The sequence below is a fragment of the Vicia villosa genome, unplaced genomic scaffold (assembly GCF_029867415.1).
Source record: "Vicia villosa cultivar HV-30 ecotype Madison, WI unplaced genomic scaffold, Vvil1.0 ctg.000774F_1_1, whole genome shotgun sequence".
Lineage (NCBI taxonomy): Eukaryota > Viridiplantae > Streptophyta > Magnoliopsida > Fabales > Fabaceae > Vicia > Vicia villosa.
Genome location: NW_026705346.1, coordinates 669,419 through 741,507, shown reverse-complemented (window position 1 = coordinate 741,507; position 72,089 = coordinate 669,419). Strand labels below are relative to the sequence as shown.

General features: G+C 34.9%; 3 protein-coding genes across 3 annotated transcripts; 1 reads left to right on the top strand and 2 right to left on the bottom strand.

Moving 5' to 3' along the window:
* Nucleotides 1-27,701: 27,701 nt before the first annotated feature.
* LOC131631103 (E3 ubiquitin-protein ligase RSL1-like) lies at nt 27,702-28,683 on the top strand. Its single transcript, XM_058901884.1, has 2 exons — nt 27,702-28,429; nt 28,608-28,683. Exons 1-2 carry the CDS (start codon nt 27,702-27,704, stop codon nt 28,681-28,683), a joined length of 804 nt encoding a protein of 267 aa, XP_058757867.1.
* A 24,704-nt stretch (nt 28,684-53,387) lies between these two features.
* LOC131631102 (uncharacterized) lies at nt 53,388-60,930 on the bottom strand. Its single transcript, XM_058901883.1, has 3 exons — nt 60,390-60,930; nt 55,226-56,024; nt 53,388-53,586 (listed from the first exon to the last, which is right to left on the bottom strand). The coding sequence occupies exons 1-3, from the start codon at nt 60,928-60,930 to the stop codon at nt 53,388-53,390; spliced, it is 1,539 nt and encodes a 512-aa protein (XP_058757866.1).
* A 5,584-nt stretch (nt 60,931-66,514) lies between these two features.
* Nucleotides 66,515-67,291, bottom strand: LOC131631101 (uncharacterized). Its single transcript, XM_058901882.1, has one exon. The coding sequence runs from the start codon at nt 67,289-67,291 to the stop codon at nt 66,515-66,517; it is 777 nt and encodes a 258-aa protein (XP_058757865.1).
* Nucleotides 67,292-72,089: the final 4,798 nt, after the last annotated feature.

The following is a 72,089-nucleotide window of genomic DNA, read 5'->3' as shown; positions in this document are numbered from 1 at the left end:
GCGGCCATCTTTTCGAGGGCGATCTCCCAATCCGCTTTCCTTGGCCCTTGTTGTTGAAATTGTTGCTGAGGTTGCTGATATGGTTGTTGATACGGTTGTTGTTGTGGTGGACCTTGATAAGGAATAGACCCTTGTTTAGGAGCATTCCCTTGTTGATCTTTCCAGGAGAATTTTAGATGATTTTTCCACCCCGGATTATAAGTGTTGGAGTAGGGATTGTTCTGCTTCAAGAAGTTAATTTCCTCCACCTGTTGTGTTGTTACCACACAATGCATGGCAAAATGAGGTCCTCCAAATATCTCACAATTTACCGCTTGAATCAGCTGAGCTGGTTGAACCTGTGCTACAGTTTGCTTCTCGAGAGCCATTTGTTTTAGTCTTAGTTCAACTTCAACCGCAATTTGGTCTTCCATCTTAACAACTTAATTTGACAACTTCAAAACAATTCACCCTTCAGGCTGATTAACACTGCGGTCATAATTCTCCAAGTGTTCATTTGCCACGATAGCATCAATGATCTTCTTGATTTCCGTGGCTGTTTTGAAATTGGTTGAGCCACCGGAAGCTGTGTCAATAAGTTGCTTCGTCTTCAGCTTAAGACCATTCACAAAATTCTGCATTTGTTCAGTCACATCCATGTTATGAGTGGGACATGCAACCAACACCCGCTTGAATCTTTTATACGCATCTCCAAGTGATTCTCCTTCCTTCTGTTTAAAATTTACTATGTCATATCTTTTTCGGATATACACAGAAGCAGGGAAATACTCATTTAAAAATGTTGTCTCCATTTGTTGCCAAGTGGTGATACTTCCAGCAGGTAAAGAGTAAAACCACTCTTCAGCATCATCTGACAAAGTGAACGGAAACATCACTAGTTTCTTTGCCTCTTCAGAATGCCCCTCTATTTTCAACGACGTAGTCATAGTAAGAAACCTTTGCAAATGCTTGTTTGCGTCTTCGTTGATTCTTCCAGAGAAAGGTTTCTTCTCAAGTTGTCGAATTGTCGCCGGGTGCAACTGGAAATGGGCAACATCGACCGGTTGATTGACTATCGTCATCCGGCCAGCTGGTGTATTTTCTCCACCATAATCACCTAACAGTCTTTCTATGGGAGCTGCCATAGTTTCAGCCTCCGAATCCGAATGCTCAGAATGAACAGAAAAATTCTCCTCGTTATCAGATTCAGAAGCTATCAGATTTTCTTCTATCGATTCCAGTCTTTCTTGTTTCGCTTTTCAAAGTCTAGCTCGCAACGATCGTTCTGGCTCTGCGTCAAAAATATATTCTGCTGAGGCCTTACCTCGCATACAAAGATTAGACAACTATTGGTAATGAGAAAACGAAATAACAGAAAAATAAAATTTTAGAAATCCAATTGAATTATTATTAAATAGTGGTCGGAAAATTAGCAAGTGTACTATTTTTCACCGATGTAGTTTTAAATAGTGGTTTATACCCAGTATCGAACTCGCGGACTGCGTAGGAAATACAAGTTTTACAATTATTCAATTGAACAAAATATCATGGGGTTTGTTGGTTTGTTGAGAAATTATATAAATTATAACAAATTAAAGCAAAAGTAAAATAATGGTTCTTGACAATATGAGAAGGCATGCTAGGTTAGGTGTTTAAATTGCCTCGCAATGAACTTGATTCCCCAATTTATGAAATATAGTTATAATGAGCTACTACCGAATCTCAAGAGTTGTTTTTCTTAATTCCTTAACTGAAAAACTTTGATGTTTATCTCTAATCCTAATTCCTTAGCCAATAAAGATAACATCAAGCAATAAACTACAATTTACCAAGAATTATACGGTTATTACGGTTAAATTCTCATTCCTAAGCAATTTCACCATAGTATTATTGTGCAAAATGCGTTGAGTGGTTTGTCCGACCAAAACCTTAATCGTAAATCCGAAAACTATTTGTCCGATAGAAAAGGCATTATAAACTTTGCACAATGAAGATAAACTCATTAAAACTTGAATAACATAAATTGATAGAAATTTGGTTCATAACAATGGCAATTCAGGGACACCCCCTAGCATTGGGGGGTTTAGCTACTCATAGTAATATTTGAAGAACTAAAAATAAAGATGATAGACATTACAAAAATTATGGAAGTCTTTGATCTTCAATTGCGATTGCCGTTGAAGATCTCCATTCTTCGAAACCCTTGTTAGCTCCTCTTCTTCACTGTAAAATTCTTCAATATGATCCAAGATAATCCACCAAAACTCTCAAACTAGGTCTAAGTAGTGTTAGGTTACATTCCATTCATGTAAAAAGTCTAGAACGCCCTTAATGAGACGTGAAATAATGAAATAGCTAAAAAAACAAATTCTGGACGTATCAGCTGACACGGCCGTGTCCCACGACACTGGCGCCCGTGTCAGCCTCTGTTTTCTCTTCAAAAAGCGTCTTTTTCCATGTATCAGCTGACACGGCCGTGTCCCATGACACTGGCCCCCTTGTCAGCCTCTGCCTTCTCCAAACAGCACTCTTTTTCCCTTTTTCAGCTGACACGGCCATGTCCCACGACACTGGCACCCGTGTCAGCTTCTTTCTTTGCATTTTTGGCTTTCTTTTCTTCTGTTCTCGTCCCATTTTTTTGGCGATTCTTCCTTACACCTGAAATAACCAATAACTACCAACAAAGTGATCAAAAGTAACTATTCTACTAAAAATTACCACTAGCAATTAGATTAACAAAACATGAAGGAACTACTTAAAACAAAGAACAAACAATTCACAGTGTCACCGAAATGACCGATTTTTACCAAATAATTTGCGGAGTATAAGTGAAATTGGTGACCGATCAGTCAGCAACACTGGGTCCCACCTTGACTCAGTTTGAATTTTCCAATTGAGTTACTTATTTATCTATTTATTTATTCGTGGTTAGTATATTAACAGTTCAAAGACGCAGCCTGATTGGTAAGCGTGTTTTGGTGATAAGCGTGAGGGCCTGGGTTCGAACCCTACCCTCAACGCTTTATTTTTTTATAAAATGTATGCCATAGTTTGCCTGCAGATCCAATGTTGTCCTCTCGCGAATAACCACGGTGTGCCCTCGTAGCAAGACCCTTGGATGATCTCAAAGCTAGATCCAACGCAAGTGAATACGCAGGTGCATCATGGACACTCAAAGGCGCGCCACACAGGACCACGCCCAGGTTTTCTTAATCCTTTTATTATCTTTTTATTTTTCTATGTTATTTATACAATTATTTAATTAAAACTCTAATAAATCCTTTTTATTTAATAATTTTGATTTAAAAATTGGATTAAATTATAATTTGGTATTAGGGTTAATTTATTAATCGTTTTGATCGAATTAATCGGTCACGATGATTAATAATTAATTATTTAATTAATTAAATAATATATCCAAATAGATTTATTTGCTAAAGGTTTTAACCGACTCAATTGGTTACGATGATTAGAAATTTTCATAAATTCGTTATTTATTTTAATCAAACCTATTGATTACGATGATTAACGATAATTAATAATCCATTTAAAATACAATTAATTTGTTAATGATTATAATCGAATCAATCGATTAGGATAATTAACAATCCTTCGTTAATTTATTAATCGTTCTAATCAACTCAATTGATTATGATGGTTAATAATAAAATAATTAATCTCAAAGCAATAATCTTTAAAACGTATTTATTTGCTAACGGTGTTGATCGAATCAATCGATTAGAATAATTAGCAATTCCTTATTCAAATTGTTAATTATGTTGATCAAACCCATTGATCATCGCGATTAATGAAACATATCATATTCAGGGTTGTACGCCACATCAAAACACAATTTCTTCTTCAAACTACAAATTTCAAAACTACGATTTTCAAAACTGCGATAAGGTAATTCAAAATACCTTCAACACATTCATATCTAAATCTAAGGCATATAACCCTGCCCCGAACTAAGTTGACTCTGATCCTCCATAAGGAGGTACCTAGGCACTTGGTAACAAGGCGAGTCCCCTTCCACAAAACTCCAATTAGGTTCGAATCTTACCGTTCACCCTTGAAAGCATAAACCTTGCCTTAATCTTTTTAGCCACAACCATTACCCTAGACAAAACCTTAGGAAAGGGTTAAGGGTGCCTAACACCTTCCCTTGACCTGATTATAATAACTTACCCAGATTCTCTAAAACTTCGTAGGGTTTCCTATTCGCCCTGGCAGAATAGGTGGCGACTCTAAATCAATATTTTTAGGGCAGGTTGCTACACACTTTTGCATCTCTTACGCACAAAGCTCAAGATTCTTCAGCAGATTAAGACAAGCACCTTATGGACCAAGTAATAGACCTCCTACTTACTCTTCTGAGTCACTAGTCATAGATATAGACTTCTGTTGTTCTAAGCACCTTGAGACTGTTTAACGCAACCGTGAAGAACCTTCCAACACTTGTTGACACAGAGTCACCTCATCAGTTCAGAGAAAGAATTGTGGATTCCAGTTGCATGTGTTTAGATTCAACCATTCACAGATAACTGATAATAATGTCACATTTTCTTTATGATGTTAAAGTATTTTTGACCAAGACACTTTTCTTGACATAAGAAGTAACTCCCCCTATCTGAGATAGTCGGAGCTTCTTCAAGAAAAAAAACTTGTAATGATGAATGGAAAACATAAGACGCATCTTCATATCTTCAAGAGCTTCACTCTCTGTTGAACTATCCTGCTGAACACACTCACTATGGCCATGTTGCTCCTGTACATTAGATACTCACACCAAAAATCAGATGTTATAACATTGTGTCTGACATTAGTACTACCAGTATATTCTACAAAGTTCATATCTCTTTCTACAAAAAACCCTTGTCTACCAACGTATCTCCACCTGAAATGATCAACTGATGACCTCTTGACATTAGATGCACCCATAGAGAGATTGCCACAATCTCAACATAAAGAACTGCCACTTCTTGTACTTTGTTGAGCATAACCTTACCATGTTTGTTTAGATCATGGTCTGCTTAAGAAAATTTGAAATCCTTCTTGATGATGTTTCTCAATATCCCTCATTGATTAACATGCTCTTTATCTTGAACCGGAAGGATCCTCCTTATCTTCAGCTGTATTGATCAGATCATAGAACTTTTGTCTTCATAGTCATCTTCACATAGTGAAGTCTTCATTATAAAAGTAATTATGTATTGCCAGAACACATTACTAACATCAAGATCAGAACCTGCCCATTCTAATCCACATTATGTCTGAACTGCCACTTTAAACAATAATGTCGCTTTTTCAAACTTCACATGCATATTCCTAAGCATTCTTCCAGGATAAAAGCACATTGTGATGTTGACATCACCCAAGAGATAAGTTCGTCCGACACCTAAACTCAAACAAACTCTGACTATCCATAGAGATAACACGTCTCTAGAGAATGACTTAGACTCAAACAAACTCTGCATCAGGTGAACTTGTGCATAGGTTGGAGCATGCACTAAGTCAGAACTAGTGATACACACCATCAATAGATGATTTAGATGATAAAACAAAGAATAATCCTTGCCGGTCTTTGAGAATAAACATGTCTTGAGTTATGTTCTAACATCTTGTATGACATTATTTTTCTGGCTTAAAGATTATTCTTTGAAAGACTTTTCATTTGATTAGAAGTAGAATAACATTGTCGTTGCTGATCTTTATACTCTCTTACTCCCCCCTGAGACATACAAATTTAGGACATCTTTGATGTTCATCCTTGAAGCTCCCTTCATTTGGAATTTTCCACAGTTTCCAAGTTTAGAGACCTCAGTTTACTTGCTACACAAGATTCAAATTGCCATACTCTGCAACTTGAAGTAGAAGAAACTATAATTATATAACCATAATCACCATATAAGTCTGAGCTCTTCATACAAACATTGTAAAATATCCAGCTCCCATCAAGATATTTAATTGAATCAGTATGCTTCACCAGATACTCTTGCCACACTTCCTTAACTTGTGAAGATAATAGTGAACACGGACCTTTGGTTCAAACTAGTCCTTGAATACATAACTGGAAGGATTTCTCATCTAATAGGTACTAAGTTTCCCGTCAAAATACTTATTAGTTACTCAGTAAGATTTACTTCTCACACTAGTTCATCTTGACTGATTTCTTCTTCTCAGTCTTGCATTCAGGTTCTACACCCAATAAGTACTAAGTCTCCTGTCAAAGTACTTACCAGTTAGTCAGTTGGAATTTGCTACTCACACTAGGTCATTCTGACTAATTACCTCTTCACATTAATAAATATTTCTCTTGGCAAACACAAATACAAAGAAACTGAAGATCTTGAGATGATGCTGTAACATCTGACGTGACATCATCATTCATGGTTCTTGGTTAACATCTTTAACATCTAATTCATAGCACTTGGGGTGGATACAAAATAGTGCAATTATCAGCAACATCCAAACATATCAAGGAATACAATAACCAATATCTCAATAAACTTTTCTTCAGACTTTCATTCTGATTTTGAGATGATGGATGCCATAGTCTGTACATATAGAGGAGATTCCCTCATTTAGGTTTCTGGAACAGACTTAGTCATGACATAACACTGAACTAGTCAGATTCTTCTGAGCCATCTGACTTCCTTGATTCCAAATAACACTACCCTTTCTGGATAACAACTAGGGAAGTAAACATTCTTGACCATATTTCACTGTGGTTGAAACACAGTATTCAGCTCCAACAACTGCTCTATGGTTATGAAGATACACATATCTGGTTCCATTGAACAGAGGAAAATACCAGATGTAAGCTCATATTGATTTAAACATAAAGGATCAGAAAGGAATACCTTCATGAGTTTTCTTTGGCATTGAGCTTTTACTTCTATCCCCCATAAACTTGGATTTGGAGTAGAAGAACATGTTGATCGTGTCCTGATCACCTTATAATCAGATGTCTCCTCTTCCGGACCAGGAGTAGGTTCCAAACCAATGTTCTCACACTACATTAGTTTAGCACCAGAACATTTGTTCTTTAGCTGGTAGCTGCATACCAGTACTTAATGTTCTAACATCCGGTAGGACATCTGTTCCTCCTTCAAGGAACACTCCAGCCTTGAAATTCTTCAAGGTTCACACTTGCAGACGCATATGAATATCATTGATCAATTGACATTCATCAGCTTTAATAAACCATGCCATTATGAGTGGACTTGAGAGAGTACTCAAGTATCATTGACACTTTAAATATAGCTGTAAGGTTCTGCCATACATTCTGTTGAATATAAATAACCCTAGAATCTTTCTTATGCAATTGGGGTTGCACAGAGGCTATGCAGCGGAAAATAGCCATACTTCAACAGAATTCACACAATGCTTAATCCAAATATATTTGTAAGCATGACATCTAGGGATTGACTGCAACTCAACCTTGCATAATGCTTGCTTTTGCACCAAGCAACAGAGTAGACCTAACCAACATCCCGACCTGATAAACTCACATATATACAGAGGTTAACTTATCTATGTCTTCACTCCTGCATGAAGGTTTAGATATGTTTCTTCTCTGTACATAGATACAGGCTGAACAATTCAATTCAAATTCTCCACTCCCGCATGAAGCCTTTGGATTTAGCTCTTCTTGTTCCAGCATCAATCGCTCTGGTCAGGTTGGTCTAATCCTCTACATATAGGTCCATCCTCCACTTCAAGGGAGCATACAATATGAACACTCCTTGTTCAAATAACCTTCTACCTTCAGCACAACCAGAAAGTATCCCTCATTGATCTCATCCAGAAACAGACAGGATGCCTGCTCTGATACCAAATGAAATTCTGGTATGACAGATTCAGGATGTCACTCACGATGTCAAGACATTTGATCTGTTATTAACTTAGCAAAGGCAGAACAGAAAGATCCCCAATTGTTAATTACTCCTAAGAAGGAGTCCATGAGTAATAGGATCATGTTTGTTCAGTCAACATAATCAGATTGTAAACTTCATTGGTTCTGTGAATGGATCAACTATCAAATTTGAACCTGATGTTATACGCGATGTTACAACATCCAAGATTGAACAGATAATACACTGCAGAAGATAAATAACACATTGAATTGTTAACCCAGTTCGGTATACAATAATACCTACTCTGGGGGCTACCAAGCCAGGAAGAAGATTTCACTATCAGTAGTACTATTTTTGTAAACAGCCTCTGGTTTACAGATAAACAACCTTTTGTTTACCTACTCACTACCCAATGTAAAATTTATCTTAGAACTCCATCTAAGACAAGAGAACCTCTCCTCACTCCCTATTGATACCTAACTGTTACAACCCTGCAACAGCTATTTAAACAATTAACAATGAACACTAACTTGATCTTGCTTCAAAGCTTCAATCAAGAACTTAACACTCAACTCTTACCTACAGGTTTCGAGTGAGAACAACAACTTCTCTTACCTACAAGTTCCGAGAAGAACATGGCAGCCATCCCACAGCCTGGGTGGTTTACCTATAGAAACCCTAATGACTACATCTTTTCTAAACACGATTTTCTATATCAAACTAGGTTACAGAGGTTTTTATTTATAACTTATTCCCAATTGGACTTGTGTTTACAAATCGCAGCACTCCTGGCTCTTACAAATCTTCAGATATCTTCTGCTAAAAGAAAGGTCTTCAATCACAAGTTTCCTAATTTATCTCCTAAATTAGAAACTGCTGAATCTCCAATATTCTGATTTGATTCTTCAATATTCTGACTTGATTTTATTGACCTTTAAATCTGCGCCACATTAGATTACATAATATTCATAGAATATTCTGTATCTGTTGAGTATCAAACTGAATCTTCATTCCAGTTCTGCAGGCGCGATGTCATGAGTTGATGTCATGACATTCCATATAACATCTTGCTTCTGTACATGTTTTGTTCTTTTATATTTGAAAGATTTATATATTGAATTATATTTTGCTACTATTATGTTTTAGCCAAACATAGATGCCAATAAGCCAATAAAAACATCAACAATTTTAAATTTCATATGTTTCCATATCATGTGTCATATGATGTATATTATACTTTTGGACATGTATATATGAATGATGTTGTTAGGAAATTATGTTGTGTCAATACCAATTAACACTATGTGTAATAGTATTCTAGATGTATATTATATATAGTCATTACAATGGTCATCAAGATTCAACATGCTGACTGGGAGGGGAAGAGGGCGTTAATCGATCATGGAAACTTTTCATATATATTTTTCTAGAGTACCTTCTAGGAAAGTTGGATAGCTCCCCAAGGTATTAGATCTTTCCAGAGGACTCTAATAGGTCTATCAAGCGAACAAGTACACGTCAAGGGTTTTGCCTCCCTTGAGATTAAAGTAGGCTCAAGGGAGAGCTCATGACCATAAAAGTAAAGTATCTCGTAGTAGACATTGTATCCCTTAAAACATCATCTTGGGGAGACCCCCCTAAATCTATAAGGGGAGTTCTTGTTAACACGCCGCCTAAGCTTAAAATATATTTTGTCTAATAGGCGCATGGGTACTTGTTAGCTTGGAAATTATAACTGAGGAATTAGACAGAGAATGGTAATAAACACGCTTGAAAATGCTAAGTGTAAAAAGACGCAGTCATAGCTTCAACATACTAATCAAGTAGACAAGGATGGTTCGACTAACTTATCAGATGATCTGGAACTTAGTATATAACGCCCACTAAACCTGATTTGGAAGAGTCTTAAGAATAGATCCACAAGATAATGACCACTCTCTCTTCACAACATGTTTAGAATCTCAAAAGTTTTTGCAGTGAGGTGATATTTTGGCATATAAATACAGTACAAAGATGGCAAGTTCAACTCGCCTATCAGGGTTTAGGATATAGTGTACTCTTAAGTCCAAGGGTTAAGTGATTTAAAGGTAGTTTAACACCACTACTAGGTTCAACTTAGGCATACCTCAACGAAAGAGGTTAAAGGTTATGAAGGTAGTTTTTCAAATGGTGAGACAGTATTTAGAGGCAGTTTCAAAGACCAAAAACACTTGGAAACATATATGAAGATGGGAGCCCACGTAATAGGATACATGTCGAACGCCTGAGGAGTAACTGTTATCGATAGTTACTAAAGAATAGAGAAACATTTTCATTTATCCTCTATAGAACTAAAGTATCCATGTCACATAGAGAAACATTTTGTGAGAAAATGTATGAACTTGTGTCCTTCCTTTAAGTCTTTTAATGTTATTTATTCTGTTTTTCGCTTACTTTATTATTTCAAAGCAATTCTACATTGTTTAGATCACAGATTCTATCCAAATTATTTATATCCAAACATTTAACTTCCAGGCACAAACACTTTTTATCATATTGTTTTGCACAAATTGTCCTTATGATTTGTTTCGAGTTTAATCCATTAGATGAACTGAAACTTATGGTTAATTTACTAAAATTACCAGTAAACTGTATCGTTAAAGGAGACCTAGCGGTCTCCAGAAAATGTTACATAAATAGCCTGGTAGTAGTAAGGGAGCCCATCTCCCTAGTGAAATCCTCGCCCTAGCCTGGATGACTCCGAGGCGACAAGTAGGAACCCAAGATTGGCAGCAGAAAGTGAAAGGCTCACGACATCTAAAGATATGAAAAAGACCCAGATCGGGCCCCTGACACACTAGGTCATTAAGTTGGGAACCTCATTGTCTGAATTATAAGAAGAAGACTTGATCGCCTTGCTCAGAAAAAACATCGACCTTTTTTCTTGGGCTCCTTCAGATATGTCTTGCTTTGACACTAGGGTAGTGTGTCATCAACTTTCCATATATCCCTCGGTCAAGCCGATTTCCTAAAGAAAACAAAAGGTTGGTGAATAAAAAATAGTAGCCATTAATAAAGAATTTCAGAAGCTGACAAATGACAGCTTTATAATGAGGACCACATACCTTTTTTGGCTAGCTAATGTGGTTTTGGTAAGCAAAGCCTCAAACAAATGGCGTATGTGTGTCGAATTCACTGATCTCAATGCAACATTCCCCAAAGATCCTTATCCACTCCCTAATATGGATCGCTTGATAGATGAGTCCTCGAGCTACAAAGTGTTAAGTTTCATGGATGCCTTTTCGGGCTACAACCAAATCAAAATGGATCCCATAGACACTCCTAATACGGTGTTCATGCCCAATCACGATAGTTATTACAACAACGTCATGCCTTTTAGGCAAAAGATTGTTGGCGCCACCTATCAACAGCTCATAGATGCAATGTTTTCGAGGAATATAGGACTCAACCTTGAAGTTTATATTGAAGACATCATTGTGAAGACGTCGGAAGGGGAAATCCATGCAATAGAGTTGGAAGATATCCTAGGATCCATCAAGGAAGATATCCTAGGATCCATCAAGGAAAATATCCTAGGATCCACCAGGTAATAAGTTTTTCCACTTTTTCACCACACTGAAGAAGAATGAGAGGTTTGATTGGATTAGAAAATGTGAGCATGCATTCTCTAGGCAAGAGGCTATCTTGGCATACCACCCATTTTGACACGCCTAACAACTGGATTTCGTTATACATCTACTTGTTTGTTAGTGATTAGGCATTAAGCTCGATACTGGTCCATGAAAATGATAAGGTAGATCGGACTATCTATTTCGTAAGAAATGTGTTCAGGGGCGCAAAGGTCCGCTATCCAAATATAGAAAGACTCGCATTGCAGTGGTGGTAACAGCGAGGAAACTTAAGCCTTATTTTCAAGGACACATAATATTGGTGAATAAAGACTATCCCGTACTTCAAATTCTGAAGAATTTGGATCTTGATGGAAGAATGATATCATGGGCAATCGATTTGTTCGATTACAACATTCAAAACATTCCCTAATGCAACATTAAATCATATATTTTGGCATATTTTGGACGTGTTTAACACGCCCATTGGAAATGAGGTTTCTCCTACCTGGGTCTTATTCATAAATAGCGCCTCTAAGGGAAAAACAAAATGTCCCGCTAAAAAGGTGCTACTGAACCTCGTCAAAAAAGTAACGATAAATTCCCCGAATAGTGGAGGTAGGCACTGAAGGATAGAAAAACACTTAGAAAGGGGGGGTTTGAATAAGTGTAGCTTTAAAAACTTGACCAATAAAATAAATTGCACAGTTATTTTTATCCTGGTTTGTTGTTAACTAAACTACTCCAGTCCACCCCCGCAGAGATGATTTACCTCAACTGAGGATTTAATCCACTAATCGCACGGATTACAATGGTTCTCCACTTAGTCAGCAACTAAGTCTTCCAGAGTCTTTTGATCACACACTGATCACTCCAGGAACAACTGCTTAGATACCCTCTAAGACTTTCTAGAGTATTCTGATCCACACGATCACTCTAGTTACAACCTGCTTAGATAACCTCTAAGACTTCCTAGAGTATTCTGATCCACACGATCACTCTAGTTCCTTACAACTTAATGTAATCAATTCTAAGAGTATTACAATTTGCTTCTTAAAAGCTATAATCACAAACTGTGATATTTCTCTTAACGTTTAAGCTTAATCTCACTAATATATTACAACAGCAATGTAGTGAGCTTTGATGAAGATGAAGATTCTGAGCTTTGAATAGAACAGAGTTTCAGCAAGTTAATATGAGTTGTTTTGTTCAGAATCGTTAACCTTGCTTCTCATCAGAACTTCATATTTATAGGCGTTGGAGAAGATGACCGTTGAGTGCATTTAATGCTTTGCGTGTTCCGTACAGCATCGCATTTAATGTTATACGCTTTTGTCAACTACCTCGAGCCTTGTTCACGCTGTGTCTACTGACGTTGCCTTTAATAGCTTTTAACGTTCCTTTTGTCAGTCAGCGTAGCTTGCCACTTGTACTTCCTTCTGATCTGATGTTTGTGAATACAACGTTTGAATATCATCAGAGTCAAACAGCTTGGTGCAAAGCATCTTCTGATCTTCTGACCTTGAAGTGCTTCTGTGCGTGATACCATCAGAACTTCAGTGCTTCTGATCTCATGTTCTTCTGATGCTTCCATAGACCCATGTTCTGATTCTGCTTCGACCATCTTCTGATGTCTTGCCAGACCATGTTCTGATGTTGCATGCTGAACCCTTTGAGACAAAGCTTCTGAGCGCTGAATTATGCATACTCTTTATATATTTCCTGAAAAGGAAATTGCATTGGATTAGAGTACCATATTATCTTAAGCAAAATTCATATTATTGTTATCATCAAAACTAAGATAATTGATCAGAACAAATCTTGTTCTAACAATCTCCCCCTTTTTGATGATGACAAAAACATATATAAATGATATGAATTTGCGATCAGAAAGAGCAGACGGCAAAAGACAAATTACACAGCTATAGCATAAGCATATGAATATGTCTCCCCCTGAGATTAACAATCTCCCCCTGAGATAAATAATCTCCCCCTGAAATAAATACTCGAAGAACTTTAATAAAAGACTTCCCTGATTATTTCGGTAGAGACGATCACATAAGCTTCTGTCTTCAGAGAATTCACAGCTTCTGACTTCTGCTTCCATTGGACAGCTTCAGAACTAGAATTTCTTTAGATCCTTAGAACACTCACAGCTTCTGATTCCTGCTTCCGTTTAGGACAGCTTCAGAACTTGAATTTCTTTGATCTTCAGAACATTCACAGCTTCTGATTTCTGCTTCCATTTAGGACAGCTTCAGAACTTGAATTTCTTTGATCTTCAGAACATTCACAGCTTCTGATTTCTGCTTCCATTTAGGACAGCTTCAGAACTTGAATTTCTTTGATCTTCAGAACATTCACAGCTTCTGATTTCTGCTTCCATTTAGGACAGCTTCAGAACTTGAATTTCTTTGATCTTCAGAACATTCACAGCTTCTGATTTCTGCTTCCCTCGGATAGCTTCAGAGCTTTGAATTTCTACCAACATCACTTCATGCTAGATTTGTATCAGAACATTGTTGAATGTACCAGAGCATCATCAGAGCATCTCTACATCCTGAAATGTTACAGAACAAAAACTAAACGACAAAAGTCAGCATGAACGAGTCAGAACATAAAATGTATATTAGAACACATGATATGTATCAGAGCCATATAGGCTAAAATAATGTATCAGAGCAAATAGAATTTTGTCAGAGCAAATAGACAAATATGGATCAAATTCTATTATCAGTGCTTCTGATTCATTCTTCTTTCTTGCTTCTGATTTCTGAAGCTTGACAGCACTTAGCTTGCTTCAATTTCCATGAGCTTATTCTTTTTACAGAATAACACTTCTTATGGTTTTGCTTCTTGTGTTTGCTTTGACGATTCTCTTCACTTCTTTATACCTGCAAAACACTTAAACCATATAGAACTTGCAGTTCTTGTTAGTAAATGTGTGGGAGCTTTACCCAGCAACTGATAGATTAATCAAATCATTTATCATTTATCTTCTCCCCCTTTTTGTCATATCATCAAAAAAACAGAAAAGATTCAGAGACAAACAAAAAGAGACACACAGAGGAGGAAGATGATTTCATTGAAGTTCAAACATCAGGTACAGAAGTACATGAGGATAAGTAAGATCAGATGCACAAAAAAAAACAGATGCAACGAAAAGAAAGAAACAACACAGACTCAATCTAAGATGGCCCTAGCCTTGACAAGATCTTGGCCAGCATCTCTTGAACCTCATTGTTGTGTCCATCTTGCCTCACCATGAAAGCTCTATACTCAGCATTGAGTGAGCTTTGCTCATCCTGTCTCTTCTGAATTTCTTCCAGAGTCCTTGCAAGACGAGAAGATTCATCAGAAGAAGCTTCACCGCTTTCAACCACAGGAATAGCAACTTGATCTGTAGCTTCCATGGATAGATCATTTGCAGGGATTTCCTCAACAGGATCTGATTCAGCAACATGATCTTCAACATCTGCTTCTTGCATAGAAGCATCTCCATATTCTGCAGCAGGAATTTCCGAGTCTCCATTCTCAAGTGCCTGAAGAATGGCAGCTAGATTCCTGGGAGCAGAAGGACCTTCAACTTCTGGTGGGTCAACAACTTCTGGAATGACCAAGCTTGGGTCTTTCTCAGAAGGGTTTTCCCTCAGATAGTTAAAGAGAGTCTTAACGTCTCCGAGCAGAACAGGATAATCATGAATAAAGATAACAATATCCCTGCATGGATTTGCTTCCATTTCAGCAGCCAGTCTTAATTGTTCCATCTCATCCAAGAAGGGCTTCTCTTCCAACAGATGTCTTCCTTTGAGACTAGCAAACCAGAAGTCTTCATAATTCCTCAGAATTCCACGAGGTCGTGGGGCAGCAGCTACACAGGCTTCCTGAAGTTCTAAAAACAGAGCATCTGATTCTCTGCGAAAAATCCTCCAGAAGTTCCGCATAGCAACATCATTCAATCCAGAACTTTCAGCAATTCTGAGAGTATCAAAGATACTTCTGAGATTCCTCTTTATTTTTTCAAAAACTACACTAATAGGGTATACAGGGCGGAATTTTATTTGGGTTTTTGAAAAGGCAGGGTTGGAAGTGAAGTACGGATGAGGTTCTCTATCCAACCTATAAGAAGATTCTGCTTCAGTATCAGAATCTAACACTACCACTTCAGCTTCAGGACGAGGCTTGGGAGTGTAGTTGCAATCACGGAGCAGCTGCTCATGTGATGCAGAGGTTGGAAGAGGAGAATCACAAAGATTGTTTTGAGAGGTGGAGGAAGTATGTTCAAAGGTGGCATTGGGAGAAGGTTGAGATGGAAAGAGAGTTTGAAGGGGTGGTATATCCAGAACAGGATTGATGGTAGGTGGAGAGGAAGGAATGGTTATAGGAGAAGATGGAGGTGTAAGAACATGGACAAAAACAGGTGATTCTGATGTGGCTTTTTCTGGTTCAGGTGTAGGGACAACCTCTATTGGTGCAACTTCTGAACGAACAGCAGGAACAGAATCAGGTTCAGAAATGCATATACCTTTGGAACCTCTCAGAAAAGCTTTGGCCACATCCTCAGTCTTCTTCTGCTTCTTACTCTTCGGCTCTTCAATAATCTTTGCTTTGCCGCTAGAGATTTCTTTCCTTCTGACATATGCCAGAACTTCTGGTTGATTCTCAGCCTCTTGAGAGACATTTTCTTCATCAGACTCTTGAAGAATCATCTTCCTTTTTCTTGTTTTCTTCTTCTCAACAACTTCTTTCCTTTTCTTCTCAAACTCATCAGAGACAGACTTAGCAACCTTTGCAATGACCTCTTTAGAAACATCTTGTTTCTTAGAGACAGCAGAAGGATAATCATGCTTTCTTTTAGTCCTTTCTTCCTTCTTCTTATTTATTTTCATTGGAGCACCCTTCTCTTGATTTTTGAGATATTTATTTTCTTCTTGTGATAACAGATACCTAGTTTTGACTACAGGTACCTCACAGTTGAAGAAAGTTTCAAATTCAGCAAGAACAGGTGCTCTTCTGATTCTTGTATCAGCAAGAGGTTGGGGAGTCTTACTGATAGCCTTAATTACTTTCATCTTCTTCAAAGTAAATGCATTCAGACAAGCCCCAGATGTGACAGCAAGGTCTTTCACAATACCTTCAGATTCCAAGCTTTCAACAATCTTTGAATGCACCAAAAGATTTGAAATAATCCTTCCAAAAGGAATGATTGTTCCACCTTTTTCTCTGAAAGCGTTTCTGGAATCCTTTACTGCTTTCCACAAATGGTTGAAGATGATGTAGATCGCATCAACCTTCTTCTTAGTGGCAATGCAATAAAGAATATACCTTTGCTCATTATTGATGAAATCCGCGGCATGTGTTCCTTTCCTATGGTAGAAGCACCCAAGAAGGATCTTTGTCCAGATTTTGTAGACATCTCTCAAATCCTTGACGCTTTTTGTTTTCTTGACATTTGGATAGAGAGTGGATAGAACATCTCCCAAATCTGCCCTTTGATCAATCTCAAAAGCCCCTTCAGGGTTTTTCAGATCAAACATCACTCTTAGGATGTTGTAGTAATAACAACAAACTTTCCATGGACGAAAGAAAGTATAGATTTTGGAGCAACCACAGCATGTGCCCAGAACTCCTTGACAAGATCCGGATAAACTGGGCCAACGAACTCAGCAAACAACGAGGTCCATCCTTGAAAGATGATGTCTTCTTTAAGATGAAATGCATGTTCTTCAAGGTTGTCAAAATCAACAATAAGTTCACATAGAACTTCTAATTTGTCCTTGGGAATAGAGCATGCAACAACAGGAGTAAGTTGCAACATTTCTTCTTGGAGATGGTGAGGAACAGATGTATCAACATTTTGGGATGAGAAGGCAGCCATGGATGCAGAATGAACAAAAGACGAACAAGAAGAGAAAACTGGGTTTTCGATTAGGGTTTTAGAAAACGGCTAAGAACTTTTCAAACGAGAGAATGCAAGAATAAAGAGAGACAAGGGAGCGAAAAAGATATATGATATGATTTGAAATGAATATAAAGAGACGAATATAAAATAGAGAATGAAAAAGAATAAATAAACAAAATGAATAGTTTCAGAATCAAAAGAAATCATTTTCATTAAATGACGAGTGACGTGAGGAGAGAGATCGTGGTAAAAGAAATGATTTAGAGCAGTTACCTAGGTCGACGTCTTTTCAACTGCACGCTTTGTACACATCATACAGACACGTGTGCATCATCAGATAATGGATGACAGGTGTGAAATATTCAATAGGCTTTACGCCTTCTGATTTCGATCACTGCTTCTGAATTGATCAAATTTCTCTTCTGGAAACACTCCTTCTGAAGTGTGCTGATGTAAATCTGAATGATCTTCTGATCCATTACTTCTGATATACACAGCTTCTGGAGATTCACTTCTTTGTTCTGCAGCTTCTGATAAGATAAAACTGTATCTGCAGAAATTCTTAAGCTGCTTTGTTTCATCAGAAACAAGTTTATCATCAAACCAGATATTTATTGATTCGTCCACAATCAATGTTTCAATATTGTATATTCTGTAGCACTTAGAGCATTCAGAATAATCAAGAACGAAACACCATTGCTTTAGAAACAAACAAAACAAATGGTTTCAAGACTAATAAACTTTCTTTTCTGATCTCCTACAAACATAGTTTCTTCAACAGATTTAAGTACCAGAACTTGGAAAACAGTCCTTCTTCCCTTCAAGTGTTGAGACCAACTTGAGTCCAGGTGACATGACATGTTGACTTTTATCTTCTTTGTTGCCAAGAGAATCTGCAAAAGAAATAGTCTTTTTCTTTGGTACCCACATCTTCTTGGGTCCTTTCTTGTTAGTTCTCCTCAAGTTCTGATTGAACTTAGGTTTAACATTGTAAGCAGAAGGAGGAACAGCATGATAATTCTTAATGTGAGTTTCATGATATTTCCTAGGTTGTGTCACATGCTTTTTGGTGTGTGTTATGTGAAAAGTTTGAGCATGTGAAGTGTGCCTAATATCATGGGAGTGGCCATACTTGAACTGATCATACAATGGCTTGTATGTGAATTTCATTTCATCAACAGGTTCAAGTTTGTATGGGGTTTCACCCTCAAAACCAATGCCAACTCTTTTGTTTCCAGACACAGCATATATCATAGAAGCTAGCTGACTTCTGCCAATACTTCTAGATAAGAACTTCCTGAAACTTAAATCATATTCTTTCATAATATGGTTTAGACTAGGAGTGGATTTTTCTGAATCAGAAGGAGATCCAACATTATTGGATAATTTTAAAAGTTTTTCTTTTAATTCAGAATTCTCCAACTCAAGCTTCTTTGTTTCAAATTCAAATAGCTTTTTCAGCTTTTTGTATTTGAGACTAATCTGAGACTTGAATTCCAGAAGTTCTGTTAGACCGGAAACTAACTCATCTCTAGTAAGTTCAGAAAATACCTCTTCAGAATCTGATTCTGATGTAGATTCTGATCCGTCATCTTCTGTCGCCATCAGCGCACAGTTAGCCTGCTCATCTTCAGAGTCTGAATCATCTTCTGACTCATCCCAGGTTGCCATAAGACCTTTCTTCTTATGAAACTTCTTCTTGGGATTTTCCTTCTGAAGTTTTGGACATTCATTCTTGAAGTGTCCAGGCTCATTGCATTCATAGCACATGACCTTCTTCTTGTCAAATCTTCTGTCATCAGAAGATTCTCCACGTTCAAATTTCTTTGAACTTCTGACGCCTCTGAACTTCCTTTGCTTGTTCTTCCAGAGTTGATTTAGCCTTCTGGAGATCAAGGACTGTTCATTTTCTTCTTCAGATTCTGATTCTTCAGGATCTTCTTCTCTAGCCTGAAAAGCGTTAGTGCATTTCTTGATATTGGATTTTAATGCAATAGACTTACCTTTCTTTTGAGGCTCGTTTGCATCCAGTTCAATTTCATGACTCCTCAGGGCACTGATCAGCTCTTCCAAAGAGACTTCATTTAGATTCTTCGCAATCTTAAATGCAGTCACCATAGGTCCCCATCTTCTGGGTAAGCTTCTGATGATCTTCTTTACGTGATCAGCCTTTGTGTATCCCTTGTCAAGAACTCTCAATCCAGCAGTAAGAGTTTGAAATCTTGAAAACATCTTTTCAATGTCTTCATCATCCTCCATCTTGAAGGCTTCATACTTCTGGATTAAGGCGAGAGCTTTAGTCTCCTTGACTTGAGCATTTCCTTCATGAGTCATTTTCAAGGACTCATATATGTCATAGGCCGTTTCCCTGTTAGATATCTTCTCATACTCAGCATGAGAGATAGCATTCAGCAAAACAGTTCTGCATTTATGATGATTCCTGAAAAGCTTCTTCTGATCATCGCTCATTTCTTGCCTTGTCAGCTTTACGCCACTGGCATTTACCGGATGTTTGTAACCATCCATCAGAAGATCCCATAGATCACCATCTAGACCAAGAAAGTAACTTTCCAGTTTATCTTTCCAGTATTCAAAGTTTTCACCATCAAATACCGGCGGTCTAGTATAACCATTGTTACCGTTGTGTTGCTCAGCAGAGCCAGATGTAGATGTAGACTTTGCAGTTTCATCAGCCATCTTTTACTGAAGCGTTTTTCTCTTCCTGAATCTTTTCTAAACACGGTTAAGTGCTTGCACCTTAGAACCGGCGCTCTGATGCCAATTGAAGGATAAAAAAACACTTAGAAAGGGGGGGTTTGAATAAGTGTAGCTTTAAAAACTTGACCAATAAAATAAATTGCACAGTTATTTTTATCCTGGTTCGTTGTTAACTAAACTACTCCAGTCCACCCCCGCAGAGATGATTTACCTCAACTGAGGATTTAATCCACTAATCGCACGGATTACAATGGTTCTCCACTTAGTCAGCAACTAAGTCTTCCAGAGTCTTCTGATCACACACTGATCACTCCAGGAACAACTGCTTAGATACCCTCTAAGACTTTCTAGAGTATTCTGATCCACACGATCACTCTAGTTACAACCTGCTTAGATAACCTCTAAGACTTCCTAGAGTATTCTGATCCACACGATCACTCTAGTTCCTTACAACTTAATGTAATCAATTCTAAGAGTATTACAATTTGCTTCTTAAAAGCTATAATCACAAACTGTGATATTTCTCTTAACGTTTAAGCTTAATCTCACTAATATATTACAACAGCAATGTAGTGAGCTTTGATGAAGATGAAGATTCTGAGCTTTGAATAGAACAGAGTTTCAGCAAGTTAATATGAGTTGTTTTGTTCAGAATCGTTAACCTTGCTTCTCATCAGAACTTCATATTTATAGGCGTTGGAGAAGATGACCGTTGAGTGCATTTAATGCTTTGCGTGTTCCGTACAGCATCGCATTTAATGTTATACGCTTTTGTCAACTACCTCGAACCTTGTTCACGCTGTGTCTACTGACGTTGCCTTTAATAGCTTTTAACGTTCCTTTTGTCAGTCAGCGTAGCTTGCCACTTGTACTTCCTTCTGATCTGATGTTTGTGAATACAACGTTTGAATATCATCAGAGTCAAACAGCTTGGTGCAAAGCATCTTCTGATCTTCTGACCTTGAAGTGCTTCTGTGCGTGATACCATCAGAACTTCAGTGCTTCTGATCTCATGTTCTTCTGATGCTTCCATAGACCCATGTTCTGATTCTGCTTCGACCATCTTCTGATGTCTTGCCAGACCATGTTCTGATGTTGCATGCTGAACCCTTTGAGACAAAGCTTCTGAGCGCTGAATTATGCATACTCTTTATATATTTCCTGAAAAGGAAATTGCATTGGATTAGAGTACCATATTATCTTAAGCAAAATTCATATTATTGTTATCATCAAAACTAAGATAATTGATCAGAACAAATCTTGTTCTAACAGGCACCTCATCGGGCTCATTGGAAGGTTTGAAGATGGAGGGTTAAAACATATTTTTCTTTGCAAGCCGTTGAGCTTGAGAGATTGTGTAGTTGAATAATTGAGGATGACCTTAAGACAAGAGTGAGAGGCGTACCCACCATCCTTTTTTAGTTTCCCTTACAATAGTTTGAGCACCCTTTATTGAGTTCATTTGCCCCTTGTTGTAACACCCCTTTTTTATACCCCAAAATATTTAACATATAATCAGAGAATAGCATGCATATAATTCAAAAGGGCGTCACATCGATGTTTTAAAAAAATAAATAAATAAATAAATGCCTTTAAAAAAACTGACAGCATTTATCTATACAACACGATACACCTGGTCATTTTAATAACACTTAATATAAAATCACAGTTTAACCTGGATATGCATTCACAGCGGAAAATATATGATACTCATGTGATTTATAATGATTCATGTCCCATACCATGATCATACATCGTCTAGTAGTCTCAATCCAACATAAAACATAATCAAAAGGTTTGGCTTGTAAGCCTCTCAAAAGACATGTAACCAATAAATAAGTTCACCAGTCATAGCATAATACATACACAGACATACATGAGTTCAATACACCTAGTCTACCCAGTGTTACATGACCAGAGCATCGACTCACTACCTAATCTCCAATAACCAAGGAAGAACCTCCGGCTAGGTCACACGCGGCTACTAAACTCCAGAGCCTGCATGTCGCCAAACGAGGGCAACATTAAAACAGAAGGGTGAGAATACGAACCATTATGAAGAAAGTATAACAAAATATAATGGTTAAATCAACACTTCAAGTAATTAGTCATACTATGTAAAACGGAATAGATAATAGTAATCAACACATATTTCACATGTTATCGAGTATACAACAAGCTTCAAATAGTATAATATTTCAATTCTACTATTATATTCTCAATTAAGTACACAATCATAACTCTCACATATTCACACATCTAATCAAATAGGCATTCAAACTTCACTCGTTTCAATTATCAAACTCATACACATATCACAATTACATCAACTTCACATACTCAATTATCGCATAATTTTAATGTGACTCAATGCAAGATATGTGACGCTATGCATGTGGTACCAAATTGTGAACCCAAGGTTTCACCGCTTTCCGATTCAATATCTAGAATCCAAGCCACGCTTCCGATCCGGACAAGACCAAAGCCCACCAAACGTAAACATATAGTTTACCGCTTCCGATTCACTCTAGAATCTAAGCCTCGCTTTTGTTTCAAAGCAAACCACCTTTGTTTCAAGGCACACCATGACATGAATGTATGTACAATGTTAACAAACTTATGCAATTAAGATTATCTCATCAATCTTAACTTATCGCATACCCATAATAATTCAACTCTATGAATTATATATCAAATTGTACAAAACATTCACAACACATTGATATCAATCCACATAATAGAAACAATATTCAATTATGATTCACCAAAATATAATTAACACTAGCAAACCATACTATCTCCTGTTAATTCATATCGTAACAAAATATAAGAATACACTTCTAAACCAAGTATCAATTCATTAGTATTTGGTCAAAATACAATTACGGTCAACTTTCCAAAATACCGTAAGTTACCGACAACCGAATAATCAATTTCAATACTTATTATAATCCAATCAATTATACTTATTGAAATTAATTCAACTATTAAGTAAATCAACTAATTAATAATTACACTACATTAGTTCCAAGTTTCTAATTCATTTTCTATTCCAAAAACTAATAATTAATATAAAAGATATTTAAATCCTAACTATTTCGGACGGTTCGTAAATATCACATTTTCAACAAAAATAACATCACCATGTTAATCTACTAATTAAACTTAGCTACCACGTAAATTTTCATCAAATTCCGGACAGTTAATTATACCGCTTAATTCCGCTATTCGGTCAAACGGGACTATTTGAATTATATATAACACTACTTATTTCTTGTTTCTTCATATTGGTGTACGCTACAGTAAGTTAGAAACATTATTATATTAATTCTTTTAGTATACTAATTAATTTATAAAATTTGTCACTTATACATTTCTATTAATTAAGTAACATATTATCTCTCATTTTCATTGGTAAAAGTTGAACAAGTAGTAGCCAATGAATAAAATGCAGCAGGATAAGTATTACAGCAACACACATAATATATATACACATATTGAAATGGGACCTATAACCTACAAGGGAGGTTACCGTACGACACCCTCTTCTCCTTCACATGTGATACCGTCGTCACTAGCTATGGCATCATGGTCAACATGTTTTGTTCATATTTAATTACACATATGGTAGCTATTACTTGGTTGTCACCTCTATTAATAATTCAATATAGGATTCACATGCTGATGTTTAGCAAATAACATCATCAGTCTAATAAATTATTAAAGGAGACATTTAAATGAAACAAGCCTATTTTCCTTTTTTGGCCAAAAGCTAGTCAATAAGGTATGTGTTCTATCTATCCATAAGAGAAATTGAGTGGTTCACGTTTCTTCCCTGTGCAACAGTTAGCAGCAGTGGTATTGTCCCATCCTATAAATATATTGGTGATTCCACGGTTCCAATTAAATTAGATGCTACAGTGTGTGTTCTATCAACCTATGCAAAGACTCACCTGCTCATTGTGCCTTTCAATTGGTCAAGGAACTACAGTGTGTTTTCAAATCAACCAAATGCTAGTGGCACACGTCCTATTAGCTAGCAATTTAATGTATTATTGGTTCATGTTGGATTTGAACAAAAGTAACACAGCAGCCAAGAAGTGAATAAAGGAAAAACAACAAAGAGGAATGCGACACGTTTTCTCGCCTGCATAGCAAACGGTTCTCTAACCTATACTACATGTCTATTTCGTTTTCATAAGCATATGAACACAGGAGTGTTCATTTTCCAGTATTAATCTTTGTTTTAAACTTCCAATTCCTCTACCGATTCCAGTTTACCAATAGAAATTAAAACACATATATTATAAGATTCACTATGAACAAATATAACTATGTTAATTTACCAATCACCCCATTATACTAGCCCACAATGATTAGGGATTCTCCCCCTTACCTCTTGATTTCTCCTCCAAAACCCTAGCTTTTGCCCCTTGTTGTTCTTCCCCTTTTCTTCTTCTCTTAGTCTCCTTTCTCCACTTTCTCTTCTCTTTAAAAAAAAATTCAGCAAATGAAATGGTAACTCTCCTTCTCATAAAACCCTTACTAACTTAATAACTTATTATCTTAATGGGCTTAAGAAAAATAACACCTCCAAATTACTTCTACTTCTAATAAATAGGCCCAATAAATAATATGCTCCAACAAATAATATTATTATCCTTAATATTATATTCCGATTAATCCAATTAAATCCGACTTTTTCTCAAATAAGTAAAATTCAATAATAATATTATTTCTAATATTATTTCTCTACATACTCCACTTTATTAATTCTTCGATTAACCGAATAAATTCTAACTTCACTTAATAATTTGAACACGTTTCTCAATAACACCGACGATCCAATTAATTATGAAACTTCGTCCAAATTAAGTAAATAAATCCTTATTTAATTTAATTAGCCAAATAATAAAATTCGGGCTGTTACACTTGTCGGGTTCAGTCGCCCAACTTCCTATTCACTGTCCATGAGGTGGGTGTATTGAGTCAACCGTCAATAGTTAGGAAGTCGTGGGGGTCTAACTATTTCCCCTGAAGTCCAGGGTATTAACCATCTACTTTTGTGAATGGTGCGATATTCTAAGGAAACTGAGTTTATTTGCTTAAAGGCCCTCAGGGACTATATATAAATGGGTAACAAAAGATTAAAGGATAATCTCTAATACACAGAGAAAACCACCATACATAACATCTCATATCTCCCCGTGTGAGTTAGCTCTCACTCTCGACAAACCCTAAGTCTTTACAACCCTAATCCATTTAGAGCTATTACCTTCGAATCAGTTAAAATTACAAATTACAAAGTATTTATAAATAAAATATAATTTATTTACAAACATTATGTTATTACTAATAAATAAAATATGATAAAAGAAAATTTTGTATTTATTTTATATATTTAGACACAAAACAATCAATAATAATAATAACAACAACAATAATAATAATAATAATATTAATAACAAAAACAATTATTTTTATAAATATTTTTTAATTCATCATATTATATATCTGATTGAAATTACTTTATTTGATCAGACTTAAATATACTATTTGTCTGAAATATATTTTCTTTTATTTTTAAAAAATAAAATCATTTTTTAATAATTTAAAATTTCTTTTCTTTTGACAAAATAAAATTATTTATTTAACTAGTCGTACACCCGTGCGATGCACGGGTAATTATTATAATTTATTTTAATAATTTAAAATATATTATTTAAAAAATAATAAATTAAAAAATATATTTTATGATTAAAGGATTTGTTACCCAAAATAATATAAAGTAAATAGTATTCAACACCCTATACATAATACATTAACATAAAAAATTATATTAAATTATAAACTATATTCATGAACCATAAAATATATTGAAACTGAAAAAAATTAAAATTTAAAATACATAACAAATAAAGGCAAGTATATCTAAAATATAAGATATTAATAATATTAGGTTAAAGAGAGACAAAGTATTATTTAATTTTAAAAGAAGTCCAATATATAAATTATACAATATATAATTAAAATTATTTATACATAATAATATATTATATTTTTCATTATATTATACGCATACCAAAATATTGTATATGCAGAAGATATTAATTGTCTAATATGCTAGTGAGGTGCAATATTTTTATATAAGGAATACAATTTGATAGGTAAAATTAATATATTACTGTGGCTAAAATAAAAAAAAAATGAATGATATTATGATTTTAAATTTTAAAGAGGGTTTATTTCAACGTGGTTTAAAAACATAACAATTCTTAACTGCGTGACAAAATGTTTGGAAAATTTAATGTGAGAAGATTACATGTGAAGTCAAGAATTTTGATTATATATCAAACCAACTATTGGTAACACTATTTGAATTAAAACTATGATTGTAATCGGTACAATTTAAATACACAATTAAAAATAAGAAAAACATGCATAAAATACAATATCATACATTTTGTGAGAGTTTTTGAAACTGCTAAAACAGAAGATTTTATGTGGTCAGTGTTATATGCAAAACATCTTGTGAATGATAATGGTAGCAATAAAAGAGGGGATCTTTAAAATCTTCTAATATGTAACTACATCCATATCAATTTGAATGTCCTTCTCACTGCATATGAAAAGACCACAAAGAAAGTCATAATTTGAATGTCCTTCTTATTAGACCTGAAAAGAAACAAACAAAAAGACATCAAACAAACTTTAAAAATAAATAGATACATCTCCTGTAGTTATTAAAACCCAGTAGCATTGGTTATATTATAGCTACTTTTATAGTAACAGAGAAACCAAAGAGATCTTACAGAGTAGTGGAGAGTGGTTCTAAAGAGATCTTACAGAGTAGTGGAGAGTGGTTTACAGAAAGTGAAGGAAACTGTTTTTTATGGTGGACCAATTGAATAAATTAAATAATTATCTTATTATTTGGAAAATATTAAGGAACGTGTATGTTTTCAATTTATTAGGAAACCATTTTTTAGAATTAATTTTAATTTAACATCTTTATTTTTATTATTATTATTATTATTATTATTATTATTATTAATTTTTTTAATAAATTAAAGAAACTTTAAAATTAGGAAGTGGGTAGTGGGTTATTTGGGTTAATAGGTAGTAAATAAATGAGTTTTATTACTACTAATATTAATATAAGATTATTATTATTAATTATTTTAATTATTAATTAATAAGTGGATTAATTTTGGAGGGAGTTTTGGAGGGAAAATTTAGTGAAGAAGTTATAGGATTATAATTTAGTATGATAATTTAAGTTTTCTTCAACTGTTACAATTTTTTTATAATCATAATTTTTGAGTTAATGTTGAATTTCACCGTTTTTTTCAGAATTTAAATTTAAAATATTCTTCATAGAAAAAATAATCGATGATATATTCATCATTATGTCATTGTCTATAAGCAATAAATTTCATTTATAATAAAAAGTCAAAAACCATTTTGCTGATTAATGGGATCATATTTATTCATAATCTCCAAATGAAACTTTCAACCTTATTACTCTCTCTCCCCCCTTAAAATATGGTAAAAAATTTCTATCATTTTCTCCATAAAATAGGTTTTAAGCTCACTTTCACATACACAAACACAACCACCACTCTTGATAGTAAAATGGGAAACAACGTTTGCATTCTTCATTGTGTTCCTATAAAAACCAAAAAAAGAAAAACCATTAAACAAAACCTCTTATCTCCATCATCACCTCAACCAACCCTAACCCTAGACAATTATTTTGAAACAAATGAAGTTACTATTCCCACCCCACTTCCCATAGAAGGAGTCCCCTTTTATGATTGTGAAATTTGTTACGAATCAAAGCCTCTAAATGACTCATTCGACGTACAAGGTTGCACTCATTTCTTTTGCACAAAATGCACAATTAAATACATAGTTTCAAATCTACAACAAAACAAGGTTAACCTAACTTGTCCGGAACTAGGTTGTTCCGGAACATTGGATCCTCAATATTGTAAACCAATTTTACCTACCAATGTTATGGATTGGTGGGAGAAAGCTTTGAGTGAATCGGGGATTCCGGAAAAGAATAAATTTTATTGTCCATTTTATGATTGTTCGACACTTTTAATTAGTGAGGAATATCGCGTAGGAGGAGTGATTCGAGATTCTACGAATTCTACTTGTCCTCATTGCAATAGAAGGGTTTGTGCTAAGTGTAAAACTCCTTGGCACGAAGATATGAGTTGTCAAAAGTTTCAAAGATTGAAGAATAGTAATGAGGCTCTTATGGTTGATCTTGCTGGTAGAAGGAAATGGAAAAAATGTCCAAATTGTAAAAGTTTTATTGAAAAATCTCAAGGATGCGATCACATGATATGCAGGTTAGTATTTTTATTTCATCTTTATTAGAGAAAAAAGATATAGACTGAAAGTATAAAATAATTTTATACGTCAATCATATTGCCCTGATAATTCTAAGTTAACTTCTTCATTTTATTGCCTTTTTTTATTGATTGATTGTTAATGAAATTATTTATTAATTATTTTCTTAAATTTCAGGTGTTCTTATGTGTTTTGTTATCAATGTGGACGTGGCATTGATCCTCGTAACCATGGTTGTAATCACAGAGATTGATTTTAAAATGGAGAATCAAAATAGACAACAAAACTCTTCCTCAAGAGATTTAATACTAGTGTTCAAAAATTCAAATTTAAAAATAAAAAATAAATTTTGGATACAAGAAAAAGAGAGTTACAAAAAGGTTAGGAGAAAAAGAGTTTGTTGGCTGAGAGGAAGAAGAGAAAAATTTATTTCAAAATTTTAAATTTTCTTAAGTTTAAGTTATACTACTGGTTGGGAGAATATTTATTTTGCTTCTCTTTTTTTATATGATTAATTTTGTAATTAATAATGATTTAGTTTTGTTATTTTTTATAGTGATTTTGATTTTATTGTATTTTACTAGTATTATTTATGATTTGGATAAAATAGTGTGTTAAATCATGTAAATGAATATGGGATTAGCAAACACCAAAACACCAATGAAAAAAGAAGAGAAGAAAATAATCAGTCATCAATAACTAACTAACAGAGTTAGTTATCATAGCTGAAAGTTGGTTACTTGTATCATTAGAAAAGATAGTATATGTGTGGTGTATGGTAGCTTCTCAGGTAGACAATGACTACTTAAAAAACGGATGTACACGGCTGTGATTATATGTCACGTAGTGTGTTATCTATCATAACGGTTATTCAAAATAACCGTTGTGATATTATTTAAAGAAAAATTTTTAACAACGGTTTTTCTAAAGAACCGTTAGGTATATACACTAAGTTTATTATAAATTATGTGGAATTGTTTATTTCACCAATACTCACTAAATATTTAACATTTCATTCTGATCTAGAATATTATAATATGATAAATTAAGTTATATTAGAAGAACAAGTTACAAGTTCAATGCTAAACAAGAATGCTTCTGCTCCTTATCCACATTTTGCTCTTGGTTAGAATTTGGTTTAATGCTCCTAGATCTTCAACCCCCATTCCTTCACGTCTAGTTCATTTTGCTACATATTATTTACGTTGGAAACAAAATTAGAAGTGAAGGAAGGGGAGGTTGAAGAACAAGAAGCATTAAACCAAGTTTTAAGCATTAAAGAGTGAAATGCAGATAATTGGCTGAAGAATTCTTGTCTAGAATTGAACGTGTAATTTGTTTTCTAACATAACTTTATCTATCATATTATAATTTTCTAATGCAATCCGAAGAGTTATATATTCGGTAAGGTGTTGGAAAAACAAGCAAACCACATAAGATATTATAAACTTATGTAAAACAAATATTAACAACAACATTCATCAACAACAAATCTTAAACAACATAGAACATACCTGTCCCATAATGGAATATAAAATGAAATAAAAGGAGGATGGAGCTGAAGTGAGAGAAGCAAACATGTGTTTGGAGCGCTCACATTGCCATCACTTTAGCTTCATCCTTCTTAACTTTTCATTCATCCATTCATACCTACAAGTAAAAACTAACACAAACATAAACATAAACAAGTCAAAACATTATATGTTAGGGTTTGAAACAAAAACAATTATAGATAAGATTTAAACATTATATGTTAGGGTTTGAAACAAAAACAATTATAGATAAGATTTAAACATTATATGTTAGGGATCGAAACATAAACAATAAGAAGAAACAGAAACTAAACAATAATAGATAAACAGAAACGACACGGTTACATAAGTTTAATGATGAGAAGACGCATCTGAATTAGAATCAGAATCAGATTCAGAAGAGGTATTTTGTGATCTAACTCGTTTTGAACTTGAATCATACATGTCTGGATTTCTTAAAAAGTATCAGAAGCTTCGTAACAAATACAAAGGTTTAAAAAAGATCCTTGTATCTGAATCCGAAGCACACAGTAGGCTGAAGAAAACTTTGTTGTGAAAAATAAAAGTTCTTCCTTAAAAAGCAAGAACTTAAAACTTGCAGAAGAAATTATTTCAGAAGCTTCTATGAACAATGATAGTGGCACAAAACAGTATGACAAATCTTTTTACAAATTCTTTGCTAGAGGCATAGACAAAAGCATAATGGCTTCTATGATCTATGGCGTTAGCAGAAACGATACAAGAGGAATTGGTTATGATTCTGATGAAGAATCCTCTTCAGAAATAGATGATAAACCAAAGACTATGTATTCTTATTTTGTCCCTAAGGGTTCACAAAATGAATTGGTGCCTTACAAAATATGTTTTAAAACCTAAGACGAAGCCAAAAGACTGTTTCTATTATTCATATAGATATGATTATTTTGCATCTAAACTCAAGTTTGTTAAAAACTCTATAAGTACTAACAAGAAAGGACCCAAAAGACTATGGGTACCTTAGAAAAAGACAATCTATGTTGCAGACATCCTTAGTAGCCCAGTTAATATACCTGTCATGGTACATGTACTCTAGCTGCTCGCGACACATGATACGAAGAAGGCATATGTTCCAAAGCCCATAGGCTTTATAGGTTCTGGAGGTGATCAGAAAAGGAATATCGTTGGCTTTGGAACAGTTGGTAAGGGTTATATTCCTTCTATTACTAATGTTTTACTTGTTGATGGATTACAACATAATTTATTGTCCATAAGTCAATTAAGTGACAATGGTTATTATATAATCTTTAATCAAAAGTCCTGTAAAGTTATAAGTCAAAAAGATGGCTCCATTTTGTTCAATGGAAGGAGGAAGAACAACGTTTATAAGATCAGACTTTCTGATCTGAAAGAACAAAATATTAAGTGTCTTATGTCTGTTAAAGAAGAGCAATGGATCTGGCATAAACGATTGGGTCACGTTAGCATGAGAAGCATTTCTCAGCTAAAGAAGATTAACTTAGTTACAGGCGTTCAAATTTGAAGTTCTCTTTAGATGCTCTTTGTGAAAAATGTCAGAAAGACAAGTTTTCAAAAACTTCTTTCAAAGCTAAGAATGTTGTTTCTACCTCCAGACCATTGGAACTCTTGCAATTTGATTTGTTTGGACCAGTGTGTAGCAACATGCCTTAAAAATTACGTTTAAACGAGTCGCCACCCACTATTTGTTTTAGGCAAGTGGGAAACCTAAAAAAATGATATTTTTTGGGTAAGTAGGTAAATTAGGCAAAGGGAAGGTGTTAGGAACCCTTTGCCTCCCTTTTACTCAAGGGAACCCGTTTAATCTTTAGGTTTTAGGTTTCAAAAATGTTTTTTTATTAAAAGGTTGGCCTCATATAATATGAGTTTTAGTCATTGGCCAAAAAGGGAAAAAATACCAGGGGTTAAAAAAATATTATGATCGTAAAAACATAACCAAAATGTAGCAAAAATAAAATCTCTTAGATAGCGTCATTGTCAGATCGAGTCAACAAAGACCAAAGGCCAAAATGCGTTTAAAATAAAAATAAGATAGGGTCATTGTCAGATCGAGACAACAATGGCCAAAGGCCAAAAGTCGTGTATAACAAAAATAAGATAGGATCATTGTCACATCGAGACAACAATGGCCAAAGGCCAAAAGCTGTATAACAAAAATAAAACGTAAAAGGCCTCAATATATCATCATTGGCCAAAAGTTTTGAAAAAAAAAACGTTTTAAAAAAGGGAGGCCTCATATGAAATCATCGGCCAAAAGTTTGAGTTTGAGTTAAGAGATTTGAGTTTGAAAAAGGGAAAGGATTTGTCGGCCGTTGTCAGTAAATCGACAATGGCATGTTAGGGTTGTTCAAGAGAAACCCTCGGAGGAAGAAGAGAAGCATATATAAAAATGTGTGTGTGTTGGGAATTTGTGAAAATTGTACGTGAAAGTCAAAAAAAGGTCCCATTTAGGGTTGCCAAGACCCCTTTTTATAGAGTTAGAGAATTAGGTTAAAATCCATAAGAGGAAATAACCCATATCCAAAAGACCAACAACCCATCTTGGTCACCAAAATTATGAAACTGGACATACTTGTTTCCAAGTACAAAAATGATCAAAAATAGCCAAAAAAAAGTCCAAAGTGCACCAAGTGAAAATTGAACCCACGACCCTATGCTTGCAAAATTTCCTCCTTACCAATTGTGCTATTTCATTTATTCAAAATAGGAAGACATTTGAGAGCATATGAAGGATGAGCAACTTTATTATTTTTAAAATACAAATATTTAAAATAAACTATTATATTTTTAAATAAGCAAAATTAATATTAACAATTAAAACTTGAATAAAACTTATAAAATCAAAAGTTAAAAATAATTTTAAATATTATAAATAAAGCGGGCAAAATTTGGGGTATGACAACTACCCCTATTTAATTAATATTTGATTGAAGTGTGCGAGAGTACACGGTTTTCGCACATTCGAATCGAAGGGTTATTAAATACCTGAAGACCCCAAAATTTGTCCGACAAATAGGCTTAGATAAATAACTTGCTAAAACCTAGAGATTGACATAGCAAGCGTTCGTAGATTCCTATTTATGAATTAGGATTAACTTTCTAATACCTAGAGATCGACATAGAAAGCGTTCGAAGATCCTGAATTATGCATTCTTACCATGAGCTAGCAGGTAAGGAATGCGGGTCCGAATCTGTTTGGGATCCGTCCAGTAGAGTTGGAGCAAAATATAGAGAATTAACTTGCTAAAATCTAGAGATTGACATAGCAAGCATTCAAAAATCCTTAATTATGCATTCTTACCATGACTTATTCCCACACTTAGCGGTTCTAGTAGGCGATTCTAGTCTCCTTTGGCCAAGTGACAATTCCCACACTTAGGTTTACAATATATATATATATATATATATATATATATATATATATATATATATATATATATATATATATATAATTCCACCATATATAGTATAATAAAATGATAATTATATATATATATATAATAGAAATAACGAAATAAATATATAAATATCAACATAAACAATAGGAACACCAAACAAAATTAAAAATCCTAATACTAAAGGGTAGGTGAGTTAATTGGTTTGATTGAGTCTTCATAAAGAATCTTAATCTTTATCAGAATTAATTCGCTCGAAGCGAATAAAATTTGATTTGGTTGACAATGAATTAATCCTTATTTAAAATCCAACCACTATAGGCGAGTGGATTTGACCGTGGTTTGTTATTAGGTGACTCGCCTTGGTTTTGCAATCGTGTGCACGTATCTTCATAAAGAGATGAGAGAAATCAGAGTCTCGTAGTTCGGGAGTTGATTGAAATAAGAGTTATATTTATTAAAATTAATTTGCTCGAGGCGAAGAAATTCGACTTAATTCATTTACCACATTTTTAGCGGTAGCGTTTGATTATTGCTCTAGGCATAAATAATCTGCATGAATTTTAATCGTATTTTGAGTAATTGATTGGTGCGACATCGGGAGTCGACCAATCCGAAGATGTGGTGAAATGTGAAATCCACCCATCTTATTTATTGGAGAAAATATTGAAATTTATTTGATTTAAAAAAGTGTTTGATTTTTTTATATTTTCATTAGTTACTGATAATATGAACATGCTTTGGTCGTGTTTTCATATTTCTGATGTAACTAAAATAAAATTAAAGTAAATAATTCCCAATGATGAGATGTTTATAGGCCTATTAACCTAATTAGATGAAAAACTAATTCCTACTGATAGTATATAGAATCAAGAATTCCTCCAAAGTCGAGCGATCCTAGCTTCAACTATAAATATTGTCGATGAAATTAATGATTACATTACAAATCTTCTTCCAAGTTACTATATTTATACATTATTTACTTATAATAATTTTCATATACTACTAATATTTTTTAACTATAAATTATTTTCAATGGTGATAAGAAGGAGTTTCTAAGTAGTGATACTATTGATAGATCAGAAGCAAATGCGAATGAGGCTTTTGAGCATTTGACTCCTAAATTTTTGAGTTGTTTGAAAACGTCTGGTTTGCCTAATCATTGCTTAAAATTGAAGATGGGCACAACCATTATGTTGATAAGGAATTTGAATCAATCAGAAGGACTTTGCAATCGTACAAGATTGACGGTAACAAGACTAGCAAATCATGTGATTGAGGCTAAGATTATTTCAAGTACTCACGTAGGAAACACTATTTAAATACCTAAAGTGTCTTTGTCTCCTTCGCAATCCCCTTGGTCATTCAAACTTATTAGAAGACAATTCCCCATCATTGTTTCATTATATTGCAATGACAATAAATAAATATCAAGGTCAATCATTAAATTATGTGGGTTTATATTTGCCAAATGACGTCTTCAGCCATGGACAAATTTATGTTGCAATGTCAAGAGTCAAAAGCAAAGGAGGCTTGAAAATTTTAATTCATGACAAAAAAAAATTGCCATTGCATGAAACAACAAATGTGGTTTTCAAAGAGGTTTTCCACAATGTTGTATAGGTATTATATTGTACATTATATTGTTTTTACATTTATTACTTTCATATATAGTATTCATGTTGTAAAAACGATGTCAAGAACAAAATATAATAGGAATTAGGGCTTTCATATTCAAGCGCCACAGACCAAAATCATTCACTCCAGTGAACTTTTCAATCTCATACATTGTTGAAGGCATCTTCTCCACACTCACCGCACCAATTTGTTGTGAAAAACGATGTCAAGAACAAAATGTAATAGGAATTAGGGAAGATAAAAAGAACACAAGAATTGGTTATAACTGCTATTCTTTTAATTTCTCTTAAAACAAGATTACAAGTTTACAAGAATAACAAATAACCTCTCTCACCCTAAATTAGGATTTGCAGCTTAGCAATGATGAGAGACTAGTATGCTATTTATAATAAAACCTAACATACTAACTAATGAGCTTTTTCCACAAGGCCCATTACACAAGCCAACTTAATAAACAAGCTAACTTAACAAATTAGGGTTTAAACACTAAAACCTAATTTAACATGCTGACAACCCTAGCATCTTCGACACAAGCATGTGAATAACCTTCGACTTCATGCTTAATCCTGTCGAACCAAGAAACTACCCTTCGGCCATACTAGAGTTCGATCCAATATCTCACAAATCTCCACCTTGGATCTAAATCTACAACATCAAGGGAACAAACTAGCTTTCTTCATGCAGCTTTAGCAACTGCATACAGTGGAAAAACTTGCAACTCGGCAATGTCTTGGTGATCATATCAGCAACATTGTCTTCAGTCGAAACCTTCAGTACTTGGACTTCTCCACACTCGATTACTCCCCTGATGAAATTCAACCTCACATCAATGTGCTTAGTTCGCTCATGATAGGCTGAATTCTTCGACAGGTGTATTGCACTTTGACTCTGCTTCAGTGGTTGATAGAGCAACAACCTTCGGAAGTGTTGCTTTCCAACAACTGTTGTGCCAAACATAATGAAAACATATCCAGAAATAGATTTTCTGGAATCCATACAACCTGCATAATCAGAGTCGACATATCCTTCGATTACTGCTTTACTATCTTCACCCAGGGCTCCACCATAAATTAGGACTCTATTCAGAGACCCATTTATGTACCTTAAAATCCACTTCAATGCTTCCCAGTGAGCCTTTACAGGATTCGCCATGTACCTGCTTACAAGACTTACTGCATATGCTATGTCGGGTCTTGTACAGTCCATAGCATACATCAAAGGACCAATTATATTAGCATACAGAATGTTATTCATATAGGCTCTTTCAACATCAGTACTGGGACACTAATCAATACTCAACTTGAATTGAGGGTTTGCTGGAGTCACAACTGGCTTCGAATTCGACATACCAAACTTTTCGAGAATCTTTCGTAGATATGCCTCTTGAGATAAGCATAACTTTGACTTCTTTCTATCTCTTTGAATGTCAATTCCAAGAATCCTGGAAGCAGCTCCCAGATCCTTCATATCGAACTCCTTATTGAGTTCAACCTTCACCATCGTCACATCTTAAACATTGTTGCTTGCTATGAGAATATCATCCACATAAAGCAACAAAATAACAAATGAATTACCAGGTCAAAATCTAAAGTAAACGTAGTGGTCTAACTGACTTCTAATGACACTTATGCATGCCATGAATTTGTCGAATCTCCTATTCCACTGTCGAGGAGATTGTTTCAGCCCATACAAATATCTCTTTAACTTGCACACATAATCTTCCTTCCCCTTTTCGACATACCATTCAGGTTGCCTCATCAGGATCGTTTCACCTAGATCACCATACAAGAACGCAGTCTTCACATCCATCTGTTCTAGTTCAAGATCGAACTGTGCCACCATGGCAAGCAACATTAGAATAAACCTAAGCTTCACAATAGGAGAAAACACATCATTGAAGTCGACACCTTCTTTTTGAGTGAAACCCCTTGCAACTAACCTTGCCTTGTATCTTTTCGACGTCACTCCTTCAATTCCTTCCTTAACTTTGAAAATCCATTTACAGCTGACTAACCTTACCCCAATAGGTTTCTTGATCAGTTCTCAAGTATGATTATCATGAAGAGATTTCATCTCATCATCCATGGCCTTCAGCCATTCAATCTTATTTTGACTCCTCATAACTTCCTTGTAGTCTCTAGGTTCTTCGTCTAGAACCTCACTTGCAGAGATTAAGGCATAAGCTATAAGATTTGCATATCCAAGTCTCTGAGGTGGCTTGATGGCTCTTCTCGACCTATCTCTTGACAATAGGTAGTCATCGACAGTTTCCTCAATTTCTTCGACTTCATCAGGGATATGCAATTCAGCATCAACATGCTCCACCTTAATAGGAATCTCTACCTGTTCTAGCTCTTCGTCAGATGTTTCTGCATTTTGACCAACATCAGTTTTCTTAAAAGCCATTTCAGCTTCATTGAAAACTACATCTCGACTGGTGATACACCTCCTGTGACCTGGCTCTAGGAACCATAGCCTATAAGCTTTGACTCCTTCAGGGTATCCCGTGAACATGCATTTCAGAGCTCTAGGTTCGACCTTGTCTTGCCTAATGTGAGCATAGGCTATGCAGCCAAATACTCTCAGTTTGTCGAGATCTGGTGGATGTCCCGACCAAACTTCTTCAAGTGTCTTCATATCTAACACTGTTGAAGGACATCTGTTTATCAGATATGTTGCTTTCGAAACAGCCTCAGCCCAGAACACCTTCTTTAACCCTGCACTAGTCAACATGCATCTGACTCTCTCCAAAATAGTTCGATTAAACCTTTCAGCCAAACCATTTTGCTATAGAGTACCTGCACTAGTTTTGTGCCTTGCAATACCAGAGGCCGCACAAAAACTGTCGAATGCCTCATTGCAAAATTCAAGGTCATTGTCGGTTCTCAACCTCTGGACCTTCCTGCCAGTTTGATTTTCTACCAGAGTCTTCCAACTTTTGAAATTCTCAAAAGTTTCATCCTTAGTTTTCTGGATGAATACCCATAACTTACTGGAATAATCATCAACTATGGATAGAAAATACCTTGCTCCAGAATGTAATGGACACCTTGGAGGCCCCCAAAGATCATCATGGATGTAATCAAGGGATCCATGTGTTCTTTGTTTGCCTTTGTTGAACTTCACTCTGAAAAATTTTCCAAGTACACAGGGTTCACAAAACGTCAGCTTTTCGACTTTGTCTCCACCAAGCAGATTTTGTTTCCCTAATTCGACCAGACCCCTTTCACTAACATGGCCCAATCTCATGTGCCAGATTTCTGTCTTTGACAAAGGTTTCGTGGATGCAACATTTGTCAAACCACTTACAACTTCAGCCTCAAGGGTATACAAGCCTTGTTTCTTCACGCCTCTTAAGACTTCCTTTGAACCCCTCATGACTCTTATGATACTTTTCTCTCCTTGGAAAACATATCCTTTCTTGTCGAATACACCAAGAGAAAGTAGATTTATCTTCAAATCAGGAACATACCTGACTTCAGTCAACAACCTTATTGACTCATCATGGACTTTGAACCTCATAGATCCAACACATGCAATCTTGCAAGCCTTGTTGTTTCCCAGCAATACTGATCCACCATCTTGATCACATGATTCCTCGAACAAGTCTTTGTTTGGAGTCATGTGCCAAGTGCAACCTGAACCCATAATCCACTCTCTTCTCGAGTCACTGCTTGAAACCACAAGAACATCAGATGATTTGAAATCATCTTGAACAATGGTTGCATTGCCATTATCCTTACCTCCATGATCTTTCAAGCGTTCAGGGCACACCTTTCTTGTGTGACCCTCCTTCTTACAATGATAGCATCGTATGCCAGATGCTTCGCCACTGTAAGACTTTGACTGTCTTTTGCCCTTCTTCTTGTCAAACTTACTATCCTTTCGTAAGAGTTTTCCTTTAACGGCCAAACTTTCGCCAACAGTCGAAGGTTTATGCTCCTTTCGTTTGTTCAGGTCCTTTTAATATAGGGCTTATTGAACTTCTTCAAAGGTCAGGGACTCCCTTCCATACAGGAGAGTTTCTTTGAAGTGAGCATGTGATCGAGGCAAAACACACAATAGTAACAACGCTTGATCTTCATCATCAATCTTTACATAGATATTTTAAAGATTAAGAATCCGCTTGTTGAACATATCCAACTGCTCAGCCAACACTTTGTCTTCAACCATGTTGAATGAATACAAAGTCTGCTTCAGGTAAACTCGATTTACCAGCAATTTGGTCATATACAAACTTTCAAGTTTCGCCCATAACCCTGATGTTGTCGTCTCCTTTGATACCTGTCTGAGAACCTTATAACCAAGGCTCAACAAAATTGCATTATGTGCCTTCTCGATCATAGTCGTCTTCTCCGCTTCCGTTAATGCAGCATTCATGGCTGCCTCTCCCTTCAACACTTCCAAACAACCCTGCTGAACTAGTAGGGCTTCAATCTTCAAGCGCCACAGACCGAAATCATTCACTCCGGTGAACTTTTCAATCTCATACTTTGTTGAATGAATCTTCTCCATGCTCACCGCACCAATTTGTTGAGAAAAACGATGTCAAGAACAAAATATAAACGAAATTAGGGAAGATAAGAAGAACACAAGAATTGGTTATAACTAGGGGTGGCAAAACGGGCCCGGCCCGTTGGGCATGCCCGTTTTACCCGCACTTTAGTATGGGGCGGGCCAAGGTTTTAGGCCCTCACTCTCTAATGTGACCGCCCCGCCCCGCCCCGCCCCGTTTTCAACGCGGGCTTTTGCGGGCATGTGCATTTTCATAAATTTTTATGTTTTTAGGCTTAAAAGGTGCAATGCCCGCGGGCTTTGCCCGCCCCGCCCTCACTTTTTTGCGGGGCGGGGCTAGGTTTTAGGCCCGCATCTTCAACTATGCCCGCCCCGCCCCGTTTATTTGCGGGCTTTTGCGGGGCGGGCTAAACGGGCGCGGGCATGCCCGTTTGCCACCCCTAGTTATAACTGGTATTCTTTTACTTTCTCTTAAAACAAGATTACAAGTTTACAAGAATAACAAATAACCTCTCTCACCCTAAATTAGGATTTGCAGCTTAGCAATGATGAGAGACTAGTATGCTATTTATAATAAAACCTAACATACTAACTAATGTGCTTTTTCCACAAGGCCCATTACACAAGCCAACTTAATAAACAAGCTAACTTAACAAATTAGGGTTTAAACACTAAAACCTAATTTAACATGCTTACAACCCTAGAATCTTCGACACAAGCATGTGAACAACCTTCGACTTCATGCTTAATCCTGTGGAACCAAGAAACTACCCTTCGGCCATACTAGAGTTCGATCCAATATCTCACAATTCATTTATAATATGGACTTGCATGAATTTTATTATACAAGGGAAGAAAGGGCCTACATTTAAAGGTGACTACCAAGGATGATGTTTCACTTTAAAATTGCTAACTATATTCCTAAGGTATATGCTCATGTCCACTAATTTAATTTTTTATTTTCATCTGAGACTTTCTTTAAATATATTAACACTTGTCTGCAACTTTCTACATATTAAATATATTCTTTTTACTGTTTTCTATAATTTTCAAGATACTAGGAAAATCTTGGACTATATTTATTGTGAACTAATTTTGAAGACAATTATTTGTCATTTTAGCTCTATTTCCTTTTGGTAATTTAATATAAATATGTAAAACAGATCAATTACTTGTCATTTCAGTTCTATTTCCTTTTTGTAATTTTATTTAACTATGTAAAACAAATTATGGTATATTGGTCTCAACTCTATTTCAATTTTATTCAATATGCTACATTAAGAATTTTTAAGGTTTTTATTTTTCGTTGGTACAGTATAATTCACATTAAGATATAAAAAAACCCGTGCGAACGCACGGGTCTTCTACTAGTAACTAATAAGAGAGTAAATGGGTTATCACATGGCATGCTAGGAAGTTATCCTGATTCTAGAAAATAAGAATAAACAGTAATCACAACAAAAAAAATATTGAGATAAAGGGGTACCGCCCCATTTCTCTGAAAAACTTCTTTGCCTTTTTTCAATAATTCCTCAACCACTATAATTATGAACTGGCAGTTGAGAAAAATAATAAAAATGAAACTGATGCATATTAAAGCAGTATCAATAAAACAAAAACACCATTTCCCTGTAGTTTCATTTTGGTTTTGACAGAAACCCAAATTCAATTATAAAAACAACACAATCACATTTTCTTCTTTCTCATCACCCAGATCCAATAACAACAAAAATGCATTCAACAAACAATCTTTCCTTCATCTAAAATAAACCATTGAAAAGAAAGGAAAGAGATACCAACCGTAGTGGAATGGCAGATTGGTGATTGAGTTGGAGGAAGGTGCAACTTCGACGTTGTTACTGTGAAGTTGAGAGGTTAATCTGAGCAAGCGAGGAAGACGGCGCAATCGTGGATCTTGTGTAGTTGTAGATCTTAGCACTTTCCGGTGGAGGTCGGATTGTTGATCTGTTGGCACCGCTGTTCGGTTTGAGACGGCGAAAATAGGTTGCTCTTGATGCTACAACTCGTGAGGAAGAAGATACTGGTTGACTCACCGTGACCGAGTTGGTGGTTCACTAGAAAATAAACCTAGAAGTAGATATGTGCTATAATATTATGTTATGGTACAAATAAAAATAAAAAATTTTCATCAAAAACTAGTACACCTCTTTTAAAGTTTATAGTAATTGAAAAAAGAAATATTATAAATTAAGATTTAAGCATCTATAATATTGATAAATATAATTGCAAACGTTTAAAGAGATTAAATATCATGAAGAATTAAATATGAGATTACATATTAAATGGATAATATTTTAATCATATAAATATAGAGAATTACGAAATATAGAAAATCTATCATATAAGAAAAGTGAGTCTACTTTCTCCACAACAAGCCACACGGCTTCTTCCTAAAAATGACATGTGTCTTCTTTCCTTCCTCTTTTCGTTCATTCATTTTTTTCCGTTCTCTTTCCCTTCATTCATTTGTTTTCCTCCTCAATCAATTCTGTAACGTCATTAATTTTTTTTACTCCTCAATCAATTCTGTAACATTGGCGGTTACGATTTTCAATAATTTATATTCCTTCCCATTGTTGAACTGAATAAAAAAAATTAAATGCAAATCCTCCTGAACAATCAAACACAAAAATTGACATCATTTCATATTAGAAATTCTATAAAAATTCATACAATTGAGGTATGAAACATCAACCTGACTTTTTGTGTTTTATGCTATTTCATTTTTTTCCTTCTACAAGCTTTCTACTTACCACACTTTAATCTTCCACTCAAAGGCACCTGCTCTGGTCCCCTCCATAACAACCAACCCCCTGAAGGTAGTTACCTCAGTACGCTGTTTTTAGTATTCCTTTGTTTTGTTGGATTTGCTATGATGTAGATATATGTTATGTGTTACAAATACTTTTAATAATCTGCATATTAAAGACAGTGTTGAAGAAGCAAAAACCAATGCCGACAAAGAATTTGATTTTGTTAGGTACCTTCATTTCACTTCCAATTTGAGCATAATTTTATTTTGCATAAATACCATATATTGGTGCATGTAATTAATAGCTTTTCTCTAATACATCATGTAACACGATCTTGAGATCACATCTAAGCATAACCCGTATCCAAGAACACCGACTGGTATAAGACAATTGCTACATGGTTAAATGAATCAACATCCTTGGAAATCTTGTGTGATGGAGAACTCTCATCAAAACAGCTTAAGAAGATTATCAAATTAGAGAAGAATGATTAGTCGTGGCTATAGTTTTTTTATGTGTCTTCGTTGCTATTAGTTTGCTTTATGTTGACAATCATTATTATTTTGGTTTTATCGCACTTTTCGTTATTAAGTTGGATATGTAGGATTACACTTGTGTTACATTGAGTTATCATAACTCAATGTTAACACATATATTTCTGCATTCGTGTGTTTGGTTTAAATAATTATGAATATTTTTCAAGAATGGGTCCTAGGAAGTCCGGATACTTCAAAATAGTTAAAATTTATTTAAGTGTTAGTTTCTTACAAGAATACTCCACTCTTTAAGTGGTTCTTCTTATTTGGTTACGTAAATTATTGTAATTGAGAAGTAAAATCATATATATATATATATATATATATATATATATATATATATATATATATATATATATATATATATAATGGTCTTTAAGAGTATTAACATGAAAAACGTTTTTTTTATTAATTAGGATATAAAAAATATTAAAGGTAATCAATAATATATTTTTTATTTAAATAATATTTATAATACACTTAGTATTAATATTAATAATAACCTATAAGTAAGATTGAAAAATAAATTAATCTAATCATATTTGAATAAAGTTTATAATGATACAATATAATTGTCTTTAAAATTAATAAATGAGAAGCTTTTAAAATATAAGAGGAGTATATGAATTCTTGAATAAAAGTGATGCTTTTGGGTCCCATGATTGTATTAGAGACTAATTCTTCTATTGATTGATCCTTTGCCTGAGTTCTTCTGCTCCTGAGCACCCTTGACTAAGTACCAGATGATCCATATGACAACATCCATTAGACATTACACCTCAATTCAAGATCCATAGTCATCAACTTCATCTGGTCGACAATTAGGGTTTTTGACCTAATTCACCAGGATAGTTGACTTTTAATCAGGACAGGGATCCAAAACTCAAAGCATGACTCAAGAACTTCTATTACCTCAAAATAATCCATTTACATCACTCATTTGAGGAGGAGAGTTTGATTTATCACAAATGTCCAAGAATTCACTTCATTTGAAAAAAGTCAACTGTACAAGATCACCTTTGACTTTTTGGAAATTTTGGTCAACCATGACTTTTGAAGTTTTAAATCATCAATATATGATTTTTGAAGTAATTTGATCAAGAAAAATCAATCAATAATCAAAAAGTCAAAAGTTTGACTTTTCATACTTAGAAAATTTTCTAAGTGTTTTTAAGTGGTTTTTGCCAAACTTTGGAAGGGAATATCTCAAAATTTCACCTACAAACTGAAAAAAACTTCCAACATGAAAGTTGTAGATTTTGATCCAATAAACAACTTTGACACATATAATTTTTTGGCTAAAAATCAACCATTGAAGAGATATGGAGCTTCAAAGTGACTGCCTTCACAAAACTTGCAAGAAAACCCTAGTTTTCTTCAAACTTTATGGGACTTTTTCACTAATTTCCCTAAAGATTTTGGGCAAACACCAAACTAATGAATTGAAGTACATGTTAAGGGTTTCCAAATTATGCTCGACCTTCTCCAAATTCATTTTGAGCTAAGAGATATGATTGATCAAAGTTAGGCATTTGAAGTGAAATTATAGGTCATGTGCAATTTGGAACTTTGCAATTTTGTGCAAATGACTTCACTAAATGATGCTACACGACCTCTAATACATCTTCAAGCACACCATACATCCATTTTCATCATTCCATAAGGATTAGAGAATATTCCCAAAAACAAAGGCATGTGATTATGTAATGATTACATTTGAGAATTTATGGCAAGATGATGAATCACCAAAGGAATCTCTTCCCAACCAATTGGAGTTCATTTCTGCATCAGATTTTTCCCCTAAGATCAAGCAAAACCGATGGCTAGGGAGTGGTATCAAAGAGCTCATCATTACATATGGATCTTTCCCACATTTCTTCATAGCCAAGGAAACCAAACTCACTTCACTAAGCAAGCTTACTATCTCCAATTGCCCTGCATCATTTGCCTATAAATACAAGTGCATACCTCAATAATTAGACACACCAAAGCTACTCTATTCCTTGCTTTCTCCTTCTCTTCTCATGCTTATGGTTTTTCAAAGTTCTTTGGCAAGAAGAATCGTTTCCTTCAAACCAGAGCTTCTCTTTAGAAAGTAAGCATTCTAACATCTCAAGGGGGTTCATTTGAGGTGATCCAAGCACTTGGATCACTTCTGTAGGTGGAGGAACACCATTGTTGCTTTCACTTTAGAGCTCTTGCAGTTGGAGGTCCATAGAGAAATTCAGAAGGTTTCAAGCAAAGCCAAGCATCCAGACACGTTCCTTAGGGCATAATGAAGCTATTCAGATGGTCGCAGCTCATCTGTAACTGTAGATTAATCATCCTCCATGTTCACTTGAAGCTCAAATTGAAGGTGTCGGGTAGAACAATTCAGAAGGATTGAAGTCACAATAAGCATTCAGTTAGCATCACTGAGTCCCAAGGAAGCTTTTAGGATCATTCATACAAGCCCAGAAGCTCTCCATCATTCATACGACCTTCAGTTTCAGAGGTAAGTTTTTGAACTCCACCTCTTTAATTTAAGTACTCTTTGTGATAAATCTCGATACTATCTTGTTCAGCATCATCAGAGGATTGAAAACCCTCTATCATCATTCATTTATTCATCTTGTTTGTCATTTAATTTTAAATTTAGGGTTCATATGTTCTTCGTGTTTTATGAGAAATTAGGTAGCTATAGTTAATATAAATAAATGTTAGTTACATATCTGGATTCGTGAGGAAATTTAGAGCAAGATTGATGTTTACATCATGCCATTTAGTTGAGAAACCAGAGAGTTAGAAATTTGAAAATCTTTGAGCTCGAGGAAGAAGATGAACATGGCGCGCGCAAATTTGAATCTTCTAGCTTGTTTTTAAATATATTAAGTTTGATGCATATGAATAACAAACTGCGCGTGTAGCCCAGATGGTGGGAGTTTTGGTTAGTGACTTGGAGGGCGTGAGTTCAAGCCCTCTAGGTGACAAAACCTTATTTTTATCACTTTTTCCACTTAATTTCTTCACAACTTCAACCAATTATATAACCTATCAAATTAATTCATTTTGACTTCATTTTTCACAACTTGTTGATTAATATATATATATATATATATATATATATATATATATATATATATATATATATATATATATATATATATATATATATATATATATATATATTTTTTATGAATGATAAAAAAAATCACAAAAATATTATTTATTTTGTATATTTTTATTAGGTAGAAAATGGTGTTGTTTTAAGTGTTTAAAAATATGTTTTAATATATGTTTTCATTGAATTTTCAAAAAAACCTAATATCTCATAAATATTTTGTGATAAAACCCTAAGCCATTTAGGTCTTAATTAGGTTTAGATTTCATCTTTACCCTAATTAAGTTGACTTTTGTCAAAATTCAAAACTATTTTCATACTTCAAAATAAACAGACGATCGAGGTTTTCAAACAACAGAACCTCGCATCTTCTCAACTGTTTCTCATAAACAATAAATCATTTTCATTGGGCCTCTAATAGAGTGTAAGTCCCAACCCCCTCTTTTATTTTATTTTAATCAACTGTTTTCACAACAGTAATCATTTCAAATCACAAATCATTTTCAACTGTTTTTACAACCAGTACTATAAAGTATTGGGCCTCTAATAGAGTGTAAGACCCAACACCTTTTTCTTTTTATAGTTTGTTTTCAAAAACTATATTTACAAAATCTTCTTTCTGTTTTCAAAACATTCTTCTGGTATTTGAAGGGCATTATTCCCGGTGAAACTCTTCAGATACCTATGTGACCTATGTCCATCTTCACTTCTTCTATTTTCAAAACCTTTAACTGTTTATCATAAATATTCAACTGTCATCAATAAAGTTGCTGGTAAGGCTTTGTACATACTTCTTCAAAGGCCTCCTCTCCATCCAGGTTAGGCTTTACAAGCTTTCAATTTACAGTCTTTATTTAAATTACTGTCAAATATAGAACTGTTTATATATTGTTTAGAACTACGTCTGAGTGTAAACCTTAGGACAGTTAAACTATATATATATATATATATATATATATATATATATATATATATTATAGGAATACAACCTAGGATTGAGAATGTCTTCCCCGTGAAGGCTCTTTCCTAATTAGAAATCTGTAGTTCAAACCCCCCAAAATGAATTATTCCCGGTGAAACATCTTGGCAAAAGCCTTAGAACCCAAAATAGGACACATCCACCCAAAGAGGAATTATTCCAGGTGAAACCTCTTACCCATTTGCTTAGAGCCAAAATAAGTTCAAAACCACATAGCTTTCTCTTGTGCTATAACAAGGACCCTCAATGACCCTCGATTAGCCTCCTCTTGGGCTTTGTACAAGGACCCACAGGCTTCTTAAAAGCATTTCCAACTTCCTCTTGAACTTTTATACAAGGACCCATCAGGTTTCTTATAAACATAGGAACAGGTCTTTAGTTACCTTTTAGCCTATCCTGGTGAGTTTCTTCCACTTTAAACCAGACTTTAAATAAGCTAAGATTGTCTCAATCTCATATTGAGTACACTTTTTGGAATGAGAGACATGGACAGTCTCTGTCACCCTTATCTTCATCAATCTTCCTTAGCAGAGTCTAGGATCCATGTTTGCTTATTTTCAACAAGAGTCAGCCTTAATCTTGGGCTTTAAAACAAGAAGTCTCCACTAGATAATCTTTCTGCCTTTTTTAACAAAAACCCCTGGAAAGGGTTAGCCTCCAATCATTCCTTCTTTTTAACAAAAACCCCTGGAAAGGGTCAGCCTCCAAAATCACTCCTTTAAATCCAAAATCCCTGGAAAGGGTTAGCTTCCAAAAATTCATTCTTTCAAAAGATAATTTACCTAGCTGAGTCAAAACCCCTGGAAAGGGTTAGCTTCCAAAAAACATAAAAATAAATCAGTTTGTTAAATCCTCTAGTAGAATAAAACTCCCCAGTGAGTCTTTCATTTTTTAAGTAGCCACAACCTTGGGCTTTGTACAAGGCAGATAAACCACATTTCCTGTGTCAAAGATTCCTAATCTCTAGGATCTTTTCCCCATAGAGTCCTCCATACTCAGTTTCTTTAAGAGTCCGCCACAACCTTGGGCTTTGTACAAGGCAGAAAATAATGTTTTCCCTAACCAAAGTAGCCACAACCTTGGGCTTCATACAAGGCACAAATTAATAACTTCCACAGTCAAGAGTCAGCCACAACCTTGGGCTTTGTACAAGGCACACAAAATAGAGTCATCCATAGTCTTAAAAACTCAGTTTCCTCAGCAGTTAGCCACAACCTTGGGCTTTATACAAGGCACAAAAATAGAGTCTCCCTAAGTAGAGTCAGCCACAATTCTGGGCTTAGTACAGAACACCAAATAAAATTAATAAAATAAACACTCTCCAACTAGAGTTAGCCTCAATTCTGGGCTTTGTACAGAACACAAAAACTCCTTAGTTTAGAATCTCCCCAGTAGAGTTTTTCTCCCAGAAACAATAAATCAATCAAAAGCCTCAAGCTTGGGCCTCATTCAAGCCAGCTAAAAAAATCAAATCTTTCAAACAATAGATAGACATAGCTCATCTTCATAGGTAGATATTTCTCTTATCTCACCACAAACAAACAATCATTTCAAATAATCATCATTTCAAACAAATCATCATTTCAAATATTCTCCCATTTAGGACTCTGAAAGGCATGCTCTGGCAACACACCCAGACTTGTACGACCCTTTCCCTAATTTGGTTGAGAACCTTTCATTTTAGAGGCACGATGGCTGTCATACTTGATCAACCAAGTAGACTCCCCTCTTAATGAAACATCACTTTTTTAGCTTTTCTGTCACTTTAAAAAATGTTTGTGGTGGAATAGTAGAAATACCTCTCTGTAAAGATGATTTCATGTCTCTTTATTGTAAACAGTGATTTAATTCAAAGCTTCAACCTTGAGCTTCAAGCAAGGCACCAAAAATCATTTAAAATCCCTAATTAGTTCCCCGAACTACATTAAGCTCTGACTTCCACTAGGGATATGTAGGCATGAGGTTCACAAGGAATCTCAGCGAGCTAATAAAATACCAAAAATAGTCAGTTTGTCTGTCTGTCTGTCTTTTTTAAATCAATTCAATTCCTTCTCCTAACACAAAGGAGAAACTTTCCCAATCATCAGAAGTAAACACAATCACAATGACACAGAGAAGGTTCCCGTAGAGTACTACGGATATGTAGGGTGCTTAAACACTTCCCTATGTATAACCGACCCCCCGAACTCCAGAATTTCTAGTCTAGGTGAATCCCCACACTTAGCAAACTCCTAGGGTTAATTTGAGATCTTGTTCCCCTCTCCTACTCGTTAGGACAATTAAAAAGTTCGTGTGATATCGTAGGAAGAACTGAAACAAAATTCATCCCGACCCGGGCGCATTCTCCTTCCAAATTTCGCGTGAAGGGTCTAGCGTGCCGTCCTCCCAAGTGAAACGGGGAGGTAAAAAAAAACGACACCACAACGGGAACATGCAATTATTGATAAAAATATTGAATATTAACAGGAACATATATGAAGTTACTAATCAAAATATTAATATTAACGGGAACATGAAATTACTGATCAAAATATTGAATAATAACGGAAATATATCAAAATATTGTACATTAACGGGAACATGAAGTTATTGATCAAAATATTAAATATTAACGGGAACATAGAGCTATTAATTAAAATATTGAATATTAACGGGAAGCGATGTTAATATGTTGAAAGTATATGTGACTAAGTTTATTGCACTGGACAATCAACATTGTGTTATCTATTCTTAATGCATGTCACATTTTGTTCTATTGTTGGTAAAACAGTAATATTAACGGAAACATGAAGTTGGTGATCAAAATAATTAACAATAACGGGAATATTAAATTACTGATCAAAATATTGAATTTTAACGGGAACATGAACTTATTGATCAAAATATTGAATATTAACGAAAACATGAATGTACTAATAACAGGAACATGAAGTTACTGATAAAAATAATGAATATTAACAGGAATATGAAGTTACTAGTCAAAATATTAATATTAGCGGAAACATGAAGTTACTAATCAAAATATTGAATATTAACAAGAACATGAAGTTATTGATAAAAATATTGAATATTAACAGGAACATAAAATTACTGATCAAACTATTGAATAATAACGGGAACATGAAGTTACATATCAAAATTACTGAATATTAACGGGATCATGAAGTTACTGATCAAAATATTGAATATTAACGAAAACATGAAGTTACTAATCAAAATATTGAATATTAACGAAAATAAAAAAAATTTGATCAAAATATTGAATATTAACAGGAACAGGAAGTTATTGATCAAACTATTGAATATTAACGGGAACAAGAAGTTATTAATTAAAATATTCAATATTAACGAGAAGCGATCTTAATATGTTGAAAGTATATGTGAATAAGTTTATAGCATTAGACCTTTCCAATTTTTATTACATACTATTAAAATAACATATAAACTTTATTTTTTAATTACTTTATCTTTTCAATATTCAATTTATTTAATATTATTATTTTTATAAATTTTTCCATTTTAACTCAAATTTAATCTTTTACTAATACAATTTATTTTCCTCAATCCAAATGCGAAAAAACGACAGATACCCGTGCGAACGCACGGGTATCGTACTAGTTGTATTAATAATCCTCTTAATACTTATCAATTATTGTCAGATTATGTCTCAAAAGAGATTTTCACCATTTATTAGATATTAAACTGAAACTCACAATAATTATGTAATTATGAAATGTTAGTATAATATTAAAATCGTATTGCCATAAAAATAAAACAAATTTGTATAATTGTTAGTAATGATAATAAATACAATAACAATAAAATTATTAAAATTAATTAACAATGATAAAATGGTTAGTAGTAATAATAATAAAATTGTTAGAAATAATTAACAATAATAATATAAATTGTAAAATAAAAAATAATAATGATAACAATAAAATCGAAAGGGTAAACTAGGTAAACCTAATTTTTTTTAAAAAAACTTCTCCAGCTAAATCGTCAGTTGTAGCAACCTATCTTAAAATTTACAAAAAATAAGAGATTTTGGATAAGTAGGTAAATTAGGCAAAGGGAAGGTGTTAGACATCATTTGCCTCCCTTGTACTCAAGGGGACCCATTTAGCCTTTGGGTTTATTTAAAAAAAAAAAAATTTTTATAATTGTTGATTAATAGATTAAAAAAATAGGCCTCATATTGGCCAAAAGGGTAAAACCCAAAGGTTTTGATAGAGTCACTGTCAAGTCGAAACAACAATGACAAAGGCCAAAAGCTGTGTATAGCAAAAAGAAGACAGGGTCATTATCCGGTCGAGACAACAATACCAAAGGCCAAAAACCATGTATAGCAAAAAGAAGATAGGGCCATTATCAGATCAAGACAACAATGACCAAAGGTCAAAAGGTATTTTAACCAAAATGTAGCAACAATAAAATATGAGGGAAAAGGGAAGACCCATGTATCATCATTAGCCCAAAAACATTTTTTAAAGGGAGGCCTCATGTTAAATCATTGGCCAAAACAATAATTTTTAAAACAAAAGCACGCCTCAGATACCGTCATTGGCCAAAAAGGTTTTTGAAAACGATAAGGGTCTCATAAAAATCACTTGCCAAAAGTTTTGGAAAAAAACGTTTTAAAAAGGGTGGCCTCATAGATTAATCATCGGCCAACAGTTTGTTTTTGAGTTTGAATTAAGAGATTTAAGTTTAATTGTGCGGGAAAGTGAATAAAAAAAAGTTCCCTTTTAGGGTTGTCAAGACCCCTTTTTAAACAGCTAGAGAATTAGGTTAAAATACATAAGAGGAAATAATCAATATCCAAAAGCCCAACAACCCATCTTGGTCACCAAAATTGTGAAACTGGACATACTTGTGTCTAAGTGCAAAAATGATAAAAAAAAAATAGCCAAAAAAATGTCCAAAATGCACCAAGTGAGAATTGAACTCATGACCCTATACATGCAAAAAAATTTCCTTAATAATTGTGCTATTTCATTTATTTTAAATAGGAAGACATTTGAGAGCATATGAAGGATGAGCAACTTTATTATTTTTAAAATACAAATATTTAAAATAAACTATTATATTTTTAAATAAGCAAAATTAATATTAACACCAAATGTTAGTAAACTTGAATAAAATTTATAAAATCAAAAGTTAAAAATAATTTTAAATGTTATAAATAAAGCGGGCAAAATTTTGGGCACACTAGAGTGCGAGAAAACTTGCTATGACAAGGATTTGATTGGTCCCTGATGAGAGAACTTGAGAAAATCCGTGGACCGTACTGCACTTCAAGAAACTGGAATTCTCGATTCATTGTACCAATTGACGGAACAATTACTTCAGTTGTATCTTTTGAAATAGCGGAACCTTGATCCTATGTTCAGAGAGCCAGTGACATGTGTGTATGCATATGTCATGATGAAAAGTCAAAGTCAGTTAAGAAAATATAGGAGGGCAAATTTTGGGGTGCAACAATATTAAAAGATTGAGATAAGGAAGATACTTGGTAAAGCGAAAGATGCCGAGAAAAGTTAAGAGTAATCGGGAAAACTAAAAGCTTTGAGAAAGAAGCAGCAACCACCATGGTATATACTCTTGAGAACGAATAGAGGTGCAACAATATTAAAAGATTGCGGTAAGGAAGATACATGGTAAAGCAAAAGATGTCGAGAAAAGCTAAGAGTAATAGAGAAAACTGAAAGCTTTGAGCAAGAAGCAGCAACCACCTTGGTATATACTCTTGAGAACGAATAGAGGAATGTACTTGCAATTAGAAAATGACTCTCAAGGATTGAAAAAAGTTTCATCAAATGCGTAGCAACTAAATATATAGACGAAGACAAGCAACGAGTCTGATAAAGTTTTATGAGAAGTTACAAAATCAACGACGAGGTCCTTCTTGGGAAACGTAAACAAACTCAAGTGTGGTATAAACAACATCATGCCCTAACTAGTCATCTCAAGCCACACGTCAGAAAAAAAAGAGCAGTGAATCATTTCAATGATGAGAAGATATTTAAGGCACCTCTCTCCCATTAGTTTTGAAATCGAACCAAGACGTTTCCACTTCAAATCTAAGTGAACAACATCTTCGGAGGCCAACCAAAGGCCCAAAAGCGAATATCTAATTCATTCCAAATGACTGTATAAAAGTTATCACACGAGATATTCAAGGTACAATTTATGATCTCCACTTTTTACTCCACTCATATAGTATTCTAAACTGAATTAAATATTGAAGTGTTAATTTTACAAGTTCCCCAATATCGTCGTATCGGAGATCAACTCCACTAATTCGTAACTCTTTACCATCAACATATACTGGATTCTAGTTTCGTAATATATATATATATATATATATATATATATATATATATATAAAAGGTAAAAGCGGGTTTAAGAAAAGTGAATGAGATTATTATAAAGCATGATAAAGAAACAGATAAAAATAAAAAAAAATATTTTTAAAATAAAACAGATTTAATTATAATGATCGGAATACAAATGAGAGCACAAACGATAATTCTTGTGACAAGTCTTTGAAAAGTAAGCCGTTCTGGTTGTTGAACCCTACGGACAGGGACGCGGTTGGGCTTAAAACAACTGCAAGAGTTCGTAAAGTTGGAAACATCTCCACATCTGTAACAAAATCTACATAGACACCTGCAATTTTAGCATATGATTTAAATTATAATTTTCAATTAAGAATCAACCATAGTGAAGAAAAATAAAAGAATTGGAACTTAAGGGTCCGTTTGGTTGGAAGTAGATGGAGGGAAGGGGAGGGAATATTTATAAACAAATATGTTTGGTTCATTTTTTATGAGGGGAGGGGAGGGGAGCAAATTCACTCCTCAACTCACTTTTTGCTCCCCTCCAAATTGGGGGAATTTGGAGGGGAGGGAAGATTCATTAATCAAAATTTTATTAATTTTCCTATTTTATCCTTAATTATTTTTTTAATTCCAAGATTGCTCTTATTGAATCATTAAAGACTAGATTTTTCTGTGTTATTTCACGTTTCATTTTTCTTCTATTGTGCGGTTGCTATTTGTGACTTGTTGCTCTCAGGTGAATTTTTTCCTTTTTATTTTGTTGAATTTTCTTTTTTGATATTATGTTGTTTTTTAATAATAATAACATCCTTATATCAGTTCTTATTTATAATATACAATAGTCATAAGAATTTTTTGTTATACTATTAATAATAATAATAATAACAATATGCAAATATATTATATTTATGTTAAAAATAAAGATTTTAAGTTTAATATTATTTGTCCAATTTTTTTAACATTCTAACATTATTTTATGTATTTTAAATTATAGAAATTATTTTATTGGGTTAGATGAATCATCAAGATTAGATAATGGTTTGATTTGCGTTGAAGATCTATAGTTCAACTAATGTGTGTTGTTGTTTACTATTATAGTATGATTGATAAACGAACAAGTTTTTATTTGGGGAAATTTACTCAATACTATTGTTATATAGAATTATTTTTACGAAGTACAAATAACAATATTTATAAGAATAGAAAGGTAATTTAATTTTAAAATCCCTCTCCTCCCCTTGTACATGTGTCGTTAAAAATCCCTCCCCTCCCCTCCCCTCCCCTACTTTGAACCGAACATATATTTAGTTAAGTTCCCTCCCCTCCCTCCCCCTCCCCCTCCCCTCCGTTAAACCAAGCAGAAGGGAAAAATGTGGAGGGACCGTAGCTTAAAGATACAGCCTGAACTGTCTACTCTCTAGTACTCCAATCCAAGCTTAATGCGGTCGATATCATCGATACATTAAACATCATCCTAAGCTGTAAAATTCACAATCCATGAACCTAACAATGCCACATCCCTACATAGCCTAATCTTAGGACCCATGCAAAATAGAACTTTTCAATTGCTCAAATTGGAAAAATTGAAACCTAAAAAAATTCCCCGATCCAATGCTTCAATGATGAAATTCCAATGAAAGTTGAAAAAACCTTTTCCAGTAGAATTTTTTTTTAAGCAAGATATTATATAAGGGAGAACAAAAGGTTCTCCAACTCAATTACAGGAGAAAGCTATAAAACTCAGAAAAAAAATTACAAACCAATTATTATTACGAGTGAAAAACAACTTATCTTAGAGAACTAGTAAAAAAGAAAAATTGGGGTGAGTAATTTTCCCATAAAACTTCTGTGGTTACAACTATATATTTTGAAAATGCTGCAAGTCTGCAACTATATATTTTAAAGCTAATAATGCAAACATTGGCCATAAGAATACTAAAAGATAGATGATTAAAAAGAAAAGGAACCTGCATGTCATGTGGTTGCATCCCGCAGATCTGGCAACATAAACTCTGCAATTAGGGCATCTCTTCCACTTCTTGTCCTTGGCAAGGCGCATCAACATAACACCTTCGTTACTTTTATCATCGGCATTCAGTTTCTGGAACTCAATGCATTCGATTCCTTCATGCCATGTAACCTTACATTCTGCACAGAACATCCTCTTACAATTCGGACATTTCGATCTTCTAATAACCTCCTCCTTCCGGTCTTTGATCATGAGAACCGAACAGTCTGCAAAGGGACAATAAACTTTCAATGAAACATCAAACATAGCCTCGCAAGATGCCTTCCCCCACCGATCATAAATCTCTGCTGGAAGAATCCTACGACAACTCTCGGCTTCCAATAAACCAGTGCACCCAATAAAGGGACAACGAATGTTGGTGACGTTGTTTTGCAGATTTGAAAAAATGTACATAACGACGCACTCGCAGCAATAAGTGTGGGAACAAGCTATGATGCAGAAAGCTTCTTTCATTGATTTAGTGTCTGTGCAGATTTCGCAAACGAAAGGAATGTAACTGATGATCCTAGGATTGTTATCTTGTTGACTGCAAAGATTGATGATAGCGGAGATGTTTCTGTCTGGGGAGAAGAGAAATGGTTTGACGACCACCGAGGTGGACGGTGGAACACCACCTCTTCTTCTCGTTGTTGTCACCATTAGGGTTTTGTTGTGGCTTTGGTGAATGAGTTGAGAGAGTCTCCCACTATCACTCTTTTCACTGCTACAATGTGCAACAAATCCATAAAACGTGGATTCTGTTAAAGAAAAATTGACATAGTAAGCAAACTATTTTTTTTTGGGAACTTAATTTGTTTAATAATTATATAAATCTACAATCAACAATATAAAAAACGTATTTTTTTTTCGACTTTATTCTGGTTCCGCCATGTGACACCCTTAGAAGAGAGTTTCAGATTTTTCTAATTTAAAGGTGAACAAGTCCATACGCCCATGAGTATTTTACTATGGTTTATTTAAGGAAAATTTCTTTACCCACCTCCCTATGGGTGGTCACCTCCTGCGAAAAACCAAAACTACCCCTGCTTCGGAAGTTCATTTCCGAAAGCGTGTTTTTTTAAAAAAATTGACTTACTTCGGAAGTTCATTTCCGAAACAATTATTTCGGAAGTTCACTTCCGAAATACTGCGATTTCTGCAGATTTATCAAAACACTCCCCCTCCCCCAATCATTTACGCTAAATCAAAACAAAAAGTGGCAGAGGCGAAAATTTGTGCAAACAGAATTCCAAAGCTGCATCAAGGCTCCAATCACACTGCTAAACAACATTCAAAAGCCCTCAATCCTAACACTTTGTAAGTTTTGAAATTTTTAGATCTATTATTCAAATGGATGTTATTTAGGGTTTTAATTGCATAAATGATATATGGCTAGGTTGTTAGTAGTATTTAGGTTGTTTAGAAGCATTTTGATTTGGTTTGAAGGTTGATTTAGGGGTCTGCCATGGAAGTTGCAGGAAATTGCATCGCAGGGGTGTTTCGGAAGTTCATTTCCGAAAACACCTCCATCCCAGTTTTCGGAAATGAACTTCCGAAATATATCAGAAGTTCAAATTTTTTTGTTTTTTATTTTGTCTCGCATATTAATCGATTTCAATTGTTTACAGGAACATGTCTTCTAGAGAGGGCACTAAGGGAAGAAAGGATTCTTCAAAGAAAGAGGTGAAAGAGGTGAAGGAGGTGAAGGAGGTGAAGGAGAAGAAGAAGGTTTCGACCAGCTCTACTTCTCGTTCCCAGGGGGCCCGAGGCCCGGATGCTCAAGCTCAGTCTTCAGGCGTGAGAGTCGTGATCAACGCTGATGGTTCTGAGACTGAGTGGGATGAGGATTGGTATAATTATCTTCATTCGGAGGAGTTCGCTCGTCGGGAAGAATAACGTGTTTTTTTTTGTTTGATGTGTATTTTGTAACGCTCGTCGGGCAGAATAACATGTTTTTGTTTTGTTTTGTTCTGATTTCGGATTGTATCGCACAGTGTATTTGTATTGGATTTATCATGTTAGTTTTTGGAAGTGGTAACCGGGGTCGGAACATATGACGGATGAGGTGGATGTCTGGAGGAAGTAGAACTGGAGATACGTCCACCACGAGACAAAGTAGCCAATCAATGTAAGCTATAGTTTATGATTATCATCTGGGGAGGTCATTTCTAAAAAATCAAGATTAAAAATAATAAGACTTTTTTTCCAATTTTTTGTAATGACGTCCCCTGATGATAATGATAAATTATAGCTTACATTGATTGGCTCCTTTGTCTCGCGGTGGACGTACCTCCGGGTCTTCTTCCTCCGGACATCCACCTCCTCCGTCATATGTTTCGGCTCCGGTTACACCTCCTCCGTCATTTGTTACTTTCAGTTGTACGTATTTTTATTAAAATAATAAATAAACCTTTTGAAATTTGGAAGCCTTTTTTTCTCCCCACCACTCTCTCATCCCCACCTACCCGTGTATAACAATATGTAACTTTAATTTTATGTAATATTATCGTTGTAATTTTCACCCGATTAAATAAAGCGAATTGTTCATTTTCTTCTGTCCAGACCTATTTTCGGAAGTGCATTTCCGAATTCCTCCAAGGGGGGTGCGCTCGGAGATGAACTTCCGAAACACCACATTTTCTGAAAAGAGACTTTATTTCGGAGATGCATCTCTGAAATCAATATTTTATATTAAAAAAAACACGTTTTCGGAAGTTCATTTCCGAAAACACCTTTTTTCCAAAAAAAAAGTACCGTTTCGGAAATGAACTTCCGAAACAAGGGGTATTGTGGTAAATTCACCAGGGGTGGGCAAGAAGGTTAGGAGGTGGGTGAAGAAAAAACCTTATTTAAGTAAATAAAAATTGATAAATTACATTTGAAACATAAATATGATCAAATAAAAAGTGAGATGTACTAGTTGAAATAACTAAGCATAAATGGGCCGGCTGTGCTTCATCATCACGGCCAGTTAGAGGCTTTAGGGAGGCTCCTTTTGTCGGCTAATATTCGCTTGGGACAGTGGGATAAAGTTACATGGAATTATGAGATAGATGGTAAATTTTCGGTTTTCTCTTGCTATTACATTCTTAATAGTAGACATTTTTCTTTCGGTCCGGCAAATCGCTTTGACTCGGTTTTTAAAGATGTGTGGAAGGTGGAGGTCCCGCTTAAGGTAAAAGCTTTTGGTTGGCGTTGTTTCCTCAATAAAATACCAACCAAAGATTTACTTTTGAATAAAGGTATCCTCGATAGTTCTTCGAGTGTTGATTGCGTCCTTTGCGAAGAAGTAAATGAATCATTGAAGCATACTTTTTAAAGTTGTCGGAATGCCAAAATTGTTCGGAGGGAGATTGCCGATTGGATTGGATTGAGTCATAAATGTTTTGAGGATATGAAGGAGAGTTTTTGGTATTGGAGTAACTTTTGTAGATCAAAGAAGGTTAAAAAAGGGAAGGAGGGAACTATTTGGCTTGCAATTCTTTGGAGCATATTTGGTTGAAAAGAAATGACATTGTCTTTAACAACGCGTCTTGGAACTCTAGAGATGTCGTATGGAGTTGTAAAGCTCTTATATGGAGATGGTCATTTATCGGGAAAATTATGCGTGCCAATTGTAATTTCTATGAGTTTTGTAATAACCCATTGTTTTACTTAAGCTAGATTTCAATAGGAGTGTAATTTTTTTTTGTTGGGATAGACATTGTACCCGTTGTATCTTGTTCTTTGAGTTTATAAATTTGTTTCTTGCTTTTAAAAAAAAAAAAAAACTAAGTGTAAATTTTTTATTTATGCAAATAAATGGTTGATATATATAAATTAATAATTAGAAAAATAAACAATATGATAGAATAAGATTAATATTTTAAGAAATTTCTATAGAAAAAAATACATTTTTTGTTTTATAAAGAATAAATGACTAAGTTAATGAAAGTTTTAATAAAAGTATTAAAATCATACAAAAGAAAAATATTTTATTAATTGCATTCAGCAAACTCGAACCATATTTAATTTTGTTGTTAGTTTTAGTTAATGGTTAATTATAATACATATTTGTAAAATTTAAATGTATTTTTAATTTCTCTATTTGATGGTTCATAACGTTTTGTTCCTCCATTTTAAAAACTAAGGTTAGTACAAGGTGTGTTTTTTTTTTTTTTTAATTTAAAAAAGTCTGTGGTGGCTTTTTATAAATTTCTTAAAATGTAAAATAATATTATATTAAAAAATAATAATTCCATATATTAATAACAATATTAGCAATAAAATAATAAACTACACCACCATTAGCGTTTTATATTTTAAAATTTCTAACTTATTTTTGGGTTAAATATGTGAGAAAAAAATTAAATATCCAGGTTAAAAAAATATCTTAAAAAATAAGTATTTCAGAAAATTTACCAAAGTGTCTAGGTTTGGCAGCATACCCTGGCGCCAAACCAAATGTCGCATTGGTTGTGAAATAGCCATATCAAATGGCGTAAATTTTATGAAGATAGGGCAAGCTATATGAAATGGCGTAAACTTGTTGTTGTTTACACATAGGCGCCATTTGAAATGGCTCCTATGTGTTAGGTTTTTTTTTTAAAATACTCTACTTCGTTTCATTTCGCGCAAAGTTTTCAATTCCGGTCTTTGATTTTCGTAAAATTATCCGACACGCCGATTTCGTAAAATTGTTATTAACCCTAATTAATGTTTGTGTTGTCGATTTCGCCTCTTAATAAAGTAGAGTTCATTGATTAAAAATATGTTACAAAGTTGATACATATGTTACAAAGTTGATTAAACATGCGATGAGGTTGTTCCACGACTAGGACATTTCTTTTTATTGTGTCCTAGTTGACGATAAATGCTACATTTTCTTTCCATTTTGTCATGCACGTCCATTTCGGTTCGAATACGAGTACTGTTGGGGCAACCCTTTTTATTTCGTCGCATTGTGTCACTATGCCAAACTACCTCCCCATCATACTCAGGCCAATAATCCTCCTTTGCTACCACTGGAAATGCCACACTGTATACTTGGAGCAATGTCTCAGCCTTGTAAATTGGAGATAGTAGTGATAATGCGTCTCAGTGCGCAAATGCACATGCTGTTATGACATGTTAGCAAGGCATACGAAATGCTTGAAACTTTCCACAGTCGCACCAATGCTCATCTAGTAGAACCCTATATTGTTGTCTCGGCAATCCTTCATTGTGGTCAATGATATCTCGAACACTGAAGGTGCGGTTGAATCGATCAAAAGCAGTTACATGATAACTATTGGCCTTTACTGATTGTTCTTTCATAATTTTTATGCAACTCTCGCTGAACAGTTGACCCGATTCTTTAACAGCACTCCACCTTGTACCTCTTGTTGAGAATATCGAAGTCATCCTAAAGTAGGTTGCCTCCACCAGTGCAGTGATAGGAAGGTTTCGAATGCCCTTAAAAATACCATTCATGGATTCTACTAGATTTGTTGTCATGTGGTCCCATCGCACGTTGTTGTCGTAAGCCCTGGTCCATTTCTCCCTAGAAAGATTATCAATCCAACTTCCCGCATCCGGATTTGACAATACAATTTCACTCCAATAATGTTGGAATGTAAGTTGAGTTAATGCATATCCTGCATTGACCAGTGTTTTCCGGAGGTGCCTATCCTTAATCTCCCGCATGAAATTCTGGGCAATATGGGGAAGATAGTATACATGTGTTGATGGTGGGTGTTGTCATCCGTTTGCTGGATTGTTGCAAGCACTTTCAATGGAAGCATGCCTATCAGAGATTAAACAAAGATTAGGTTTAGGAGCAACATATTCTCGAAGATTCTTAGAAAGAAACTCCAACCCGCGGCAGTTTCACCTTCCACTATTGTGAATTCTACTAGAAATAAATTATTGTTTCCATCTTGCGCAACAGCCATCAACATGGTTCCTTTGTATTTACCATATAACCAAGTTCCATCGATTTGCAGTATCGGTTTACAATATGCAAACCCTCGTATGCAAGGTTGGAAAGCCCAGAAAAGGTGATAGAACATTCCATTTCCTTGGACACGGGTTCCATTTGGGGCATGCGCTGGCAATGTCTCTAGAATAGAAACGGTGTCAGGAGCATATGTTTGAAGCGCAATTAGGTAACGTGGAAGATTTTTGTATGGCTCCTCCCAATTGCCGTACACAATTTCAATGGCCTTTGTTTTCTCTATCTAAGCCTTTTTGTAGGATGGAGTATAGTTGTATGTTGTAACGATATGCGAGATAATTGTTTTCACCTTCAGAGACGGGTCACAGTTGATAAGAGGCAAGATCTCCTGAGAGATAAGATCATAACTAAGCTTTGTATGATCTTGGGACGTTTTAGAGTAAGAAGGTTGTTCTGAATTGGGTAAACACTTCCTTGTGTCTGTTACTATTTATAGTTTTGCTCCATAGTGTTTAGTCCTCAGATATTTGTGTCGTGACATCTCCTCCGACATCTCATATCTGATACCAGAATTTAGCACAAGATAAGCAACAAGCAAGCAAGGCAATGTGATCAGATGAATCCTTGAGAAAGTTGATGGAAGTTAAGATTCAGATGAAGTCCCAAGATCAGAATTGTATCAGATGAATCCAAAGTTCATAAATGAAGTCTCAAGTGTCAAATTAAGTTCAAAGCATCAGGTGAACCAAGTATCATATGAATCAAAGGATCTCATATGAACCAAAGTCTAAACTCCATAAGCATGGGAAATTAACATTAAGTCCACACAAAATTATTATGAGTTTTTTAGGGTTTTTCCTTCACTACAACAAATAACGCTTTTTATGACGAAGCTTTCACCACATACGATAAAAACCCGCTGGTACATGTGACTGGAACACCTTGTACTATTTGAAAAATAATAATAATAAATCAATTACCTAAGATTTTAATAAAACTGACATAAATATATACCCAGGATGTGAGGTTCAAATTCCCAACTCCTTTTATTTAATGTTTTATATGGAACCAAAAAGGCACCTATATTTTTGTATAGATTTTACGACGGATATATTACCTCGGTTTTCTGTAAAACAGAGATAAAAGCTCACTAATTTTTTATTCTTTTTGCAAACAAAAAGGTGCCTTTAATTTTTTATAGATTTTATGTCGGCTAGGTTACCTTTGTTTTTTATATTAACCAAGATAAATACTCTTTATCTTCTTAATTCCTTAAGTGTCTACCTAAATAAATTTTTGAGCCCCAATCAAAGAACACTAATTCTCCAAGCAACGAAATAACATTTCTTCTCCAAGGAGCCGTAGGGAATGAAAAACTCTCTCATCAGTATGTTATTTTTGTTGATCCCCATTAATGTTTCTCTTGTTGTTCTTGTTGTTGTTCTCCATTACTACTGTTCTTATTGTTGTTGAGAAAAACATTACTTTGTGTTGTTTTAGGTTTTGGTTTTGGTGTTTTGGATGGTTAACATACAAATAGTCTAAAGAGTTAATGAATATGGGAAAGACAACAAGATAATTTACTGTAAGTTATAATTTTTATGTATGGAGCATTTCCTTTATTTTTCGTTTTGGTTTTATTTATATTTAGTAGCATATAACCATAGGATGAAAGCTTATAGATTAGTGTGTATAAAACCATAGAATGAAATGTCTAAATTAGTTGTAACCTTAAGCTGACAGATAAGAAACCATAGAATAAAACTTTCATTAAATAAAATTAAAAAAAGGTCATTTTTTTGTAATCATATCTAAATCCTATAGCTGAGAGAAAGTTTGACCAATTAGAATCTGCTTCTTCATTATCATCAGAATCGATGATGACTGGCCTTTTAACCTTTCTTCTTCTTGATATCCTCTTCATGAGAGCTCTCCTGGGTCTCAAAGGTTTGGTAGAAGGGTCTCTTTCAACGGCTTGGACCTCTACATCCATAATAGCTACTATTCTCTCAATATTGGTGGTAGTGAAGTTGTGGTTACACCGCTTGTTGATGTGTAGAAGTTGTGGTTACACCTCATCATCAATTCCAATTCCAAAGGCTGGTGAAGTTGTGGTTACACCTCATCATCAATTCCAAATTTAAATTTATTGAAATTATCACAGACATCATAGAGTCAATTACTAATCACATAGCAACATAAGTTTCACACAAATTCCAAACATCAATTTTTAGCAAATTCACGGAACAATTAATAGCACACGAAGAGATACTAAAATTCCCTAAACCCCACATACGGTCCATCATATCCTCGTTTATAGAGTAAGAACTCCACCTTTACCTTATATTCGGAGTCCGCTCTACAATTTCGGTCGAATCCAAGTTTTTCGGCCTCGCGTAATTCTTCCGTTATTCTCTTCATGACAAACTTCTCGTATCTCTTTTCTTCTCCTAATTTCCTCTTCTCTCTGCAGTTCTTCTTTTTTTTCTTTTCCAAATGTTATGTTACTGAGTTTGTGAAAAGCTAGGTGTATTCTTACTTCTCAATTATTTCAATTTGGGTCAAAACAAATTAGACGTACAACATAACACTCAACACTCAGCCCATCTAATTTATTTTCATTAAACTCCCTATTTACTCTTTACCTCATATTTTACGGTCTAATTTTATTTACTCGGAAAATTCCCAAAACAATACACGTCATTCTAATAATATTTCTAAAAAATATAAAAATTTCTGATTAATTATCGATCCTCTATCCCAAACTAATACCAACTAAATCGTCCCAGAATGCGAAAAATTTCACTAAACACTACAAACGTCTAAATTAAGCCAATAATCGAATTTCCGGGCGTTACATCAGGCCTATGCCCTTCATTATAACATCACTCAGGCTTTGTCGGGGTTGATACCTTTCATCTCCAACTTCTATGTTTCAGATATGTTTGTTGATGACCTACTGGCTTGGAAAGATGTGGAAGGTGGGATTCTCTCAATCAAACATGCTTATTATTTGATCTCTAATTCTACTGGTATTGGAAATTGGGATCTCTTTCCTTGGGACAAGGATACGGCTCGGGCCCACTCAATCACTGCCTAGAAAATCCTTCATAACCGAATCTCCACCGATGAGAATTTGCCCATGCGTGGTTTCTCCTTCCCTTCGTGTTGTTCTCTTTGTAACAAGGCGGCGAAAACAACCGATCACTTGTTTTTTGGATGCAATTTTGCTTCAAACATTTGGAGATGGCTTTGTGAGAAGTTTCAATTGAAATACAATATTAAGAATTTGGAGGACTGTCACCAAGTATTGCTTGAATCTTGGAATCCTCAGGCCCTTGCAGTTATCAAAGCTAGCCCGACCTCTTTATACCAAATCTAGAAGACTAGGAACAGAGTCAGGTTTGATAACAAAGACATCCATTGGAAAAAATGTATATCTAGCATAATGGCTAAGGCCAAAATGGTGGGTACTTTAACCAGTAGAATGGCTTATAATTATATCCCAAGCTTCACTTTACTTAAAGCCTTTGATATTGATATTCGTCCAAGTAGACAATTGACAACTATTGAAGTTCTTTGAAGCACTTCTACTTGAGGCTAGATAAAGTGCAACACTGACGGTGTTGCTTCGGCTATCCTTTGATGGCTTCTTGCGGGGGTCTCTTCAAGGATGAGGACGCCAATCACCTTTTCAACTTTGCTACTATTATTAGTCTGGGATCGTCGGTGGTTGCTGAGTTTACGGCGGTTATTATTGCAATTGAGAAAGCCATACAAGAGAATTGGACTAAACTTTGGATCAAAATGGATTGTATGTTAGTGGTGAAGGATTTTGCAAACATTCACTTAGTGCCTTGGATTCTCAAGTCTCGTTGGCTTACGTGTTTGACGTATACTCTAAGAATCAATTTTTTTATCTCTCATATTTTTATAGAGGCCAATTTTTGTGCGGATATCCTGGCTAATATTGGTTTTTCTAGCAAAAGCTTCACTTGGTTTAATCATGTTCATAATGATATCTATTTCGATTACTTGTTAGACAAGTCGGATACCCTTAGGATTAGGATTTGCTCCTAAGAGGTTTTGGCTTGGTCCCCCTCTTGTGTCTCTTGTAATCCTTCTATTTTTCTTTTAATATATTTTGACTTGTTTATTAAAAAAATATATATTTGAATGAATAGTATATTTTGTTGTTTGTAATATTATTTTTGTTTCGATATTATTTAAAAAAATATTTGGATAAAAGACAATTTGTTCTCATTTAAAAAAATATTATGAATCACTAGTTAATTTAAAAATAAAATGTCCATCAATAACATATATTAGTGAAATGTTTACATTAATATTATATAGCTCTGTTTTCCATATATTATCTTTAAAATAATGTTTATTAAATTAAAAATAATTTTAAACTAAAAATATTATTACCGTAAATAATTATAAAACAACACATTTTTCCGTATTTGAATTCATATATTATTTTAAATATGTTTAATTTTGTTTTATTTAATTCTAAAAAAATGTAATAATCCGTTGGTTAGCACAAATTTTGGTTTATATATATGTATTTGTTTTGAAAATATAACAAGAATGTATAATAAATGTAATAACTCGTGAGTTCACACAAATTATGGTCTATATAAATATTTCTTTTTATTTTGGAGTTATTTACAAAAATAATTGAATCAATAATAAATGTGTTCCATTATTTAATTATTTGATCAACAACTTCATTTTTCCTGTTGCATAAAATTTTAATAGTAGGAAAAAATAAAACTTATTGAATTTGTAAATTAATATAATTGTCATGTTTGAATCAATAATTATATATTTATTTTATTTTAGTGATCTTAAAATAATTAAGAATATTTCATATTATTATACAATTTTGATACTATTTAATTCATACATTACTTATGTATTTATTTTATATTGCAATACTATATTTTATAATCTTATCAATTTTTATATTATAATATATTTTCTTTCGTAATCTTTAATTTTTAATGAATTTCACCCAGTTATTATATGACTCATTCTTTTTTTTTTCAATAGGTTATGTATTAATCATAAAAAGGCAACACAACAAACAGTTACCCCTTTAAACAAGCCGGAGGTAAAATGTTTCAATAGTGGTAATTACAAGCCGAAGAAGAAATGTTAATTGTCCTAAACCATTTCCACGAGCTAAGGATTATAGAGCTATAACATCCGTCGAAGTTAAAAATATAACCATTGAATATTATAGCATTCCTCACCACCCACAAATTCCACGAAACCGCGAGCCAAATAACTCCGACACTTAATCTTTCGTCTTTTGCCTTAATTTTCTCAAAATGTTCCGAGAATCTCTTCAACTCCGCAATAGACAGCTTTTTCAGAGATACCGAGCCATTGTCCTATTTTACTCCAAATTCTATCAGAGAACACACAGTCATCAAACAAATGACTAGATGTCTCCAAAACTTGAAAACAGAACACACAATAACATTCACTATCGTCTAACAGAATGCCTCTACTCTTCAAATGATCCCAAGTCGGTAACCTGTCTAGGATGAATCTCCAAGCAAAAAAGGCTATTTTTGAAGGGACAATCAGATCCCACATAAAATTCAGTCTGTTTAGAATACCTGGATGCAGCCTCGTAGCAATGTCGTATCTTCTAATCTCAACTCCACAGGCTTTAACAGAAAAACCGGCACTTTCATCCTTGGCCCAAACAAACTCATCTCTGCCATGGCTATCCGGGAAAACATCCTGCAGCTGTTCAGTAAGCAACGCCAGCAGCATATTATCGTCTTCGTCTGGCTCTATAATCCAACCTCCAGCGTCCCAAATCCATATCGGCCGCTGCCTATAACCAGCAGCCGCGACAGTCATTGTAGGGGATTGCATTTTAGCATAGAGCTCCGGATAAGCTTCCGAAGTGTTTTGATCCCCCACCCACTTACTGAACCAAAAAGAAGTGGATTCTCTATTATGGACCCTGCAAGAAATGAAATCAGAAATAGACAGTCCATTAGAACTATCACAACCGTTTATCATCATAAGGTCACGCCGCCAAATAGAGTCACGGCTTGTGGTTCCACTCATATCATTGACAAACATTTTATCCTCTGGATGAGTGTATCAATGCTTTAGCAAACTCGACCATATCGCATTTTCCTCCGTTAGAATATGCCACTTCCACTTCATTAACAATGCGACATTCATACTTCCTACGTCTTTAATTCCCAAACCTCCTTCTTCTTTTGATTTACAAACGTTTCGCCAACTAAACCAATTTACACGCCTACCTCCTTCCACTCCCCCCCACAAGAAACCATGCTGGATTCTAGAGATCTCCTTCACAACCTTTTTCGGAGCCCGATAGAAGGATAGCGAATAGAGAGGGAGTGCATTCAACACAAAATTGATTAACACTACTCTCCCTCCTATAGATAAGAACCTCCCTCGCCATTTGTCGAGTCTTCTCCTAACATCCTTTATGACTTCTTTCTAAAGGAGAGAAAAACACTTAGAAAGGGGGGTTTGAATAAGTGTAGTCTAAAAACTTGAACGATAAAAACAAAATTGCACAGTTATTTTTATCCTGGTTCGTTGTTAACTAAACTACTCCAGTCCACCCCCTTGGAGTGATTTACCTCACCTGAGGATTTAATCCACTAATCTCAACAGATTACAATGGTTTTCCACTTAGCCCGCGACTAAGTCTACTAGAGTATCCTGATCACAACCTGATCACTCTAGGAAAAATTGCTTAGACACAAGCTAAGACTTTCTAGAGTATCCTGACCACCACGTGATCACTCTAGTTACAACTGCTTAGACACAAGCTAAGACTTCCTAGAGTTTCCTGATCAAACCTGATCACTCTAGTTACTTACAAATTAATGTAATAAATTCTAAGAGTATTACAAGTGCTTCTGAAAAGCTATAATCACAACAGTGATATTTCTCTTAAAGTTTAAGCTTAATCTCACTAATATATTACAACAGCAATGTAGTGAGCTTTGATGAAGATGAAGTTTGTGAGCTTTGATTTGAACAGCGTTTCAGCAAGTTTGTATTCACAGAATTCGTCAGCTTGCATCTCATCAGAACTTCATATATATAGGCACTTGAGAAGATGACCGTTGGGAGCATTTAATGCTTTGCGTATTCCGTACAGCATTGCATTTAATGTTTCACTCTTTTGTCAACTACCTCGAGCCTTGTTTATGCTGTGTCTACTGACGTTGCCTTTAATAGCTTCTAACGTTCCTTTTGTCAGTCAGCGTAGCCTGCCATCTTGTACTTGCTTCTGATCTGATGTTTGTGTATACAACGTTTGAATATCATCAGAGTCAAACAGCTAGGTGCAGAGCATCTTCTTGTCTTCTGACCTTGAAGAGCTTCTGAGCGTGATACCATGAGAACTTCAGTGCTTCTGCTTCTGATCTCTAGTTCTTCTGATGCTTCCATAGACCCATGTTCTGATTCTGCTTGACCATCTTCTGATGTCTTGCCAGAGCATGTTCTGATGTTGCATGTTGAACCTTCTGAATCAAAGCTTCTGAGCGCTGATTTGTGCATACTCTTTATATATTTCCTGAAAGGGAAATTGCAGTGTATTAGAGTACCACATTATCTCATACAAAATTCATATCCTTGTTATCATCAAAACTAAGAATATTGATCAGAACAAATCTTGTTCTAACAATCTCCCCCTTTTTGATGATGAGAAAAACATACATAAATGATATGAATTTGCAATCAGAAAAGAACAGACGGCAAAGGACAATTACACAGCTATAGCATAAGCATATAGACAATGTGTGAATATGTCTCCCCCTGAGATTTATAATCTCCCCCTGAGATAGATAATCTCCCCCTGAAATAAATACTAGAAGAATTTTAATAATAAAAGACTTCCCTGAGTATTTCAGTAGAGACGTTCACATGAGCGTATGTCTTCAGAACATTCATGACTTTTGATTCTTGCTTCCGTAGGACAGCTTCAGAACTTGAATTTCTTTAGATCCCTAGAACATCCACAGCTTCTGATTCCTGCTTCCATCGGACAGCTTCATAACTTGAATTTCTTCGATCTTTAGAACATTCACAGCTTCTGATTCCTGCTTCCATTAGGACAGCTTCAGAACTTGAATTTCTTTGATCTTCAGAACATTCACAGCTTCTGATTCCTGCTTCCATCGGACAGCTTCAGAACTTGAATTTCTTTGATCTTTAGAACATTCACAGCTTCTGATTTCTGCTTCCATCGGACAGCTTCAGAGCTTGAATTTCTTCTTACATCACTTCATGCTAAATTGTATCAGAACATTGTTGAATGTACCAGAGCATCATCAGAGCATCTCTACATCCTGAAATGTTACAGAACAAAACTAAACTACAAAAGTCAGCATGAATGAGTCAGAACATAGACTATGTTTCAGAACACATAATATGTATCAGAGCCACATAATATGTATCAGAACAAATGGACATAATTTTTCAGAGCATATTCTATCATCAGAATATCTGAACATTCTTCCTTCTTTCTTCTGATCTTGAAGCTTTCTAGCACTCAGCTTGCTTCAATTTCCAAAAGCTTGATTCTTTATAGAATTGCTTTTCTTCATCTCGTTGCTTCTTATGTTGAGCTTTTAAAGAGGATCTTCAATTCCTGCAACAACAAAACTTAAAGCATAGAACTTTACAAGTTCAGTTAGAAATGTGGAGCCTTTCTCCTAGCAACTGATAAAATTAAATCAAATCATTTATCACATATTTCTCCCCCTTTTTGTCATATCATCAAAAACATAAAAGATTCAGATGAAAAACAAAAGGAAACATATGGAAGAAAAAAGATAATTTTCATTTAAGTTCAAGAAGACAGAAGTACAGAAGTACACGAGGATAGCAAGAGAAGATGCACAAAACAGATGCAGCAAAGCAAAAACGAGAAACAAAACAACTAAGACTCAATCTAAGATGACCCTAGCTTCGACAAGATCTTGGCCAGCATATCTTGAATCCCATTGTTGTGCTCATTCTGCCTTTCCATGAAAGCTCTAAACTCAGCATTGACTGAGCTTTGCTCATCCTGGTTCTTCTGAATAACTTCCAGAGTCCTTGCAAGACGGGAAGGTTCATCAGAAGAAGCTTCACAGCTTCTATCCACAGGGATGGCATTTTGATCTGCAGCTTCCATTGTTAGATCATTTTCAGGATTTTCCTCAACAGGAACTATTTCAGCAACATGATCTTCTACATCTGCTTCTTGCATAGAAGCATCTTCATACTCTGCAGCCGGAATCTCAGAATCTCCTTCTTCAAGTGCCTGAAGAATGGCAGCCAGATTCCGAGGAGCAGAAGGTCCTTCAACTTCTGGTGGATCAGCAACTTCTGGAATGACCAAGCTTGGGTCTTTCTCAGAAGGGTTCTCCTTCAGAAAATCAAAAAGACTCTTGAAGTCTCCAACCAAGGCAAAGAAATGAGGTTTCCAAACCACAATTTCCCTACAAGGATTTGCTTCCAATGCAGCAGCAAGACTTGCTTCTTCCAATTCATCCACAAACTGCTTCTCCTCAGCAGCAACACAATTTCTGAGAGGATGATAGTATATACCATTATCACCCTCCAGAAAATAACCAGGGTAACCAGGGGCAGCAACCACTAGTCTCTTCTGTACTCCCATTGCTCCTACTTGAAAATCCTGGCGAAAGCTTCTCCAGAGATTTCTTGTAGAAACATCATCCAGACCATTTAGGAAGGCATCCTTCAGAAGGTCTAGACTGCTAATCACCTCATGTCTGAACAGTTCCAGGTAGGCATAGGGTTCAGGTTCAGGTGGATTGAAGGTGAATTTGTAGTCAGGGTAGAGAAGGCAGTAGGGTTTGGATTTTCTGGTAGGTAAGGGATGGGATAAAGAAGGTGGAGGTGCGGTGGATGAGGAAGAAGGGACATCTAGGGGAAAGACTGATGTGGATGGAGTATCAGAAAATTTAGGTTGTGAAGAGGATGGAGTATTTATGAAGGGGATTGGTGAGAAAGGTTTATCAGAAGGAGTTGCGGGAATAATACTTAGAGGTGTGGGGTTTAGAATGGGAGTGGTAAGAGATAATGGAGAAGGATTTGGTATAGTGAAGTTGATTTGTGGTTCAGAAGGAGGTGATTGGGGAGAAGGTTTAGGAACAGAAGGAGGTGGAGTAAAAACATGCCTGGTGACAGATGCAGAAGAAGCATATGTAGATCTGGTAGTGCGAAAAGAGTCTTTGATCCTTTGCTGCCTGTATTCAGGAGAGTACACCTTGTCAGGATCATAGGTGACCCTTAGCTTCTTGACTTTCTTAGCCTCATCTTCTCGGGCCTTTCTTTTTAGCCTTGCCTGTTGTTCCTTCTGATCCTTCTTCAGAAGATCAGCTTTGGACAGAAGTACTCTGCCACGGATCCAAGCAGGATCAATATCTGATTGCTTCCTAACACAATCTTCCAGGTAAAGCTTGACAGCCTGATGAAGTTCTTTATGAAACAAGGAGACAAAACCTTCAACAACAACTCTTCTTGACAGAATGTCAGGAAAGCTTGTACACACAGAAGGTACATTCTGAATGAGCTCCAGCCTGAACAAATCCACACCATTGAAGATGGGACCCTGAACTACTCCAAGAAAATGGGACGCATCAAGTGTTCTGATGGAGTCCAGCAATTTGCTTTCAATCAGAATGTCTGAAATCATTCTTCCGAAAGGAATAGTCTTTCTAGGAATATGAGGGTACTTCGCCCTTTCATCTTCTCTTGATTCAAATATAGAAGTCTTCAGATTCTCAAACAGAATGTGAGAGATGTTGAGTTCTATCTTTCTGCCAATGCAGAAAAGAGTGTACTTGTGATCCAGACTGATGTAGGCGGAGGGTGAGAA

What these genes read in the sequence shown, in the direction of transcription:
- LOC131631103 (XM_058901884.1), top strand. Translation starts at nt 27,702, where the DNA reads ATGGGAAACAACGTTTGCATTCTTCATTGTGTTCCTATAAAAACCAAA. An exon ending in TGCGATCACATGATATGCAG is followed by an intron (nt 28,430 to 28,607) that starts GTTAGTATTTTT and finishes CTTAAATTTCAG; the next exon opens with GTGTTCTTATGTGTTTTGTT.
- LOC131631102 (XM_058901883.1), bottom strand. Translation starts at nt 60,930, where the DNA reads ATGCGGGAGATTAAGGATAGGCACCTCCGGAAAACACTGGTCAATGCA. An exon ending in TGGAAAGTTTCAAGCATTTC is followed by an intron (nt 56,025 to 60,389) that starts GTATGCCTTGCT and finishes TTTCTTTAACAG; the next exon opens with AATCCACGTTTTATGGATTT. An exon ending in TGCAACCACATGACATGCAG is followed by an intron (nt 53,587 to 55,225) that starts GTTCCTTTTCTT and finishes CTAAAATTGCAG; the next exon opens with GTGTCTATGTAGATTTTGTT.
- LOC131631101 (XM_058901882.1), bottom strand. Translation starts at nt 67,291, where the DNA reads ATGTTTGTCAATGATATGAGTGGAACCACAAGCCGTGACTCTATTTGG.